Here is a 72,089-nt window from a genome sequence, read left to right as displayed (position 1 = left end):
GGCACTCGCGCATCCTCCGCAGGTCAGCCGGGTCACTAAACATAAGGAGCACGTCATCGGCTTAAGCCGAAAGGACCACCCCGATGCCAGGCCCGCGCAGCACCAAGCCCGACAACCTCCTCCGCAAGAGGCGCAGGAAAGGCTCCACGCAAATAGAATACAACTGGCCAGACAGGGGGCAGCCCTGACGTACCCCTTTCCCAAAGCGAAGGGGCGCCGTCAGGGACCCGTTAACCTTCACTAGACACTCCGCGGCAGTATACAGAAGTCGGATCCGGGCGACAAAATGCGTCCCGAACCCGAAAGCTCGCAGAGTTCCGAGTAAGTATTCGTGATCCACCCTGTCGAACGCCTTCTCCTGATCAAGAGACAGGAAGGCGCTCGACATACCAGCCCTCTGGGAATGGTGGATGATGTCCCGGACCAGATGGATGTTGTCATAAATTGTACCGTCCGGGACAGTGTCGGACTGGTCAGGGTGGATCATGTGGTCCAGCATGGTGCCGAGCCGAGAAGACATGGCTCAGGCAAAGATTTTGTAGTCCGTGCTGAGGAGGGAGACCGGGTGCCAGTTTTTCAGAAGGCGGAGATCCCCCCTCTTCGGCAGCAGAGCAATCACGGCTCTGCGCCACAAAAGGGGCATCTCCCCGGTAGCAATGCTTTCCCCCAGGACCCCCGCGAAGTTGCTCCCCAAGACATCCCAGAACGTCCTGAAGAACTCCACAGTCCACCCGTCTAGTCCTGGGGATTTGCCCCTGGAGAGACCGTCGAGTGCGCCGGTCAGCTCCCCCAGACTTATAGGGGAGTCAAGCTTTCCCGCGCACTCCGGGCCGACCTGCGGCAGGTCCTCCCACAAAACTCTGCAAGCGTCCTCGCTGGACGGATCTGGAGAGAACAGGGCAGTGTAGTAATCTCGGGTGATGGCCCTGATGCCCTCCGGGTCTGAGACAAGGGATCCGTCGTCGGCCAGCAGCGTAAGGAGCTGCTTATGGACCCCGTGCCTTTTTTCCAGCGAGTAGAAGAAGGGGGAGCCACGGTCCATCTCCTTAAGGAACAGGATCCACGACCTCATGAATGCGCCCCGAGACCCGACCAGTTGCAGGTCCCGCAGCGCATCCTTCTTCTCATCGTACACCGACCGCAGGGCCGGGTCTGCGTCGGGCTGACGGAGACGTGCCTCCAGGTCGAGCACCTCCTTCTCCAACTCCTCGACTCTGGATTTGCGTCTCTTTGTCGACCCCTTCGCGTACTCTTGACAGAAAACTCGGACGTGAGTCTTGCCTACGTCCCACCATAGCCTCAAGGAGGGGAAGCCTCCCCGCTTTCTTCTCCAGCCGGCCCAGAAGCTACGGAACGAGTCCAGGAACCGCTCGTCCTCCAACAACAGGTTATTAAAATGCCAGTACGCGGACCCCGTCCGAGTGCAGAACGAAGTGAGCTCCGTCCACACCAGACGGTGATCCGTGCACAGAACCTGTTGTATAGAAGCCACCGGAACGCAGGACACGTACGCCTTCGAAACGTAAAGGCGGTCGAGTCTGGACGCTCCGACTCCAGGTGACACGAAGGTGAACACGCTGGAGTCAGGATGGAGATTTCGCCAGACGTCCACTAATTCGAAGGACCTGACCAGGTCCCGGAACTTTCTCACACCTAGCGTGCGTTGCTGGGTACCGTGACGGTCCCGGTCCTCGAGGGTGCAGTTAAAATCCCCCCCCCGAGGACGATGCACTCGCCAGCGTCGACGGAGCCGAGATGAGTGGACGCTTCTTCAAAGAAGCTCGCTTGCTGCTGCGTGCCCAGGGGAGCGTACACATTCACAAAGTGAAGCACCGCCCCCCCCCCCAGACGCACAGTCAGGTGCAGCAACCGGCCTGGCACCGGCTCCTTGACCCCCAAGATCTGCGGCTGAAAATGCGGGGCCAACAAGATAGCCACCCCGCCCGAATTGGAGACTAGGTGACTAATGTAGACCCCCCCTCGCCACTGCAGGAGCCACGTGGCTTCGTCTCCCGGAATGGTATGGGTTTCTTGCAGGAAGCACAACGCATACTTCCCATCCCTGAGGACTGAGAAGTTCTGGAACCTGCGCTGTGCGCCCCTGTGCCGTTGATGTTGAGGCTGGCTATAGTCGTCTTCATTGTCAAAGGTACATCAAACCTTACCGTAAGTAATTTAAAAAAGAAGAGGACTTTTTAGTCCTTCCTCTCCTTCAGGAGCCCAGCAAGAAACGTTTGGATCCTCCGCTGCGCATTCCTATCCAACTCGGGAGACTTGAGAGCCTCGCGGGTGGACCAGAACACCAGCGGAAACGAATGCCACCGGTCCAAGGCCAACTGAACCCTGTCTCGGCGACCGCGGTGCCCCGACAAAAAGTCCCGGAGTTCCCTTGGGGGGATGAGGGGGGAGTCAGTGGAGGGCACCAGGGGATCCACCGCCTCGCTTGAGAGCGACTCCGCGTAATCCCCAACGCTCACCACCGACACCCCGTTCTCCTCCGGGTCGTCGCCTCCAGCTTCCGACCCCTCCCCCGCATTGAGTACGGGGGCTGATTCGGAGCTGCCAGCTGGCTCTATCTGTGCCTCGATCCCACCCCAAGGATCAAGGCCAGAGGAGTCCTCTCTGGTCTCCTCTAAACTTTTGGGCCAGAGGGCAGCGGCAGTTCTGATGCCCGCTCTCCTCCCGGCACCGGGTCGTCCGGGGAGCTCAGGACAAGCTCCTGACCTAAACATAGGATGCCTGGTGTCAAGGTTTGGGAGGGAGCGTGAAGGCCCTCCTTTTCGCCGCCACCCAATGACCCATTAACATTTTTAAAAATTTCAAATCTGCAGTCCCCCGACGAGCCAGAAGGTACCTCGGGGGTATTAAGTGCCCTGGAGTCGGACACCACCTCAAGGGAGGTGCCCTCAGTGACCCCCGAGGGGCCCTGTTCAGGGACTGCAGCAGACTGGTAGGGGGAACAGTGGTAGGGGTAGGGGTTTCGGGTTCCCCCAGAGGGCAGGGCGAGGTTTTACTGGGTGGAGACGCCACCACCTCTTCATCAGGGGAAGGGACACGCCCAACTTCAGTTTGGGCGTCACCCACTTCCTCCTCCAAAGCGTGACGTCTCTTCCGGGTCAGGCTGGGGGCTAGGGAGACCTCCATTTCCGAGGCCCCCTCCTCCTTGCCAGCCCTCCCGGACACTCCACCCTCTGGGTTTTGGATGTTTGTTTCCCCGGCTCGGGGTCCCGCGTCTTTTCCCCGCCGGCCCCGGGAACACGCGCAGGGACGACGCCGGGCCCAGCACTTGGCGCCTTAGCGCCCATGGACCCGGGAGCACACGCGGACACGACGCCGGGGCCGGATGATGTTTTTTCCCCCGAGTCGGTTTTTCCACGTGTTTGGGGGGTTTGGGGCATTTCAGGGGCCGCCTCCAAATTTCGGGTCTTCCTCCGCGCCTTCTTACGGCGCAGGCGCTCTCCCCCCGCCTCACCGGCAGCCGAGATGGCAGCTGCTGCCGGGGTCGCTTCCCCTTGTGGGGAGGGAGATGGAGTGGTGGCAGGGGGAGGAGGGGCAGTGCCAGCCGCGGCCGCTTGGGCGGGGCTCGTGGCCTTGGAGGCGGGGCAGTTCTTTCTTAAGTGCCCCATCTCCTTACAGGCATGGCACCGCACGCCCTCCGCAGTCCAGAAGATCCGATAGGCGGTCCCCTCAAAATTAACCGAGAAGGCCCCCTCCAGGCATTCCTCCTGGGCCAAGCGGATAAAAACTTGGCGCCGGAAGGAGTACACGTGGTGGAGGGCCGAGACTTTGAGGCCGAGCGGGACTGGCGCAACCCCTGACCTGACCTCCCCCAGCTTAAGGTGGGGGAGGAGGAGCTCACATGGTATAAAGGGCGGGACATTTGAAATAACAATCCTCTGGGCGGTGGCCTCAAGGGGTTCCACCGCCAGACAAGTCCAGCCCACAGTGAGCCCCTTCTGCAAGGCGAGTTGCACCGCCCGCTCGGACCTCAAGAAAAAATGGCCCTCCCATACATCTTTGAGGCCACAACAATGGCTGAGGGGCCGATGACCCCAGCCATAGCCTTCACACAGGCCTCAATAGTCATCTCAGGGTGAGGGTAACATTTTACCCCGAGGGCCCTGGTGAGGAGACGGAATGGCGACAGGGCAGCGGGAGCAGCAGGAGCTGCAGAAGCAGCCACCCCCGCATAGGTCTTTTTTGTAGGCCCTGCCACCGGTGACAAAGCCGCCTCCACATTAGCCCTCGAGGGCCCGGCCACAGAAGATGTTGGACTGGCCTTAGGGCCAGAGCCACGCCCACCACGGGAAGGATTGGCCATTTTTTTTTAATTAAATATATTTTTTAATATATATTTTGTTTTTTTAAAAATATATAATGTTCCTCCCTAGGGAGAGAGGTAGTAATAACCCCCCCCTTTTGTAAAGTAGAGGTGGGAGAGGAGTGAAGGACAGGGAGGCACAGGAGGGAAAAGGGAAAAGTCCAGGTGGGTGTCTCCAGTGAAAGGTGGAAAGTTGGGAGGGGGCCTGATGATCTTCTTGCAGGGGGAGGCGATGTCTTCACCAGCCACCGCTGGCCTTACTGGGAAAGGGCTGGGTGGGGGGGGGGTAGCAGAAAGGTGGTTTTAACCACACACCCCCCACTCTTCCTTCCCCAAACCTTCCTGCAGTCTTCTTTCCTCCTCCTACAAAACACAGTCCTTTATTGCCCCCACCTTACACAAACAATAATGTTGGACACCCACCTAGGATGTTGTTTTTAGACACAGTCCTGGCCTCCCGGTCCTGCAGCAGCAACAGAAGCTGTTCTTCTTCTCTCCCTCTCTCTCCTTTTGCTCCACAGGGGCAGGGGCAGCAGAAGCAACCTCAAAAGCAGCAGCAGAAACAGTTGAAACACTGAGGAACAGCAACACCAACACCACACACCTTCTCTCCACAGTATCAGGGAACAAACTGAATCCACAATTGCCTCCACGAGATCGTTAAGAAGATGAACTCTTGATAATCTTTTAAATGAAAACCAAATCAACAAAATTGGGATAAATCAGGCACAGCCCCTAATTCAAGTCAGCTGTAAAACCAAGGACAAAAAATTTAAAGGAACCTTACAAACTTTAAATCAAAATGTGATTAAAGGGGTCAACAAAACACCCCAGTCCCCACGGTGCCCACTGAGCACAGAAGGCCTCGAGACTGCCAGCAGACACCGCGTGCTCCCTCTCCAGGGACATCTGGCAGTGAACGTAGCCACGGAAGAGGGACAAACAATTGGGCGGGACTCCCCCATCGATCGCCCACTGCCTGGACCTGTTAATGGCCAACTTGGCCAGGCCCAGGAGCAGGTTCACGAGGAGGTCCTCCTCCTTCCCGACCCCCTTCCGCACCGGGTGCCCATAGATCAAGAGCGTGGGGCTGAAGTGAAAACAAAACATTAATAAAAGGTTTTTCAAATAACTAAAAAGGGAGTGCAGCCTACAACACCCTATGTATACATGGTCCACAGACTCCACAAGACCGCAAAAAGGGCAGGTGTCCTGAGAGTCTGTGAACCTATGCATCCTCTTATTATAGGGGACTGCTGCATGCAACACCCTCCAACCCAGGTCCCTGATAGAAAGGGGGAGGACACCTCCGTAGAGGGCCTCCCATCGGGGGCCTCCGCCGCCGGACGGCAACAAGGCTCGCCAGGGCGTGTCCGGTCGAAGACAAGAGCGAGAAAATGGAAGGTGTGCAGCAGCAGTCCATACAAAAAGCCCCTCTTTGCCGTGCCAAAAAGCACGGAGGACATGTCCCCGAGGCGGCTCATATTGCGGGGCACCAGTACCCGAGGGAGGGTTCGGGGCTTGGGGCCAATGTGGAATTCTGTCCGAATAGGGGAACGTTCAGACGGAAGACCACCACGCACCTGGGCCACCTCAAGACCCAAAATAACGTCAGGTCCGAGCACGACCGTTCTCAGGTCTTGGATGGCATCGGCTGCGACCTGGACACTCACAGACGCGCGTCGCGCCAACTCCTGTGGGAGCATCCAGCCCAGTCCTCCGCCTCCCAGCACGTCCCCGATCCTGGTCACCCCTGCGGCCACAGCCCTCCTCTCCGCCAACCACTGAAAAGGACGGAGGTGCGGATTCCTGAGCAGCGGCTCTCTGACGATAGCCACTACTCCTGACGGGGGAGAGCTGCGTCGCGAGGCGACCACATTCCAGACTTTGATCAGGTCCTGGTAAAAGACGGGCAACGCCTGCAAGGAGCCACCGAGGCCCATCTGTTCTATAAACAGGAGCTGCACGTCATAATTCAGGCCGTGCACCTGATGGAAGAAATACGTCATCAGGGCACACCATCTAGGAGGAGGCTCGACGTAGAGGTATCGCTGCAGGGTCTGAAGGCGGAAAGTCGCCACCTGTGTGCGTAGGCACACTAGCGCCTGACCACCCTCCCTAAGCGGGAGACTCAGAACCTTGGCAGCGACCCAGTGCAATCTTTTGGCCCAGAAGAAGTCGACTAACAATCTCTGGATTCTTGTGACAAAGTCCGGGGGAGGGTTCAAAGTGACCAGCCAATACCACAACATGGCGGCGATCAGCTGGTTTATGACCAGAACTCGACCTCGGTAAGATAGCACTCGGAGCAGTCCTGTCCAGCGCCGCAGGCAAGCGGTGACTTTCGTCTCCAGTTCCTGCCAGTTTGCTGGCCAGGATTCCTCAGCAGGGCAGAGGTGGACACCCAGGTAGAGGAGGCTGGTCCTGCTTCAGGTGAAAGGCCTGTTATAGCAATTCACCTAGTGCCACTCCTCTGCCTTTTCCCTGTAACTCTTTTGAGTACAAACACATTTCCATCTGTTTCAGATGAAGTTACATTGTTTCATAGTTTGCCATTGTGAGATTTGAACTCTTGCTCTTGGGGTTACAAACCCAGTACCATAACCACTTGGCTATTTAGGCCAAGCCTTCTAGCAAGGGTAAATGAGCCTCGTTACAAGTTTGACTGATTATCTTAAATTGGTTGTTAGTGTAGCTATTCTTGTTCTGCAAGCCCGATTGCAAAGCTTTGTCTCCGGGTGTGATGTCTGGTAGAGGCAAAGGCGGGAAAGGTCTCGGTAAAGGGTGTGCGAAATGGCACCGGAAAGTTCTTCGAGATAATATCCAGGGAATCACTAAACCTGCTATTCGCCGCCTCGCTCGTCGCGGGGGCGTTAAGCGCATCTCCGGCCTCATTTACGAGGAAACCCGCGGGGTTCTCAAGGTTTTTTTGGAAAATATAATCCGAGACTCGGTCACCTACACGGAACACGCTAAACGCAAGACTGTTACCGCCATGGATGTGGTCTATGCCCTGAAACGCTAAGGCCAAACTCTCTATGGGTTCGGTGGATGAGAACTGTTAACAAAGACATTTCACTATCCAGTTGTGGAGTCACATCTAATGGTCGGTGTTTTGTTTTGGGTTTTGCAAGCACAGGCTGACTGATTACGGCCTGTCCTCTGCCTATTATGCACAAATGAAGAAACATGTTAATAAAAACAAAAAACTGTGGATGCTGGAAATCCAAAACAAACACAGAATTAGCTGGAAAAACTCAGCAGGTCTGGCAGCATCAGCAGAGAAGAAAAGAGTTGACATTTCGAGTCCTCATGACCCTTCAGCAGAACTGTTCTGTTGAAGGGTCATGAGGATTTGAAACGTCAACTCTTTTCTTCTCTGCCGATGCTGCCAGACCTACTGAGTTTTTCCAGCTAATTCTGTTTTTGTGAAGAAACATGTTGTTTGATTCAATCAGCCAATTGTTGGGCCTACATGAGCTGTAACCGGAATATCTGGGCTAATAACTGTTTCTCTGTCCACAGACGCTGGCTGACCTGCTGAGTGTTTCCAGCATTCCCTGTTCCTATGTAAATTCCAGCATTTACAGTATTTCACTTTTGTTCAAGCATCCAAATGCTTGATTTATATTTGAAGAAACTCGCTGTACTTTTCCTAAGAAGCTAAATAACTTTCCTAGATCACTTGGTTTACAAGCCTGACAACAAGTGTGCAACTGAGCCGTGCAGATTAATGGGGGGTGGGCAGGTGCTGATGTTGAAGGGTAATCCTCAACTGGAGTTGATTTAGCAGATCAAGCAGGGCTACCAGTGGGAACATTATGGTCAGTCTTGGGTCTGATAGGGTAGATATGCACAAGAGTTTCCCTTCCTGATTGCGCTCAGCGATATCCATCACAGTTGAATTGAAATATTTGCATGACAAAATATGAAGAATAATGAGAAATGAATGAAATAAAAAGCATATATGGGATTCAAAGAGCCTGTGAACAACATACAGATATTGGTATAAAAGCAAAATACTGCAGATGCTGGAAATCTAAAATAAAAACAGAAAATGCTGGAAGAAATAGCAGGTCTGGCAGTATCTGTGGAGAGAGTAACAGAGTTAACATTTCGAGCCTATATGACTTTCTGAAGAAGAGTCATATGGACTTGAAATGGTAACTCTGTTTCTCTCTTCACAGGTGCTGCCAGAGCTGCTGAGTTCTTCCAGCACTTTCTGTTTTTAGTATATTGGTGTTAAGTAGGTAGAAAGGAAATTATGAATAAAATGATGAAGCAAAGCTGGCTCCAGCAGGATACAGGAGCCTAGTAGAAGAAAGAAGGTTGACACTGAATATAGACAACCTCCTCAGCATTGAATTCCAGTAAAAGGACCTCTACCTCATCTAACAATCTGCTCCTCAACGCTCCCATTCCCAGAATACAAACACATCCATCTCACATTGCCAGCACTTACTACAGAGAAAATTGGGAGCTATAGTTAAGACTCTCAGGAGTTAAAATATTGGCTGACAGGAGTGTGGGGAGGAATGTACCAGAAATTGAAGTTAAAATAGAATCTGTGAAAAATAATCTGAGATAATAATAATGAATAATGAAATGGAATGATAGACATGATACTGATCTAAACAGAGAAAGCATGATCTGCCTGGAGTTCAAGTCTGAAATATCGATTTACTGGAGAAAGTGACAATCTAATTGCCTTTTCTTATTCTTAATTTCATGTTCAACATCCTCAGGTAAATAGATGACGTACAAAGTCACAGGTTAAAACTAATAGAAATAGTCCTAAAGACAAATAATCAAATCTGAAGCTATAGCAGAAAAAAGAAATTGCAAGCATGCTTAACAACAATGTGTTTGCATAGCACTTCTAACGTAGAGATCTTCCCAAGGTACTTACACATAAATATAAGGAAACAAAGGCTGAGCCAAAGGGAACAATAGGAAGGTGAGCAAATGATGTGTACAGAGAGTCTTAAGCCACAATTTTCTCTTAATCAGAGTGGACATCATGCTTACAGGTGCCGAATCGGATGGCAAATCATCCAGTTCCCCTCAGAAAGTGAGAGCTGGGAAATTGTAACTCCATCACCTCTCTATCATAGGCTGACACTGACTGTTGCTTGAAACTGGTGGGAATCACCACTCATGGGGTGAGGAAGAAAATAATGCTTCAAGACCATAAAGTAACCACTGATAACTATCCCCCCCAACATCCACAAAAATTATTGATAGGTCAGGATGTGGGATGGGGTGGTGGGTGTTGAATATGGTGGGATTAAATTTAGGGATACTCAAGAGTCCAGAATTAGATGAGCTCAGATATCTTGGAGGGTTGCAGGGTGAAGTCATGGAGGGATTTGAAAACAAGGGTGAGAATTTTAAAGTGAGGGCTGTGCTTGACCAGGAGCTAGAGTAAGTCAGTGAGCACAGGGGTGATAGATGAATGGGACTTGCATTCGGTTAAGACATGGGTAGTGGAGTTTTGGATTATCTGAAAGTTACAGAGGGTAGAATGTGGGAGACCAGCTGGAACAGCCAAGTCTAGGGATAACAAAGGCATGAATGCACTGTCTGTAAGGGTTGAAAGCAGATTCAGTTGTAACTTTTAAAAAGGTATTGATATATACTTGAACAATTTGAAGTGCTATGGGGTAGACCAATGGAATGGGACAAATAGGATAGCTCTTCTAAAGAGCTGACATTCCTAAGCTGTATGATTCTGTATGCTACACAGTACCATGATCTTACCGCTCTGTGGATTGAGCAGATGACTGGCTTGCCCTTATTTGAAATCCATGTTACTCACCTGAAAGTCTATTTTATTCATAAGCACTGTGTAGTGCCATTATTGGGAATCATTGATTAGTTACTTAGCAGGGAATGACTTCAGGAACATTCTTGATCTTCTGATAGCAAACCAAATTTATTAATTCTGGGACACCAATTTGCCAAATCAAATAAATTAATTGTGGATGCTTCAAAGCCAATTAGCAACAGTTCATAATACGTAACTAAAACAATCTCCACCAAGTGTAGAGCGCTCTAAAAGGAAGGTCTCAGGTGTGATGGGAGTGTAGTCAACTGGTTCATAAATATTGGTAAAATTTTGCAGAATACCATTTTTTGCTCAATAATTCACAAACAGGTTCTGTATTGAAAAGGACTGCATTGTAACACAAGTAATAAATAACGCTTCAGAAGCTTAACTTGTGCAAAAGCAAACTCATCAATTCAGTTAATATGAACATAAAACATCAGTGGTTGTCAGTATTATCACAGTCTTAGTAGAATAATAGCTTCATAACCTGTACTAAACTGATATCTTCCTGATAATATTGGGGCTATGATTTGTATTTATATATAAACTAGTCTTGGGCTGAAGTGAATTGCTCTTTCTGAGATGTGGCATAGGCACAAGTTGAATGGCCTCTTGCTGTGCTGTAAAATTCTGATTCTTGTGCCTGGCATGTCCAACGCAACTTAAAGAATCACATTTTGCCACACTGCAAAGTATGATTCACACTTATACCTAATTGTCTCATGTATTGTAAAACAGCAACAATTCATAACCAAACAATATTTGCAAGCATGAAAATAATTGAAAGGAAGCAAGTCATTTCCTGCATGCTTTGTCTGAACGCATCCATCCTGAATCCCAGTATGGCTTCAGAACTGGAAGACCATAATTGACATGATCTTCTCAGTCTGGCAGCTGTGAGAGAAATGCTATGAACAAATGAGGTCACTATATATTGTCTTCATCGACCTCACCCAACATGTGAGCAGAGGTGGTTGATTTATGCTGCTGGAAAAAAATTGGCTGCCAAATCTACCCAGTGTGATCTCTTTCCATGACAACATGATGGGTAAGCTTAGCTAGGACAGGGCAACCTTTGGAGACCTGCAGTGGGTTCAAACAGAGTTGAGCTCTGGTGCTCACACTCTGGAGTATTCTTCCCTTTGCTGTTGTCATATGCCTTTGGGTCATCTACGCATCTACTTACAGAGTGTTTAGCCTTACCTGCCTGAGATTTAAGACAAAGGTGCACCAAGCCCTGGTGTGACAATGCCACACTTGCATTCCGTACTGAAGAACACCTTCAGCAAATGGCCTTTAAAGCATTTAATCTGTCTCATGAATGTCATAGTCCAGGACATTGATGTCATGATGTCAGGACATTGCCATACAGCCATCAATCATTTTTTTATTCATGAGATCTTGCAAATTTCCCATGTTCAGAGGGCATTTGAGAGTCAACCACATTGCTGTGGGTCTGGAGTCACATGTAGGCCAGACCAGGTAAGGACTGCAGATTTCCTTCCCCAAACCAACAATCAGCAATGGTTCATGGTCATCAGGCTTTTAATTTGAGATTTTTATTGAAATATAATTCCACCATCGGCCATGGTGAGATTTGAACCCAGAACATTACCCTCGGTCTCTGGATTTACTAGTCCAGTGACAATACCACTATGCCACCACTCTCCCTTATATTGATAACGTGATTCTGGAGGTTGTTGATAGCTTCATATACCCCTAAGCTCCACAATCACCAGAAATCTGTCACTTGATGCTGAAATTAACAGAAACATTGCAAAAGCCACAGATGTTGTGTTCAAGCTGAGTAAAAGAATGTGGAACAACAGCAAATTGGTGAGCCTGACATAATTTGAGACTGAATAGGGACAGCTGGTATATGTAATAAAGAATCTCACCATATCTGGTGTATCAACAGTAGCACTGGGAAGGGGAAGCCAGAGGTTGTGGGATCATAGTGAACCCACCGGTGACTTAGGCATGACTGTTAAAAATGGCAGTTAAAACGGTTTCCTCTCTCTGTCAGGGACATCATCCAATCATCAGCGAACATCCCCACTTCTGACCTTATGATGGAAGGAAGGTTATTGATGAAGCAGCTGAAGATGGTTGGGCCTAAGGAACTCCAGGTAATGTCCTGGAGTTGAGATCACTGATCTCCAACAATCACAACCATCTTCCTTTGTGCTAGGTATGACTCCAATTAGTAGAGAGTTTTCGCCCTGATTCCCATTGACTCCAGGTTTGCTAGGGCTCCTTGGTGCCACATTTGGTCAAATGCTGTTTTGATGTCAAGGCCAGCCTCACCTTGGGAGTTCAGCTCTTTTGTCCATGTTTGAACCAAGTCTATAACGAGGTCAGGAGCTGAGTGGCCCTGGCAGAACCCAAACTGGGCATCAGTGTGCAGGTTATTGCCAAGCAAATGCAGCTTGATAACACTGTTGATGATCTCTTCCATCACTTTACTGATGATGGAGAGTAGACTGATGGGGCGGTAATTGGCCTGGTTGGGTTTGTCCTGCTTTTTGTGTACAGGACATACATGGGCAATTTTCCACATAGCCAGGTAGATGCCAACTTGGCTAGGGGTGGGGCAAGTTCTGGAGCACTAGTCTTCAGTGCTATTGCCAGAAAGTCGTCAGGGCCCTTAGCCTTTGCATTATCCAGTGCCTTCAGCCGTTCCTTGATATCATGTGGAGTGAATCGAATTGGCTGAAGACTAGCATCTGTGATTCTGGGGAGCTCCAGAAGAGGCCAAGATGGATTATCCACTCGGCACTTCTGGCTGAAGATTGTTGCGAATGTTTCAGCCTTATCTTTTGCACTGCTGTTCTGGGCACCTCTATCATTGAGGATGGGATATTTGTGGAGCCTCCTCCTCCAGTGAGTTATTTAATTGTCCACCACCATTCACGACAATCCTGTGGCAGGATTGCAGAGCTTAGATCTGATTTTTAATTAGCACATTCATTTAGATAATATCACCAACTTCAACATCTCTGTGTTCTTTTATTCTTCTGTCTGTGACATCTTTTGTTTATCTGCTCCTATCACTGCTTGCTTGTCCCTACAACCACACCATCCCCATCCACTTCTCCCCCCACCGCACCACCCCCACAATCTTAAACCAGCTTATGTTTCACCCCTCTCCTTGGATTCACCCAGTTCTGTTGAAGGGTCATGAGGACTCGAAACGTCAACTCTTTTCTTCTCCGCCGATGCTGCCAGACCTGCTGAGTTTTTCCAGGTAATTCTGTTTTTGTTTTGGATTTCCAGCATCCACAGTTTTTTGTTTTTATATTTTTATATCTGATCCGTTGGTTGTGGGATCGCTTAGCTCTGTCTATCAATTGCTGCTTATGCTGTTTGGTACACCAGTCTTGTTTTATAGCTTCACCACGTTGACACCTAATGGTGATGGTGGTGCCTGGGACATTATTTGTAAGGTATGATTCTGTGAGGATGACTATATCAGGCTGTTGCTTGACTAATCTGTGAGGCAGCTTTCCCAGTTTTTTTTTATATTACTTGCTAGTTTACCCTCAAAGTTTATTTTCTCCCTCTTTATTCTTTATGGTCATCTTTTGTTGGTTTTTAAAACATTCCCAATCCTCTGGTTTACGATTAATCTTTGCCACTTAATATCAAGTTGAAAGAAAAATCATACAATCCTTAACTTCCTTGGTTTATCCCCTTCCAAGAATCCTTCTTCCTCATTGGAACATGAGTACTAGTCTATTTTCTTAAACATCTGCCATTGTTCATCAACTGTCTTTTCTGTTAAATTCCTTTCCCAGTCCACTCCAGGCAACTCTGCCCTCATTCCTTTGTAATTACCCTTATTTAAGCTTAGCACAGTTGTTTCTGACCCAAGTTTCTCACTCTCAAATTCATGCTAAATTCTACCAGGTCATGGTCATTGTTTCCTAGGGGATCTTTTACTCTGAGGTCATTTATTAAAATTGCCTCATTGATCATTACCAGATCCAAAATAGCCTGATTGCTGGATCCACAACATATTGTTCTAAGAAACTGTTCCAAATACACTATGAATTCTTGCTCATGGCTGCCTCTGCCAATTTGATTTTCCCAATCTACACGAAGATTAAATTCAACCATGATTAATGTACTGTCTTTTTTACATGTCCTCATTATCTCCTGATTTATTCTCTGTAATACAGTATAGTTAGTTAGGGGGCCTATATATTACTCCCACCTGTGTCTTCTTCCTCTGGTTATTTCTTACCTCCACTCATATGGGTTCTACATCTTCTGATCCAAGATCATTTCCTGCTATCGTACTTATTCCATCTCATATTAACAAAGCTACCCCACCACCCTTTCCTTCCAGTCTGTCCTTTTGAAAGTCACATACCCCGGAATATTTAGTTCCCAGTATTGATCTCATTGTAACCATGTCTCCGCAGCTCCATAGAGGCTATTTGACCACACCCATTAACTCCTATTTGTGCCGTTAATTCATTTATTGTATTCTGAATACTGCATGCATTTAAATAAAGAGCCATTAATTTTGCCTTTTTATCATTTTTCCCTCTTTGACCCTATTTGCTGCTGTTTTTTTATGTTTGTACACTGTCCCTTCCTGTCACACTCTGGGTATCGTTACCTAAATAGCTGTCCTGCAATACTGCCATATCCTTTTGCTTTGAAAGCCTACGTATCCCCTTTCCAGAACCCTCCCCCCTCTATTTAGTTTAAAACCCTCTCTACAGCCCTAACTATTCGATTCGCCAGGACACTGGTCCCAGCACGGTTCAAGTGAAGCCCGTCCCACCAGAACAGCTTCCTTCTATCCCAGTACTGGTGACAGTGCCCCATGAACTGAAACCCATTCCTCCCACACCAATCTTTGAGCCACACATTTAGCTCTTTGATTTTAGTTACCCTTTGCCTGTGGTTCAGGTAGCAATCCTGAGATTATGACCATGGAGGTTCTGCTTTTTAATTTAGTTCCTAACTGCTCAAATTCTTTCAGCAGAACCTCTTTTCTAGTCATACCAATGCCAATGGTACTGACATGGACAATGACAACTGGATCCCTCCCCTCCCACTTCAGTTCCTCTCCAGCCCTGAGGAGATGTCCTTAACTCTGGCACCGGGCAGGCAACACAGCCTTCAGGACACATGCTCAAGGCTGCAGAAAACAGTATCTATCCCCCTATACCATCCCGTATCACTACCATGTTCCTATTTCCTCCCCCCACTTGAATGGATCCCTGTACCACGGTGCTGTTGTCAGTTTGCTCAGCACCCCTGCAGCCCCTGTTCTCGCCCTCACACTTGCAAGAACCTCATAACGGTTGGATGATTGCAGGGGCTGAGTCTCCTTGAACACTACCCCCTGGGTTCCTATGCCTGTCTCACCTGCAGTCACTCCCTCCTATCCCTGATCACAGACCAAATCAAAATGACCTAATCTGAGGGCTGTGACCGCCTCCTGGAGCAAAGTGTCCAGGTAACTTTTCCCCTCCCTGATATGGCGCAATGTCTGCAGCTCGGACTCCAGCTCCTCATCCCTGATCCTGGAGCTGGAAACAGTATGGAAGTGTTGGCTCTGGTTCACCTTGGTTTCCAGCAGAAACTCCGATATGCTGCAGCAGCAACACATCACCAATCCTGCTATCACTATTAAACTCAATTTAATTTATTGATTAATTACTCTAGTATCCCTGCCCCTTACATTTTATTGTAACTAATTTTTTTTTACACCAATATCAAGATTTTATACTTAAAAAGATATTTTTAAGAAAAAGAGGGAAAAATAGATTAGAGACCTAAACACAAACTAAAGCCCTTACTTTTACTTTAAAGACTAGAAATACTCACCAACCATCTGCTCTCCCTGCACTGGTTGTGGTTCGTGACATCACACCACCACTGGTCTCGACCTGTGCCTTTTATCCTCTCATGCTCACAATATATTATTTTGAGCCTTAGAAATAGAATAAACCTTAATCTCTCACCAGATACTCACCAATTAACCAGAATCACCTCCTGTAGCAGAGCAAGAATCAATCCCTGGAGGCTGATAAAGTTTAGGCAAAGCAACCAAACACCTCTTTCCCTTCACCCACTTAACTCCCTGAAGCACTCAACTCTGGCACTCTATTGTAAGTCACACTCAAGTGCTAAGTCACTCTAGGTTGGCTACTCCAAGCTAAATTAGATGTTGGACAAAATAAAAATTTCTTAACCAGCAACTGCATGCACTCAATCCTAGTTGACTGAGTTTGCTGGCTGAATCTATATGCTCCTAACACAAAAGGCCTATATCTGAGTCACTTAATGAGGATCCAGTTTCAGCTGGTTCTTAATTAAGCTCCGCTTTCACTGGAACACTTGAAAAAACCCATTTTAAGGCTGGCAACTACAGAATCTAAGCTGCAGGTTTCAGTTTAATGCCAAATACAAACTAAACTAGGTTTGTACCAAATAAAAATTTTTACTTTCTTGCCTAACAACTGCATGCATTCAGTCCTAACAGGGTCCCTATGAAGGGATTTGGCCCCGTCCGACTGGAAGGAAGTGAGTTTCCATCACAATGGTGGTGGAAGGCGAGTAATTCCTAAACAAAAACAGAATTACCTGGAAAAACTCAGCAGGTCTGGCAGCATCGGTGGAGAAGAAAAGAGTTGACGTTTCGAGTCCTCATGACCCTTCGACAGAACTTGAGTGAATCCAAGAAAGTGAAATATAAGCTGGTTTAAGGTGTGTGGAAGGGTGGGGGGAGGTGGGGGTGGGGGGTCGGGGTGGTGGTGGTTGGGTGGGGGGAGAGAAGTGGAGGGAGTTGGTGTGGTTGTAGGGCTCCAGGAGAGAAATGGAAAGCAATGAAGGTGAGCAAGGCAAAAGAGTAATTCCTGTTGTTTTAGTGCCAACAGCAGATTATGTCAATAGATACTGGATCCACTGTCACCGTCATCCATACCTCACACCCTGAACACTATGTGAAGTGGGAAAGGGTTTCTTATTGCTTGAAGGATTTAACAGAAATTCTGTTACAGGTGTCACAAGGAAGGCTTCTAAACTCCTGTTTGGGGGTCTCGTCTGTAAGGTGCCAACACCTGTGTACATGGCTATACGTGAACAAATGGGAATATTGGGGACGGATACACTGGATCAGTATGTAGTTATTATTGATGAGAATTGGGATTGCATGTGGCTAGGGTTAGGGACTGGGAAAGCGGTAGAAGTTTCCAATGCTCATTCTGTTTTTGCTATAAAAAAGGCCTGTGCCTGTGAACCTCCTAAGCATGAAGATGTGTGGGTAGAATCATTATTCAGAAAAACCTTGCCGTATTTGTGACTAGTAAGCTTGATTGTGGGTGAATGAAAAAGGGGAGGAGTTTATAAACAGACTCCTCACTCTTTTATTAAACAGTACCCGATCTCAAGAGAGAGCCATCCCTAAATTAAAGATGTAATCCAGTCCCTATTTGAACAGGGCACTGTAAAGCAAGGCACTTTCACGACTAATTCACCAACCTGGCCAGTAAAGAAACCTGATGCTACTTGGAGACTAAACATTGACTATCAAGACAGGGGATTATTTATTCATTGTTTTATCCTATTTTCAATCTTTTTTCCCACTATTGTCCCCTCTCCCCACTCCACCCCCACTAGGACCATCTGTCGCTTGTTCATGTTGTTCTTTCCAGAGTGCTTACCCTTGTCCTGCCATTATCATAGTTTGCTCTCTGACCTTAATTTCACCACTAGCACTTCCTTTAGCCAGTATCACCATCATTACCACCCCTTTGTCCTTTTTGTCCATGACATCTTTGGCAATCTCTCCTTTTCCTCCACCTATCGCTGAACTTCTATCCAGCTTCATCAGCTTCACCCTCCTTAAACAGTATAAATTTCATTACATTTTTACTTCTCTTTAGCTCTGAAGAAGAGTCACAAGGGCTCGAAACGTTAACTCTGTTTTTTTTCTCCACAGATGCTGTTAGACCTGCTGAGTTTTTCCAGCATTTTCTGTTTTTGTTTCATTATTACCTCAATGGTTGACTTATGAAGGTGATCCCCCCTTAAGTTTCCACTGCCTATCATTAACTTTGATCCATATCCTCTATTGAAGGATACCTTAGATATGTATGTGGATGGTTCTTCTTATCACCTGCAGGGAGTGCCACATACTGGCTACACTCTGATAATACCAGGCAGAATTATTAAAAGACGTTGCAGTGGACATTCTTTCCAGTGTGCTGAAATACTTGCACTCTTAGCTGCTGTTAGAGAGACATCTAATCAATCAGTAAATATCTGGTCTGACAGTGCCTATGCTATCAATGCAGTTTTAGCCCTCCCCCTTTATCATAAAAATTCATACTGCACCACTGAAGGTAAACCCTTAATCCATGGCCCATGTTATGGATAACATTGATCAGACCAAACTCTGTCATACTGGAAAAGTAGCTGCCCACAAGAGAGGACAACCCCATAGTGAGGGCAATACAGGGGCTGACAGGGTGGCCAAAGAGGCCGTTGTGTCAGGAGAATGGGAACCAGACAGGACAGACCATTGCCTTCCTCTATCAGCAGTGAATGTCTGTGGTCCCATAGATCTAGGATCCATAAGACCATAAGATATAGGAGTAGAAATTAGGTCATTTGGCCCATCAAGTCTGCTCCGCCATTTAATCATGGCTGATAAGTTTCTCAACCCCATTCTCCCGCCTTCTCTCCGTAACCTTTGATCCCCTTACTAATCAAGAACCTATCTATCTCAGTCTTAAATACACTCAATGACCTGGCCTCCACAGCCTTCTGTGGCAATGAATTCCCTCCAGCAGCAGGACACACCATACACCATCACTATCAAATGGCATAAGCAAGCTAATCTGACAATAATAGACGGATGTCCCATTGTGTGTGTGTGCCCATCCTGTAGATGGTCATTGTTCTGCTGAGGTTACTTGCTGGAAAATTGCAAGTATGTCCTGTTAGCTTGGTATGCAGGATGCAGTAAACCAGTATGTAGCATGGTGTCTGCCATGCCTCCAGTAGAACCCCTCACCATCCAATAATAAGGCTCTGTTATGGAGTGCTCCACCCCCCAGATGGGCCATGGACACACCTGTGGATAGACTTTATTGGGCCCTGCTGGCCACCCTAGGTAATTACACCCACGCATTCGTCATGATTGACCAGTTCACGAAATGGACTGAGGCCATTTCACATTGATCAGGAGGGTGCTTGGACTAATATAATTGCTGGTAGTCATCAATGCTGCCCCAACAGAAAGCCTTTTTGCTTGGGGATCAGGTTGTGTACAGATAGTCACTGCAAATGAGACCACGGAAGATAGCTGTTTGACTCCAATGGACTATTGTGATATGACTGTTTACTGTGAACATTGCAAATGGGATCCATCCCATTTTGATGATGGAGATGGGACCATGGCAAATTATTATATGAGGCATCAAATGCACATGCATTTTCAGCCTCAAGGTGAGGAGTATGTAAGGAAAGTGACAGTTAATGATTAGTTTAGTCCAGTTCAGTTATAATCACACAATCGAAGTATATTACTCAATTAAACTTTAGTACTTTAGTATCATTGACTGTTAATTTAAAAGCAGTGTTACTTCGCAGACACTGTTAATTGCAGGATGCTACTATATCAGTGCGAGACTTGCAATCCTTCAAGTTTGAATGAGCAATATCTTGTCACTACGCTGATTATTGCTACTGATGACTGTATTAACTGAATGTATAAGGGTATTTCACCAACTTACCTTTTAAACACTGTTTATTGCTATGTACATATTTTATACATACTGTATAGATTTTTAAGTATTACCTATTGCATAGTTCCCTGTATTCAATATTGTATTGCTTAAAGTTATTAGTAACTTTGCGATTTGTTTTAAAAATAAAGTATCTCATTCCAAACAACAGCCCCTAAAAGTAGACAGTGATTGAAAGTGACTGATTTAATCAGGGGGTACAGTAAGATAAGTATCTGATTTAATTGGGAAGTCACATCAATTAAGCAAAATCCAAGACAATGAGCTCAGAGAATCCAGCAGGTAACCATGCACTGTTCATGCATCACCTAATCAATCAGAATCTAATCAGACACCCCCTGGACCAATCAATGTTCAAGGATACCATTGGTCAGGCTGTGGGTTGTGGTTTGGAAAGGGTTAACAAACAGTCACTTCTGGTGATCAGGGCGCACACCTCAAGTTTGAAGTCAAAGTTTACAGACTCTGCTTCTTTAAATTTCATTCATGGGATGTTGGCTTCGCTGGCTGGGCTAGCATTTATTTCCCATCCCTAGTTGTCCTTGAGAACGTAGTGGTGAGCTGCCTTCTTGAAGCACTGCAGTCCCCATGGTGTAGGTACACCCACAGTGGGAAGGGACTTCCAGCATTTTGACCCAGTGACAGTGAAGGAACAGCGATATATTTCCAAATCAGCATGAATGACTTGGAGGGGAACTTCTAGGTCGTGGGGTTCCCATCTATCTGCTGTTCTTGTCCTTCTTGATGGTAATGGTCGTGGGTTTGGAAGGTGCTGTGTAAGGAGCCTTGGTGAATTCCTGCAATGCATCTTGCAGGTGGTACACACTAGTGCTACTGTGTGTCGGTGGTGGAAGGAGTGAATATTTGTGGATGTGGTGCCAGTCTAGTGGATTGCTTTGTCATGAATGGTGTCAAGCATCTTGAGTGTTGTGCAGGCTGCACTCATCCAGGCATGTGGGGAGTATTTCATCATACTCCTGACTTGTGCCTTGTAGATGGTAGGCAGGCTTTGGGGATTCAGGAGGTCTCCAGCAGAAGACCACAGAAGTGACAGAGAGGAAGTCTGAATGTCGACGTGCATCCTAAGTCAAACTGGGAAACAAGAACCATAGTACACCCATAAAGTGGCTGCCCTGCTTTGTTAAGTATTACTTTATAACTTAAGTAATGTTTCCTGAGTTACTTCACCAGACTGCCTCTTGTTGCCTGATCGGTAAAGTCTCATATGAACAAGCAAAGTAACCTGTGAGTATAGACTTGCAGAATTAGAGTTTAAATTGTACCTTAAAAAAATGTACAGCTTGATTGAGAATACCAAACTGTGAGTCTGCCAAATTTGCATCCACAGCATACTCCTCTACACTTCTCTGAAACCTGGACAATATTCACCAGGTAGGAGAAAAGGCTGAATGGTTTCAACTTACGCTGTCTCAGATGTATCCTCAGCATCTCTTGACAGGACAAGGTCACCAATTCAGAGGTCCTGGCACATGCTAATTCCATCAGCATACACTGATTGTTAAGCCAACAATGCTTGTGATAGCTCAGCCACATGTATTGGATGGATGATGGCCACTGACCCAAAGACCTTCTGTGCAGTGAACTGACCACTGGAACTCCAATCCTCCACTGCAGAGACATTTGCAAGTGAGATAAGAAGATGGTGGATATCAATACAGGAGACTGGGAGACATCACCAATGGCTGTTGACCTCTGGAGGCTGACTGGAGGGACATCGGAAGGGGCGAGGAGAAAAGGAAAGCCCAACTTGCCAAGAAGAGGGCCCAGAGAAATCAAAGGCCAGTGCCTCCTGCACCTTCTCACCCAATTGCTTTTATTGGCAGCAACTACAGCAGAGACTCCCATAACACAGTGGGGCTTCTGAACCAAAGCAGGCGATACTTAACCCAATTGACCACCAAGGCACAAAGCTAGTCTCACAAGATGGAAAGCTGCAGCCTTCGTGTACTGGCCTTGCTCACCTGGCCTTTCCCAAAGGCAGGAGTCTAAGATTTTCACACAGTTAAAAGCTGGCCAAACTTATCTGAGCAACAACAATTACTCTTTGACATCAAAGTATGCCAATAACTTCTCCACAGGATGTTGACAAGCAGTAGCCTTAAAGAACAATCCATGTATCACAGCTCCACATTGGTAGCTCTAAATACAAGTGTCCAGACCCCAGACTACAGCTGTCAGTGCCACAGGAGATTGTTCAGTAATAATAATGGCATGAAGAAGGAAAAAAGACCCAAAAGCTTGTAACTTTTTGATTCATCATATCAGCTATTCTACCTCTCAAATTATCTCACTCTAGAAACACACCTAGATGCCTCTAAACATTTTTATACCACCTAATGCAATGGCTTTTCTGTGTTAATTTATTCCACAAGTTTATTATGACTTGTACGACCTAAGATGGGGCTGGAGCATACATACCAGAGAGATGACTGTTTCAATCACCAGCCTTTGTTGAGTCTCATCTAAGGAGGCAGTTGGATTCTTGCTATTGATCTCTACCCCTTTGCAGGTTAAAAACAAACCACTGTTTACTATTATCCAATGACTCAGGTGAAAAGTACTTGCACAGAAAAAATGGTGGTAGTATTTTACAGAAAACCACCCCAGCCTATCTAGCAGGGGGCATGCAAAATGTCGGTTGGGCACTCCACTGCCTTCCAGCCCGTCCCCAACCCGGTCACCTTAATATGGGGAGGTGGGTAAGGCAGCTACTAGGCCACCTGCCTTAGGCCATTGAGGCCCTTAACTGCCCAATTAAATGGTAATTAATGGCCTCAATCTACCTTCACTGCCATAATACGATAGGCAGTGGGAAGTTGGACGAAAGTGGGAAGGGAATTTTTTCACCAAAGTTGTTGAAAGGGCAGGAAGGGGAGTACCTCCTTTGGAGGGTGCCCTGTACCCATCGTGCCCTTCTAAGATGCCTCCCCATCTGGCCTCCAAAACCCCCTTATGCCCAACTACCTCACCATCAAGTTGCCGCAGACTAACCTGGTCCGGCGTCCATGATACTTCTTCATGGGCCTCCTTGCAGTCCCAGCAGCACTCACTACTCTCTTCTGGTGTTGCTAGGACTGTAAGAGAGTGGCTGGCAGCTCTCAAGGGCGGGACTTCCTTCTACTGAGTGGGAGAAGTCCAGCACAGCTTGTTAAGGTCAGAGTATTATCATTGTGGGGCAACTGGAGGGCAGAAAAAAAAGGTAAGTTTTTAAAACAAACAATAACACAAAGCCTGGCAACATCAGAGGTATGTCAATGCAGGTAAGTGATAGAGCAGCTGAGTTCACACTCCGATGGTTGTACATCAGTTAAACGGTTGACTTAAAGAACATTGTGACACTAATGTGCATTAAGAAGGATGTTGCGGAGAACTGATTCAATTGGATCCATAAAGTTCCCTGAGCTGCACTGTGCATGGACTGTTTGTATATTCCAGTGAAATGAGCTGTGCAGAACATATTCACATCTAATGCCTGAATTAAATATATGGATAAGTACGTAAATATATTTCTGGTTTTAAAATACAGCCTATATAAAGAGGCAACACAGGTCACTGCAGTAACACATATGAACAATCTATACATTTAGTTCATTAAAGTGCGCCATCAAATATCTACCATTTGGCCGACAAATGATTCATGTCATATTGAATTACAGTCCTGTTCTCCTGAAATGGCTTTTCATATTTCCTTGACACCTCAATTCATTAAGGGAGCTGAGATGAAACATGCAACTGAAATCTTTTGTTCAATAACCCACAAGCTCGTATCCTCTGGAACCTGCTTAATTTGCCTCCCTTAACAGAAGGTTGTTCTACTTGAACACCTAGCCTAATTACTGCTGACTCCCTCCTGGTGCAAACCTATTGCAAACAGCACATGCATATTTGATTAAAGGTCATGCAAGCCTCCCCATTCACCCGGCAATGAGAGCAAGCAAACCTGAAAGCAATAAAAGGTAGATTAGATAACATTACCCAATTAATGTTTGAGGCACAATAACCTGTGACCCAGAACAAATACCATAGCCTATTGCATGAGAATAGGAATAATATGCTAATTATCCAGCCTGTTTTATTCGAAAAAAAACAAGATGTAGCTAGATGTTAAAAGAGGAAATAGAGCAGAACCGTTGCATGGTAAGACGTGTCATTTAGAAAGAGGTTATAATCATTACATTCATTCTCTCTCTTCCTAAGGATTTTCAATCCATTAGGACTCATTTGTTAGAGACAACATTGGTGTCTGGAAGTACACATATAAAGGATATATAATGAGGAGCTGTGGGAGTGATTTCTATTCCAAGAATGGGCTGATTTTATAATACAAGAATTGTGGAAGTTCTAGTAAGCTATCAGGTTGGTGTCAATAACTGAATATAGCCCATATCCCCAAGTCTCTCAATGAGCATTCTGCTTTTCTCATACAATTTTCTGAGACATATCAGTAATTCTGCAGCAAAACATTTGCCTTGATAAAACTAGTTGATGCGTAAGCAGCCACACAGAATTGGTTTTTTCCTTAGTTGCGAATTAGAATTAAACCTTAGGTTCAAGCAAACTCCTGCCTCCCATAGTCTTGTTCATTTTTTGAATTATTCATTTTTGGCTCACGTTTAATGATTTTGTAATCAACTCTGATATTACTCCAATAAAGTTACCCAAGTAAATTGAATATTAAACTTAACTAAAATAAATATCTAACATTGTACAAAAATATTTAAAGATTTTACCTATACTCACCCTACTATTCTTTTTCATCTCATTCCCTTTTTTATTATTATTTAATGAAAACTTTCTACCATTTTAAGTTTAAAAGGATTAACTTATTCTGTTCTTCCCCAACTCCAATCATCCATTCTTGAGGTATAAACACGAGAAAAAATAATTGAAGGCAGTACCCAGACAATTGAAACCCCAGATTGGCATACAGCTTTTCTTCAATCTTATGCTGCTCATCTTTGGCCATTCAGTGCAAAGTGTGAAAAGGCAAGTTGGGCTACTTCCTTCTAGCTCTGCTCCTGAGTCTGGCCAAAGTGGTCATCCACATGTTGAAGCTAGGCATGGCCCTTGGTGTGGTCGCTCTGGCTGCTTGCCTCTCTTTCATCACATTGAGTGGAAAAGGGCATGTGGCATCCGCGGAGTACACTTGACGCCTTCCATGGCTGGTGTGTGCTAAACACGGGTGATACTAGTATTATTAATTTTATAAGTTTCCATTTTTTATGACTTTGCTTTCTATTAGTTGAGCCCCTTTAAAGGGGACACTTTTTTGTTTAATAACACTATGCAACTCAATGTCTTCTTATCATTTAAAATAAGAAAAAGCAAGCCACTTGTGATGTGTCCCCTTTGGAACAATTACAATTGATCCCCACATCTAAATCATTTATATAGATTGTGAACAGCTATGGACCTAGAACTATTTCTTGCGGTACCCCACTAGTAACAGCTTGCCATCCTGAGAATGATCCATCTATTCCCACTGTCTGCTTTTTGTTTGATAACCAATTCTCAATCCATGCTGGCATGTTCCCCCAAATCCCATTCGCTCTAATGTTATTTATTAACCCCCTCTGTGAGGCCTTATCAAAAGCCTTCTGAAAATCCAAAAACACCACATGCACTGGTTCTCCTTTATCTATACTACAAAAAAAACTCCAACAAGTTTGTCAAACATGACTTCCCTTTCATAAATCCATGTTGATTCTGCCCAATTTTACCATTCCTTTCTAAATGTTCAGTTATCACATCCTCAGTAATAGATTCTAACATTTTCATAACTACTGACATCAAACTACAGGTCTGTAGTTCTCCATCATCCCTCTTCCTCCTATCTTAAATAGTGGGGTTCCATTTACTACTTTCCAGTCTGCAGGAACCTTTCCAGAATCTAAAGAATTTTGAAATATAACCACCAATGCATCCATTATCTCTTTAGTCACCTCCTTCAACACTCTGGGTTGAAGTTCATCCAGTCCAAGGGATTTATCAGCCTTCAATCCAGTTAATATTTCAATTACTCCCTCTTTACTAACACTAATTTCTTTTTAGTTAATTATTTTCATTTCTAGAAGATTTTCTATATCATTGTCATTCTGAAGACAGACACAAATTAATTGTTTAGTTTCTCCCCCATTTCCCTGTTCTCCACTATAAATTCCCCTATCTCCACCTGTAATGGGCCCATATTTGTCCTAGCTAATATTTTCCTTTTCAAATACCTAAAGGAGCTTTTACAGTCTGCCTTTACGTCCCTCGCAATTTTCCTTCATATTCTCTTTTCCCTTTTTAAATCAGTTTCTTAGTCCTCCTTTGCTAGGTTCTAAATTTCTCCCAATCCTCAGGCTTACCACTGTTTTTCTGGCATTCTTATAAGCCAGTTCCTTTAATGTAAAGCAATCTTTAACTTCTTTCATTAACCATGGTTGATTTACCTTTGACTTTGGGTATTTGTGCCTTAGAGGAATGTATGTCTGTTATAGACTGTGTAGTATTTCTTTAAATACCAACCATTGCCTGTGTACTGTCAGGTCCTTTAGTGTAGTTTCCCAATCCACCATAGCAAACTTGCCCCTTCACACCTTCATAATTTCATTTCTTCAGATTTAGGACCCTAGTTTCTGAATGAACTATATTGCATTCAAACTTAATGCAAAATTCTATCACATAATGGTCACTATTTCCCAAAGGCTCCTTTGTAGCATGGCTATTAATTAGCCCTTTCCCAATTTACAACACTAAATCCAAAATAGCCCAATCCCATGTTGCCTCCTCAACGTACTGTTGCAAAAACTCACTTCGTACACAGTCCAGGAATTCCTCCTCCAGAGCACTAGTGCTGATTTGGTTAACCGCATCTATGTGTAAATTGAAGTTGCTCATTATCACTGTATTACCCATGTTACATGCATCTCTAATTTCCTGATTTATACCATGTCCAACATTACCACTAGTTTGGTGGACTATAAACAACTCCCACTAATGTTTGCTGCACCTTGTTGTTTCTTAGCTCAACCCAAAACTGATTCTACACCTTGACCCTTTGATCTAAGATCTTCTCTTACCAATATACAGATCTCGTCCCTTATTAAGAGTGCCCCACCTCCTTTTCACCTATCCCTCTTAAATGTGAAATCCTTGGATATTTAGTTCCCCATCTTGGTCACCTTGTAGCCACATCTGGCAATTAAATCATACCCATTTACCTCAGAGATAAAAATAAAAAACTGCGGATGCTGGAAATGCAAAACAAAAACAGAATTACCTGGAAAATCTCAGCAGGTCTGGCAGCATCATGAGGACATGAAATGTCAACTTTTTTCTTCTCCGCCGATGCTGCCAGACCTGCTGAGTTTTTCCAGGTAATTTTGTTCCCATTTACCTCAGTTTTTGCATTCAAATCATCAAATTTTACCAACGCTATATGCATTCAGATAGAATGCCTTTAATTCTGGACCTATAATGGAATTCAAATCCAACTGGTGGAATGAAGGCATCCTCTATATCCTGGCTGAAAAGGATTCTTCCTGAAAAGGTATGAATTAGACACCTCAGAGCATCCATAAGGAAATGAAAGGTGTCAGACTTGTGTAGTTGGGATTAAGGCCTGCTATTAGTGAGAAGTAGAGGGAATTGTATTCAGCAATTGGCAGATATTGTCGGCCCAAAATTGCTGGTTGTAGCTGATACTGATGCCCTGAAAAGAGCTGTGTTTCTTTCCTTAGCACTAACATCCCTCATCTTTGGTAAGTGTAAAAATCACCAGCAAACCTTTTAGAATAGAACAGCAACCCTGTATGTAGGCATGTTGAATGTGAGGGCAATTTTCTGAGCAACTATTCATTAGTGCAACCATTCAGGCAACCGGCATTCTGCTCTGCGACTGATAAAGTTTACATTCAAGATCATCAGAAGAAGTGTCGTCACATACAATCCCCAGGGACGAGACAAAGCAGCAACTGGCATCAAAATAATAAGACCAAGCAGTAATTGCTCAATTTATTCACATCACCAAACTGTTTCAAAAGTGCCCACTACTGTGCTCTGGGATATATTTAGAGTGTGGTTTATTTGTTAGTGTATAGGGTACACCCATGAAGTCACAGACTGACCAGGGGAGTGGGACTAATTGTATAGGTCTTTCAGAAAATTGGCCTAGGTACAATAGGCCAAATGGTTGAGAGATTCTGTGCTGTAAGATTCTGTAATTCAATAATTTACATATTCTGATACTTAGGCCCTGAAATAATGCTGCATATTAGCCTATGAATGTTTAAATATATTGGTCATTGACTCAATTAAAATGGTGGGCAAATGAACTTGATGTAAGTGCATTAAGTGGTCATGTGATAACAGCATAATTTCAAGTCCACCCTTGCTGCAGTAGGCATATGAGGTGCATAGCCTTTGCTAGACCACCATGGATTGCACACATGCAATCTTGTATGACCAGAAGGGATTAATTCTGTGCAGTGTCATAGATCAGATGCAACCCATTGGTAGACTGTATCATATTTTCCATCCCCTTTGATGTCACTTACTTCCATGTTGACATGAAATAAAGACAGGGATGAGTGGTGTCTGAAAATTTTTGATGGTCTAATGATACCCAGAAACAATAACAGTATCAAATAAATTGTCACTGCTGACCAAGAATGTCAGTGTCTGACTTAAGTTGTAAATTTTATCAAGGGCTCATCATTCTGTTCATCAATTAAGCTCATTAAATATCTGTGCATGGATATGCATATGTGAATGAGGAGGGCTGGGACAATCCAATTAACTCAGGACACATTGCAGTGGCTTAAATAAAATCACTTCCAATCACATGTAAGTCTGGCTAAAGCAATGAAAACTCTGCCAGCCACAACAAGAGGCATCCCTTCAGGCAAGAAGCAGAATGAATAGGAGATGCGGGCACACCGGAGATTTAGGTAACACAACAATTTTAATTTATTTTACCAACAATGGATCTTCTGTTTTTATAATACATCAGGCAAAAGGGAAATCTCTCCTCTATCAAGAAATGATGTAATATACTTAGTATCACTCAAGTAAAAAGGAGTAACAGATGATTCCATATCCACCTTCCACTCTGATGTATGATTATAGGTGTAGCGTGTAATTATCCTGATAATGGCAAAGTGGAATGTTGATTTGAATATAATGTATAACGACTTCAGGATATTCCTGTAGTATGCTGGAAACCAGATCTTGGTGATATAAGAGCACAGTAATGATGCCACAGAGGAGTGTAATACTCTTTAATGAACATCATCACTTCTGGACAGCACCAAGGGACTCCAAAAAGCAGGAAGGGGATTTTTATTATTTCCACTTAAGATAATGTAGTACTCATCATGTTAAATGACAGGCTTCGATTGAAATTAAGGTTGTGATCCATGGTTCATTCTGGCTTTGCTCTTGTGGCTCATAATCTCATCTAATTTAAATTATGCCTTTATATCTTGTGTGTAGGTATCCATTATTTTATAAAGTAGTTTAAAAAAATTATATGAATACAGCTAAATTTGAGCTCAAGGACAAAAATGTGAAGAGGGCACTCATTAGAAAAGGTACCTCCGCCACGCTGTGTCAACTTAATGTTATTACAATCATGCAGCTCTTCCTTGAGGCTTTTCCTGCCCGGTTGATGCTGAGTAACTTCAAAGTTAACAAAATTGAATCTTTTTATTAAGAGCATCCATCTCACTGAGCACGCTTCAGGCCATTCCATGTCCAACAAACTGCTTTGAAGACTCTGCTCACATTTTGACCGCTGTAACAAATTGCACCATGGGAGTAGGGGCAATCCACAACATTCCAAAACAATCAACAATATTCTAAATAAAACAACCCACAACATTCTAAAAAATAATCAATTTGTTCTATTCACCAATGTTCATGGACCGCTTCAAAAATTCCTGGATCTGGATCCGGATCTGTATCTTCACCAAAAAACTAATAAATTCTTCCTTGCATCTGTAACATGTTTTGTTGAAATCCATCTATTAGTTTTTGAGATATATTATTTACAGACAAACAAACTTCAGTGGCAGGTAAAAATTTCAAGTATAATTGACAACTTAAAGAAACTTAGAGAGAGTCTGACTACCCTGTCATGGCATTCAATAACATTACCATCACTGAATCTCTTATACTATCATGCTGGCAGTCCCCATTGACCAAATACTCAATTGAATTAGCTGCATAAATGCTGTGCCCACTACAACAGGTCAGAAGGTGGGAGGATTTTGCAAAGTCTTTAGAAGGTTGTTGAAAGAAAACAGTAGACAATATGCATTGAAAGTGAATATATCTGCAGATGTTCAATTAGTGACAATTATTGTCTTCACCCATGCAACAATCTGTGATCAAAATTTTTTGATTTGCCTAGGCCTTCCACTCTTTCTAGGTGCTCTCCTGATGTCTGCAACAGCAGTGGAGGCAGCCTGTGGAGTTGTTTTCCCTCTTGCCTTTGATGGTTTCACTGGTCATCCTCTTTGAGGGCTTCAAATACCACTGTGTGATGTTCCCCTGCCTATTGCTGACTATCCACCATGAGTTGGAAGATCGTTTCTAAGGGTTCATCAACTGACTCAACCTGAGTGAGTGGCTATTCTCCTGCAGCCCTCTAATGCTGGACACCTGACCTGCAGGGACATGTCAGTGAAGTGTTCTCCAGAAAGAGATGTGACCCACTGTGGTGAGTGTCTATGCACTGCTGTAAGGCACAGGTGCGCACCGTGATGGTTCTTCATCATTTTCCTCCTCGGATGTACTCTAAGGTTTGGGAATTCTGGTGGTGCCCCTCGTGGGCCTCAGTCTGCAGGTGCCTATAAAATAGAGAATGGAGTTTTAGTAGATGAGCATAAGGAATATAAGGCTGCATGTCACTCACTGTGATTGTCAGGATGTGATGAACTTATGGAGGAGTGATCAATGCTGGGTTGCTGAGACAATCTAATCTCCCCTTCCCCACAGGAGTGATTCCTGTCCACCCCAGGGATTTGGGCTGCAGCCTCCTCAAACCCTGTGAGGTCAATGATGTCAGCCGTGCCCCTGCTGTTGTGGGCAAGCTTGGCCTTGGTGAGGACATAAGAAAGATATATGTTGAGAAAGGCTGGAGCAATGGTTAGCAAAGATTCATGCCCTCTGTGTGTCGTGAGCCCTCACCAGCTGGTCTGAAGATGGAGAGTGCACAGCATGATAGATGGGGTGGTGGTGATGTAAAAGGTTCCTTTAGTCTATCAGTGTAGATACATGTCCCGTGGTCATGGTTTTGTGAGATCCCTGAAGAGAGTAGCCATTTGAACACATGATGCCATGATGAGAGTTTGATATTAGAGGGAGTTGAAAGATGACTTGTCCTGGTGGAGCAGATGAGATCATTCATCCTCTTCCTGCCCTGGATCTCATTCTGGGTGTGGCTGGCAGCTATTCTGACCTCCTTGGCGATGGCCTTCCAGGAGCAAGAGGTGAGGCTGGTGTGCTTCCTGGAACTGTCCCTGGGATAGCGCACATCCCTATGTGCCCACATTCCTCTGATCAAGGCCTGGAGGCGTTGTATCTGAAGCAGAGCACAGCCTTCTTGTTATGCATGGAAGACACCTGTAATGGTCTCCTGGAGACAGGTGGGTTGCAGAGAGTGAAATGTATGTGTTTGATTGGCATTTAAATATGGTGCCCAGACCTTAAACCCTGCCAGCTTGCAAAGTGTAAAGATATCCTATGGGTGTTCCTACAACACATGGACTGCAAGAAGGTAGCTCACCACCACCTTCTCAAGGTCAAATAGGGATGGACAATAAAGGCTGGCCTAGCCAGCAATACCCACGTCCCATGAACAAACAAAAAAAAGTATCCTGTCAGTGAATTGTACTATAGTAGACAGAAAGTTAACTGGTAATTAATTTGGAGTTCTGCTTCTGGGTTGCCTGTAAACAAGTTTATTTTTCAACAACATCTATGCAGGTTCTCCCGATTTCCTGCCATGACCTTGATGGAAGATTGGTGGAAACTCCAGAGGAACAGTGTGAAATACCATTTATGTTGTTTTTCGGGACTTCCATCAATTATGCACTGGCATTGTATTGAGAGATGGGAAAATCTCAAGGGTCATTCTATTCCCCCTGTTCTGTAAATTGGGTACCACGTGGTTATTAGCCAATGGATATTCAGCAATATTAACTAATATTAGAACCGGCAAGTGTGCCACCATGAGTTTCAATATTGACAGGTTATAATGCACCTGATTTCTTCGCAGGGATTCAGTGAGAAGAGAATTACATTCAATAAGTAAGATTGGCAATGATGCAGTGTCAACAGCTGAATGTGACTAAAAGAGAAAATGACTATAAATCATCAGGATTTGAAACAAAATACCAGTGAGCTTTAAAAATGACAAGGTACAGATATCCAGAGAAACCAAAGAGGAGAAATAGGTCTTTAAATACAGTCCCAGGTGCTGTTACTGTACATCTAAAGACTGCATGAGTGGGTTTTGAAAACTGAATGCTAAAGAAGATAAGACATTACACAAGGGAATTAAACTGAGTCAAGGACTGCCTGAGAAACAAGAATAGCTAGCAACGTAAACAAGAAAATAAAACAAAGCTGAATAAAATAAATAGTCGTTCAGATATGTCCAAAAAGCAAAGTTTTCTCCACAGTAAAAGTGTTGTCAGATGACTCTCAAAGGGCACAACAGAAATAGGTCATTGAATGGAAATTTATGAGCTTAGTATAACCTCAAGATGCACTATTGCATCGTTGCAATATTTAGTCCTCCTTTTATTTGCTGTGATGTCACCCTCTGATGACCTTTATCAATAGTCTAACTATTGTTTTAAACTAAGTCTATAGCCTGACCACACTTCTATTCATTACAACTGTCAGGCTAATTAATAGAAAGATAGAAATAACTGTTTATGTACAAATGACTAAAGTTCTCAAAACAGGTTCCTTTCTGACATATTTGAGTTAATATATTCAACATTCAACAATTTACCTTTATACAGTGCCTTTAATATGGAAAAAATACCCCACAGCACTTCACTGATAGGAGTAAGGAAAGCAAACATTGATGCTGAAGGAGAAACTAAAAAGGGTGACCAAAAGGAGAGAGGGGATTCCAAAGAACAGGACCCCAGTCATTGAGGACCTGATACCATAAAGGGAGAGGGAGAAGCACAGGAGGGCTAGAGAGAATGGACTATCTGGACCAGTAAATATAGAATTGAAGGAGAGTGCAAATAGGGGCAAGATGGGCCTATGGGAGGATTTGAAGATGACTCCTAGGATTTTAAATATAATTTGTTGAGGGAATCTTGTGTAAGTTTGCGCTGTATAAGTAATGTAGGTCAGGACATAGCAGAAGAGTTTTTGGATTAATTGGGGTTTGGAAGAAGGGAGAAAGATATCCAGCAATGAATGCACTGGAATACAGGTGCCTAGAGGCAGATGTGACAGATAGTAAGGATTTTTCCGGTTGGAGAGTATCTGGTGTCTGAAACTAAGCTCACAGTCAAACAGAACAGCCTGGAAAGGGGATTGATAGAGTCAGTGAGAAGTGCCTTTGTGATAGAGGCTGATCACAATAGTTCCAGTCTTCCCATTGTTATCTGGAGGGACTTATAGCGTCATCCAATACTGAATTTCGGGCCCGGGATGGAACCTTGTGCTCTCCACCATGGCAAGTTTATGGCAGGGGGGCATTTAATCAGACAGGAGTGTGGTGGCTGGGGACATCATGGCTTGCCCACCCTGCCACCAAATGAGGCTCTTAAGTGCCCAGAAGGAAAAAAAACAGTTCAGACCAGTATTCCTCATTTCCCAGTTTTTACTGGTGTTACATTTTAAGGTATACAAGACCAGTTCAAAGCAGTATTCTTATTTCCCAGTTTTGACTTTTTTTTCCCCTCTGGGTGGCCAATTAATGCCCATTGACAAGCCTCATGCCACTGCCACTGCTTTTCATCTACTAAAGGTCAGGGGCTCACTAAGTGGGGAGCATGAGAAGCAAACCCTGGGGCTGAATTTTTAGCTCGTCAGGTGGGTACGTGCACAATCCGACCAAGCGTAAAATGATGCGAGCGCCCTAGCGTCATCGTACACTCGCTGATATTTAAGTCAGCGGGCGCGTGCCAGAGTCGGCAGCATGCCCGCCGACAATTAAAAGACCCATTAAGGCCATTAAAAAGGCAGTTAAACAAAGTTTTTCGCTGCCCGTCCAATTTTACGATTGTCGTGAAATCGCGGTCTGGCCTTGATCACAGGCAGGGGCTTCCTGACTACCCCTCCCGCCCCGCCGAGCCCGCCTAACAACGGCAAAATTCTGCCCTTGTTATGTTTGCTTTCGGGCTCCAAGGGAGGATTCCTCATTCAAAAAGCACTCAGTGTCCGATTGCTTCACCCAAGGCTTAAAGTGCATGTAATATCAGGAACAGCCACCACTTTCCTGATGGCACTGCTGAGTACTGAAGAACATTTATTTATTCATGAGATGTGGGTAGAGCTAGCTGGGCCAGCATCTATTGCCCATCTCTAATTGACCTTGAGCAGTTGATGGTGAGCTACTTTCTTGAACCACTGCAGTAGTCCAGGCAGTGTAGGTACATGCACAGTGCTGTTAGAGAGGGAGTTCCAGGATTTTGACCCAGCGACAGTGAAGGAACTGCGATATATTTCCAAGTTAGGATGGTAAGTGGCTTGGAGGGTACTTCCAGGTGGTGGTGTTCCCATGTATCTGCTGCCCTTGTCCTTCTAGATGGAAGCTGTCATGTGTTTGGAAGGTGCTAAGTGTCTGATTGGCAAGCAGGTCTTGGCAGGTAGGACTTCCACCCCAGGGTCTTTGATCCCAGGGGAAAGAACTACCACTAGCCTGTTAAATGCTTGATTGGCACTACATGTTGCAGGGCTTCCCAAGTATCTTGATTGAGAGAGCCAGTATCAGAAAGGGGCTGTGCCCCCTGAAATAAAACCCCTTACCCTTTCTGCCAAACCTCCTCATCTCCTCACAGCCCCACCAAACCCCTCGTGAATCCCACTCTGTGATGCCCCTTGCTGCCATTACATACCTGGACCTGAGTCACTCCTCAATCCAAGGTCTCAGTTAGGTGTAGTACTGGCAACGGTTATTGCCTCCCCGGTGGTGTTGCTGAGTGCAAGTTGCTGACTTCTGATTGGCTGGCAGCTCTCAGCAGGTGGAACTACTGCCCCCAGGATCCATAATCCTGAGGGAAGGCCCGCTGATGGCCTGTAATATGTCTGACCGGTACAAGATTTGGCAGGCTTTCCCGAAAAGCGGCATCATGGGGTCTCACCGGCTCTTCAGCTAGCGGCAGAGACCCCATCTCCTTCGCAAGATTCTGCCCAGGTCTGACAGCTCCCAATAGAGGTTGTGGACAGGGACAGCTATGTGGCTTTAAAACACATGTGGAAACTGACCCCCCCCCCACCCCCACCAACCACACATCTTTGTGGACAACATAGGCAAGGGGCAGCTTATAAACCAGCAATAGAAGGAAGCTCAGAAAAGATGATTTGTGGACTATTGGAATGACAGTGTAAGAGTGAAAAGAGAAGTCATTGCTAGAGATGTATTTGGAAATATGCAAGTGCATTCCCATGGAGCTGGATAATGGAGGAGAGATGGTGCAGAAGGATTGAAAGAAGAAGGCATGATCTAACAAATTGAAGACTGCAGACAGGTTGAGAAGTATGATTTTGAATGATGCATCATGATTACAATCAATAAAAATATTAATTGTTATCTTTGCTTTGGTGCGGTGAGAAGGGTGGATGCTAGACTGTGGAGCGATTCCAAGTTTCCTCTAGAGACCTAGGAGTGAGCTGGGCAGCTTAGTAAGTCAATTGTGGAAGAGTTTTCACGATGAATAGGTCAACAAAGATGAGGTATTTGTACAAGAATTGTTAATCTCGGCAGGGAGTATTTACTTATTCTCTCAAGGAGTCTTGAAAGAACGTGTTATGTTGCCTTTGTTTTTGTATACATTTTAAAAGTAATTTTGAATAAATGTTAGAAATTAATTTATTGCCTTGTCTTTGCCTGACCTTCATATTTTCTCTCCTTTGCTGGCTTTACAGATACCAGTTCCTTTCATTTGGAATGTAGCCTCAGAAACATCACGGTAATTTGTGATCTGAAACCTTTTACAATGTACCTATAGTCCCAAGTGACAGTACATTCTACATTAATAGAACAAAAAGAAAATCACAATTGCATCCGTCTTTGTGCCCCAGATCCCATGGCAGCCTGGAGACAGTGGAAAATTACCTGAATAGAGAGTTTTAAACAGACAATGCTTTTTATTTTTACGTATCTCCAAGGGAGATAAGGTGAATCAAATGGATTCAAACAAAACCTTAGAACACTCAAATATTAACTTTCTTTTTCTCCTCATAGATTTTGAGCAATTTGCATATGGCAAACTTTTGGGGGGTAATTATGACTTTGAACAAGAATGTAACATGCAAGATATCAGCGAGGCTGCTCATTGAAGTCAAGGGGAAAAAAAAGTTCAGGAACAACATTTCATGGGTAGTCAAACCTAAATCACAACATTTGCAAGATTGCCCAAAGCCCAGATAATCCTATTTTAGTATCAGCCATGACTCAGTTGTTAACATTCTTTCCTCTGAATCAGAATATTAGGGGTTGAATTATAAGGCAGCGGGATTTTACTGTTGCCCCGAAGTGAATAGAGTTTAGAATGGCTCGCCATACTTGACAGCCCCATCCCTGCCATGACGGGGCAGTAAAATCTCAGCCTAAGTTTTAAATCCCACTTCAAGACCTGAGCACAAAAATCAAGGCTGACACTCCTGTGTGACACTGAGGAACTGCTGTATGGTCAGAGCTGCTGTCTTTCAGATGAGACGTTAAATTAAGGCCCCTTCTGCCCTCTCAGGTGGATGTAGAAATTGTATTTTGAAGAAGAGCAGGGGTGTTTTATGTAGTTCCCTGTCCAATATTTATCCCTCAGTCAACATCACAAAAACAGGTTATCTGGTGATTATCACATAATTTTTTGTAGGAGCTTCCAATTTGTGAACAAATTGGCTGCTGGATTTCCTACATTACAACAGTGACTACACTTCAAAAATATTTCCTTGGCTGTAAAGTGCTTTGAGATGCCCAGCGGTCATGGAACATGCTACATAAATGCAAGTCTTTCTTCCTATTTAAAAATATTTAATCTCAAGTTTAGAAATTATGACTGGCCATTATAACTGATGTTTAACATGCCCATATCACATTCCTCGGTCCTATGTCAGAGAAATTAAACAATTTAAAATAAGTGGCCAATTTAATTTATTCTGCCTTTAAAACATTGTGATTTGTTGACATTTGCCAATCTCAGTGAAAAAAAAATCTTTTTTTTGTTTATAAAACATTGGCAAGCTGCCATATGGTCTGGAATACTGACTGTAATCTTAATGAACTGATGGTCAGCATGTATGGCATAATATGAGCTAAAGTTACTGCTAGGGTGGTAGATACTTTTCTTTAAAAGTCATCAGTGAAACAACAACGTCAACTTGCAGTCAAATAATACCTTTAATATAAAAAAAAGTTTCAAAGGTCTCTAGGAACATTGTCAGTCAATTTTTAAAAATTCTTTCAAGGGATGTGGGTGTTGCTGACTAGGCCAGCATTTATTGCCCATCCCTAAATTTGACACCAAACCACTTAAGGACAGATTTGTAAACCAAAGCTTGGTAAGGAGGTAGGTCCTGGACTTAATTTTAAGGGAATGAAGCCAGGCAAGTGGTAGAGGTATCAGTGGGGGAGCATTTTGCAGATAGTAATCATAACTCCATTAGATTCAAGGTTCTTTTGGAAAAAGACAAGGATGGGCCAGAAATCAGAGTTCTAAATTAGGGGTACGCCAATTTTAATAAGATGAGATATGATTTGGCCAGAGTGGACTGCGAGTAGCTACTTTTAGGTAAATCCGCATCAGAGCCATGGGACTCATTCAAGAAGGAAATAGGGAGAGTACAGGGCCAACATATTCCAGTAAAGATAAAGAGCGGGACCCAGAAAACCCCGGATGTCAAGGGATATACAGGATTGGGTAAAGAGAAAAAGAAGGGCGTATGGCTGAATCCGAGGGCTCAAAACTGGGGAAGCTCTAAAGGAGTATAGAATGTGTAGGAGGGAACTTAAAAAGAAAATTAGGAGAGCAAAAAGGGGGCATGAAAAAGCTTTGGCAGGTAAAATAAAGGAAAATCCAAAGTTGTTTTACACATATTTTGAGAGTAAGAGGATAACTAGGGAAAGAGTAGAGCCCATTAAGGACCATTGTGGTAATTTGTGTGTGGAGTCAGGAGACCTGAGTAGGGTTCTAAATGAATACTTTGTGTTGGTGTTCACAAGTGAGAGGGATGACATGGGCAGGGAAATCAGGCAGAAGGACCATGATATAATTAAAGAAATTAGCATAGAATAGGAGGACATTCTAAGCAGTCTGGCAGGCTTAAAAATAGATGAATCTCCAGGCCCAGATGAAATGTATCCCATGCTATTGAGTGAGGCAAAGGAGGAGATAGCAGGGGCACTGGCAATAACTTTCAATACCTCTCTGGCCACAGGAGAGGTGCCAGAGGACTGGAGGATAGCCAATATAGTATCGTTATTCAAGAAGGGAGGAAGAGATAAACCAGGGAACTACAGGCCAGTCAGTCTAAACTCAATGGTGGGAAAACTACTGGAAGCAATCCTGAGGGACAGAATTAATCTACACTTGGAGAGGCAGGGATTAATCAAGGACAGTCAGCATGGCTTTGTTAAGGGGTGGTCATGTTTGACCAATTTGATTGAATTTTTCGAAGAGATGACCAGGTAAGTATATAAGGGCAATGCATTTGACATAGTCTACTTGGACTTCAGCAATGCTTTTGATAAGGTCCCACATGGGAGACTGATGACGAAGGTGAGAGCCGATGGGATCCAAGGTAATTTGGCAAATTGGATCCAGAACTGGCTGACTGGCAGGAAGCAGAGGATGATGGTCAAGGGGTGTTTTTGTGACAGGATGCCTATGTCCAGTGGGGTTCCACAGGGATCAGTGTTAGGTCTCTTGCTGTTTGTGGCATATATAAATGATTTAGATTAGAATGTAGGAGGGTTGATCAGTAAGTTCGCAATGACATGAAAATTGGTGGGGTGGTAAGTAGTGAGGGGGATAGCCTTAGATTACAGGAGAATATAGATGGGCTGGTCAGATGGGCTGATCAGTGGCAAATGGAATTTAATTCAGATAAATGTGAGGTGATGCACTTGGGCAGGACAAACAAGGCACGGGAATACACAATGAATGGTAGGACCCTGGGAAGTACCAAGGATCAGAGGGACCTTGGTGTGCATGTCCACCGGTCCCTTAAGGTAGCAGTACAGGTAGATAAAGTGGTTAAGAAGGCATATGGAATACTTGCCTTTATTAGCCAAGGCATAGAATATAAGGGTAGGGAGGATATGCTGGAACTGTATAAAATGCTGGTTAGGCCACAGCTAGAGTATTGCGTGCAGTTCTGGAATTGCATTATAGGAAGGATGTGATTGCACTAAAGAGAGCGCAGAGGAGATTTACCAGGATGTTGCTTGGTCTTGAGAGTTTTAGTTATGAGGAGAGATTGGATAGACTGAGGTTATTTTCCCTGAAGCAGAGGAGATTGAGGGGGGACATAATTGAGGTGTATAAAATTATGAGGGGTATAGATAGGGTAGACAGGAAGGAACTTCTCCCCTTGGTGGAGGGATCAATAACCAGGGGACACAAATTTAAAGTAAGGTGCAGGAGGTTTAGTGGGGATGTGAGGAAGAATATTTTCACCCAGAGGGTGATGGGAATTTTGAACTCACTGCCTGAAAGGGTGGTAGAGGCAGAAACCCTCAGAACATTTAAGAAGTATTTGGATGTGCCCTTGCGATGCCATGGCATATAATCTATGGGCCTAGTGCTAGAAAATGCGAATAGAATAGTTAGGTACTTGTTTGAACAGTACAGACTCGATGGACCGAAGGGCCTATTTTGGTGCTGTAGACCTCTATGACTCTAACTGTCTTAAAGGAGTTGAGAATAATAGAAAGGCAGGAGAGTAGGTAAATTCATTGCTTTTGGCACCACAGCATTCCCTTAATCCATTACCCATCCTACAATGTAACAGCACATCAGTAAAATAAGATCCTAGAGTTTTATGAGATTTATTCCTCGGTTCATCACTAAAACATATTAACCGATCATTTACCTCTTTACTATTTGTGAGATTTTGTTGTATGAAACTTGACTACTATATTTCCATATTGTATATTAGTGACTGCAGTTCAAAAGTACTTGGTTGGTTTGAAGCTCCTTGGAACATGAGGCTGAGAGAGTTGCTGTATAAATGTAGTTCCTTTGTTAATAACATGCCTTTCAAATCTCAATATCCAGAAGCACCAACAATCACATGTGCTAGCCCCAACCACTGATGTTGCATAACAGCGACATAGATCTGTACGGGCGTGGATTATCATAGATGTTCATGATCCTCTATTTAGAGATATTAAACAGAGTGCGAGAATGGTAGCTGTCAATCCATGTTCCATCATTTCATAGACCTCGCAAATAAAAATAATTCTCCTGCAACTGAACCGTCACCTCTATCAGCTGACTGGCCATCTAAGTAATCCGCCCTCAACCAATTTTTAGGTACAGATACTCCCAGTAGGGGTCACCAAATAATAATTGGGCCTGGAGGCCCAGGCTGATTCATTTTCACCTGCCTCTACCCAGTGCCAATGAGTCAAATAGGAACATTTCTACTCTCATCATGGCTATGATGAATGAACAGGCCAACTGAGCAGGCCCAAACCTACCTGTTTTGCATGGCTGGGTTCCATATTAAGCAGCGCATTTACCAATCTAACTATTGAGGAGCTAAAAACAAAAAACTGCGGATGCTGGAAATCCAAAACAAAAACAGAATTACCTGGAAAAACTCAGCAGGCCTGGCAGCATCGGCGGAGAAGAAAAGAGTTGACGTTTCGAGTCCTCATGACCCTTTAACAGAACTAGGTGAACCAAGGAGAGGGGTGAAATATAAGCTAGTTTAAGGTGTGGGGGGGATGGCGTTGGGTGGGGGGGAGAGAAGTGGAGGGGGGTGGTGTGGTTGTAGGGACAAGCAAGCAGTGATAGGAGCAGATCATCAAAAGATGTCACAGATAAAAGAACAAAAGAACACAGAGGTGTTGTATCACCAACAGGTAATTCTGTTATTGCTAACTATTGAGGAGATATACAAATAAAAATCCTTTGGACCTTTCGCTGTGTTGGGTACTTTGATCCATTTAGTGAATTATGTCATTTCTAAAAGGTTACTCAAGATTTTACAGAACATAATTAAGAGGAAAATGTAAAAATAGAAAAAACAATGTTATCAGATTAATTCTTTAATTCAAGACATATTTCATCTAATTACCCATCTGACACATCGACAATTCAACTACAATAACTTTATATATGTATTTCTATTTTAACAATAATCACTCTGCTGTGAGCTTGAATTGCCTATCTCTGCCTTTCATGCCAAGTTGTAATTAACCTCAGGTAACCTTTTGTGTTAAGTTGATAATGGCTGCTTTTAAGTTCTGCAACATTACTCATCGTGGTACATTGTAATCAGATTTGAAGAAATTATAAATCTTATGTGAGGGATGGACAGCAACCGAGTCTCTGTCACAGCCTTGTTTCAAAGATTTTTTTTATCTATTGTGGCAAAACCTATCTTCCTGTTCTATGGTCATTCATTGTCATTTTTATGCATTTTATTGATGTGAATGCTTGTTTCTTTTAATGAAGTTTCTGCTCTTCAAGGCGTTGGATTGTAATGCTGAGCCAATTGGGTCATCAAGCACTCCGAGATCAGCATAACAGAGTTGAGCTGAAGAAGAGTCATCCGAACTTGAAGCGTTAACTTTGTTTCTCTCTCCACAGATGCTGCGTTTTTCCAACATTTTCTGTTTTCATTTCAGAGTTAAGTTTTTGTTACTCTGGCCCATCACAGTACCTCAACCCCAGCAATCCCTGACAAACTAGCAATCATATGGAATCTCTGGGTGAGGTTCTCAATTTAGTACTGAATGAGGGGCATAGTAATGTAATGTAACGTAATGGTTTTGCTCGGTTTAGTAATTCAGAGGCCTAGACTGATAGTCCATGGCAGTTTGAAAATTTGAGTTTTTTTTAAAATCTGGAAATAAATAAAAGCCAAGGAGCAATTGGATTGTTGCAAAAACCCAAATTATTTGGTAACGTTGTTTAGGGAAAGAAACCTGCTGTCCTTACCTGGTTTGGTCTATATGTGCTCCAGTCTCACACCAACTTTGTCAGCTTCTAACTGTTTTCTAAAGTCACCTTGAATCAAACCACCCACTAAGAAAAACAACAGTTCAAGAAGTTGACACTTTTCTCAAAGCAAAAAGGAGTGAGAAATAATTGCCAGGGTTTTTGGCGATGCCCACATCCTGAGAATAAATTAGGGGAAAAAAAATCAGAGGCAATACTGTGTTGAGCCCATTGATACTGGATTCAGACTGTTCAAAGTCTGGGCTGGATTTAAGACCCTCTTTTCCCCTCATACATCTCATAATGCGCAAGGTTGTAATTCTGTTTAAAGCTGATCAATTTTTTTAATCAAATAACAGGAAGTGTTCTTCCATTTTATTAAGATGATGACCAGATTTTTCAGTGAGAAGCACCTTCGGCAGTGTTCTAGTGATAACGACCATAACGCATTGCCTAAGGGGAAAGGAGAAAAATTCCATCACACGACAACTTAACCTTATTTCTGCTGACGTAATTGAAAACACCCAATCAGAAATTAGTTTGAATTATGAAAATCAAGGGGCAGAATTTAATAGCCCCGAGTGGGGCTGTAAAATGCTGCGAGCTGTTGAAAAGTCCATTGCCTTTGGTGGGGCCATAAAATCCCACTTGGGAATTGGGACTTGACCTGCATTACGGAATCTTCATCATGGGCTTTTCTTTATTCTTTCACGGATTGGGCTTCGCTGGCTAGGCCAGCATTTGTTGCCCATCCCTAATTGCCATTGAGAAGGTGGTGGTGAGCCTCCCAATTGAAATGCAGCAGTCCATGTGGTGTAGGTACACCCACAGTGCTGTTAGGGAGGGAATTCCAGGATTTTGACCTAATGACAATGAAGGAACGGTGATGTATTTCCAAATCAGAATGGTGAATGACTTGGGGGGGGTGGGGGAGCTTCCAGGTGATGGTGTTCCCATGTACTTGCTGCTCTTGTCCTTCTAGATGGTAGAGTTCACGGGTTTGGAAGGTGCTGCCTAAGGTGCCCTGGTGAGTTGCTGAATTGCATCTTGTAGATGGTACACACTGCTCCCACTGTGCATCAGTGCTGGAGAGAGTGAGTGTTTAAAGTGGTAGCAGGAAAGGATACAAATAAACATGATGAAACAAAACAGCAAGACAGGAGGGTAACTATTTATTTTGGGTAAACTAAATCCAAATCAATGGTGCTTTCTCAGAAAACAAAACACGGCAGAAATGGGCATGCACATTTTATAAGGTTAGCTAGATTTTATAAGGTTAGCAAAGCAATGCAAGATTTCATAATATCCCGGCATTATGCTAAATGGACCTTAAATGAATGTCAAAGCAATGTAAAAGGAAGAATGTGAATTTATGTATAGGACCTTTCGCAGTTCAGAACACCTTAAAACACTTTACAATGAATTAGTTTTTGTGATATGTAGCCATATTTTCACTCAGTGAGGTCAGATTCACAGCAGTGGACTGTGATGGTGGACTGTTTAATTTGTGTTTGTGATGTTGATTGATACAAAACTATTGGCCAGGATACCAGGAGTGTTTCCTTCCCTTGTTTAAATAGGATCACGGGAAGAGACTTAAAGGATCTTTGTTGAATGACATGTAGACATTGTTAGCAGTGCAGCACTCTGTCAGAATTACACTGAAGTGTTAACTCAGATTATGAGCTTTATTTCTGAAGATTTTTGGCTCTGAGGTGAGAATGCCACCATTGAGCCAAGCTGACACCTGAAAGCAATTAAATGTCCAACACTCATAATGTATCAAAAATAGCAATAATTTTCATGCATCTGGCATAAAAAAATCTTTGCAGATGCGCCACCAGACAAAAATGCTCAATGGCTTGAATTTTCAGCTTGGCGGACGGACGGACGGGATCGACGGAGCGGTCGGAAAATGGACCACAGACCGCGATCGGCCCCTGACTGTGATTTGACGCTGCCTGGCCAATTAAGGGCCAGCCAGCACGAAACATGCGCTGAAGAGCTCAGCCCTGCCCAGGGCGGGGGTGGGAGGAGGGCAGGCGATGACGTTTCCGTGGGCACGGGCGGGCGCTGACAGCAAGCTTCCCGAAGGCAGCAAGCCGCCTCAGGGAACTGCAGACCCGCAAACCATGAATTAAAGTTTTGAAAATCAGGAAAACAATGTCCAAGCATCACAATCAGGCACTTGAAGATATAGATGATGAAAATGCTATCCGCAGATTTTTATTTTTTATTTTTATTTAATAACGGAAAACTTATTCCAACCGTGGGTGAGGTTTGATGAAAAATGCAAAGGTTGTCTGGCCTATTTGCCCGTCCGGCAACTGTAAAGTTGGGCAGGCCACGAAAAATCAGAGACAATTGCGCCCTTAATGGGCTTAATTGCCCTATTAATTCTCAGCAGGCACACCGAGCGAAATATCACGCGAGCGCGGGGTGACATCGGGACGCTCGCCCAACGTCTTCTCACACGATTTAATGCCCAGGATATAAACTTCTGACCCATGTATAAGAAGATATTAGGAGGGATGGCCAAAACATTAGTCAAAGAAATGAACTTTATGGAGGAGCTTAAAGCAAAATACAAACCTGGAGAATATAAAGCTGGATTTAAGGAGGGAATTCCAGAACATGAGGCTTAGACAGTTGAAAGTAAGACTGCCAGTTGTGGTGAAGAAATGGCATGCACAAGAGGCCAGGGTAATAGGAACAAAGTGCTCAGGTCGGTTGGATGGGGGTAATGGGGCATGGACAGGTGAAGTTGGAAAAGTGGATGAAATTTTAGAAAAAGGAACATGATATGGCATTGGAAGATTGGGAATTAATGTAAATCTACTAGGTTAGGGACAATAAGTGAATGAAACCTAATATGGGACCAGAAATGGCAACAGAATTTGGATGAACAGATGTTTATGAGGTGTAGAGAATTGCAGGCCAGTCAGGAGATGTTTGGAATAGTTGATAGCTTAAAGTCAACAAAGGTATGGAGAAGGGTTTCAGAGGCAGGTGAGGTTTGAGAGAGCAGAGATAGATGATGTCACAGATGTGGAACTAGACAGTATTTGTGATTAAAAAGTATATGGGGCCAGAACCTCAGCTCAGAATCAAATGAAGGACAAAAAGATTGTGAACAGTCCGGCCAAACTGATACAATAACCAGCGTGTGGGTTGGAATCCATGGTGACGGTAAAGAGCTTGTAGTGGGGCTGAAGGTGATGGCTTTGGTCTTCCGAATGCTTAACTGGAGGACATTGTGGCTCATTGATGGATGACAGGATGGATAGAGGTGATAGTTGAATGGGGCCTGATAAAGGACTGAATATGTCAGCAGAATTTGGATGAGCAGAAATTTAGGGAATGTTGAGAATGGGAGACCAGTCAAGAGATGATTGGATAATAGACCATAGTCTGACAATATAGAAGTAGTGAACAGAAAGAACATTGAACAGCATGCATGTGCAAGCCAACCCCATGTGCTTGAATGAAGTTACTGCAAAGAAACCTGTAAAGGAGAAGAGGGAGAGGACCAGGCATAGTTCCTTAAGAGACTTTAATAGGAACGTCATTGCTAGAAATGCTTTAATAGAGAAATCATTGCTAAAGATTCACTTCAAGCCCACTTCACCATTCAGTGAGATCATGGCTGATCTTCTTCTTCAAAACCACTTTCCTGCACTATCCCTAAATCCCTTGATGTTTTTAATATGTAGAAATCTATCAATCTCTGTCGTGAATATACCGAATGACTGAGCCTCTGCACCCCTCTGGGGCAGAGAACTCCAAAGATTCACCACCTCCTGAATGAAGAAGTTCCTGCTCATCTCAGTTATAAATGGCCTGCCCCTTATTCTGAGATTGTGTCCCCTGGTTCTAGAAACCCCAGCAGGGGAACTATCCTTCCTGCATCTACCCTGTCAAGGATTGTAAGAATTTTGTATGTCTGATTGAGATCACCTCTCATTCTTCTAAACTACAGGGAATAAAGGCCCAATCTATTTCATCTTTCCACATAAGACAATCCCTCTATCCGAGGAATTAGTTTGGTGAACTTGGGATACATTCCCTCTATGGCAAGCATATCTTCTCCTCAGTCAGGAGACCAAAGCTGCACACACTACAAGTGCGGTCTCACCAAGACGCTGTATAATTGCAATAATTCTTCACTCCTGTACTCAAATCCTCTTGTAATAAAGACCAACATACCATTTGCCTTCTTAATTGCTTGTTGTATTTGCATGTTAGCTTTTAGTGATTCATGAACAAGGGCACCCAAGTCCCTTTGAAGTTCAACACTTCCCAGCCTCTAACCATTAAAAAAAATCTGTATTTCTGTTTTTCCTACCAAAGGAGATAGCCTCACATTTCTCTACATTGTATTCCATCTATCAAATTTTTGCTCACTCGCTTAATCTCTCCAAATGCCCTTGAAGCATCTTTGCATCCTCCTCACAATTCTCATTTCCACCAAGTTTCAAGCCATCCGCAAACATGTAAATATTATATCTAATCCCCACATCCAAATCGTTAATATAGATTGTGAATAGCTGGGGCCCAAACACTGATCCTTGCGGTATCACACCTACCAACCTGAAAATGACCCATTTATTCCTACTCTCTGTTTTCACTCTGTTAACCAGTTTTCAATCCATGCCAGTATATTCCCCCCAATCCCATGTGCTCTAATTTTGTTTACTCACCTCTTGAGTGGAATTTTCCCATCCCGACCATGGCAGGTTTCATGGCAGGCGGGAGTGGTGGCCAGCACTCTCTAGGATGGTTAAGAAGCCTTCAGATTTTACCAAGACAGGTTCTTCGTACACCCATGCTAACCTTTGTGTCTCTCTTTTTCATCCTGCAGGAGGAGTACATCAGGATCATGGAGTCTGGTGACCTAGCTCTTTGCCTCGTGGCTTAGAGAGAGCGAAGACAATGGAGAAGAGAACAACTGAGGTGCCCGGCTATGCAGAGGAAGGAGCAGCACCCTATGGGAGAAGGGGCACACATGCAGCTAAAGAACCAGCCATCGCTGGTTGGTGCCTTGCAACACCCAGGGTCTATAGACAGCACCTTTCATTCCTGATGACCGAGAACCAGTGTCGTCAAAGACTACGCAAAACTAGGGAACTGGTCAGCCACATCTGCCAGCTGCTGCAGGATTTGGCACCATGGGGACATTTAGACCATCCACTGCCAGTGGCCATGAAAGTGACAGCTGTGCTCAATTTCTACGTGAGTGGCTCCTTTCAGGGCTCCACAGCTGATCCCTGTGGAATATCTCCACCCTTCAACCACAAATGATTCCATGAGGTCACGGATGTCATCTTCGAGCACACAACTTTGTGCATTTCGCCCGGGACCAGGACAGCCAAGAGCAAGAGCCATTGGCTTTGCCCAGATCTCAGGTTACCCACAGGTGCATGGTGCCATCAACTGCACTCAGATCTCCAGTGCAGCACTTGGTCGACTATGTACAGGCGCACATAGCTTTTCCATCTGCTGAATGTGCAGCTGGCATGCAACAACCACAACCTGCGGGTTTGCACATGGCTTCCAGGGAGTGCCCACGACTCCTACATTCTCAGTCGATCACAAATCGCTGAGGTTTTCCAGATCCACAGAAGCTGCAGGCATGTCTCCTCGGGGACAAGGGCTACCCGCAAAGGATGTGGCTGATGACAGCCGTGTGACAGCCTCAGACTGCAGCAGGGCAAAGGTATAATGAGGCTCATGCTGCAACTCGCAACTTGGTGGTGCAAACTATCGAGATGCTGAAAATGAGGTTCTGGTGCCTGGACCAGTCTGGTGGAGCCCTGCAATACAGTCCACAGAGGGTGCCACGCAACAACGTCACCTGCTGTGGCCTTTACAACTGGTGCTGCAGCAGAGAGAGGTGCTGGATGAGGTATGGATGGAGGAGCTGGAGGTCTCCTCCGATGATGACACCAATGAAGATGTGGGTGAGGAGGTCCTCAAAGGCAATGATCGCAGAGATGAGGCCCTCACGCTGGCCAGACGAGACAGGGGCACTCAGGAGGCTCTCATAGTTGCTAGATTTGCGGAGGATGATGACAACATACAATGAGGAGGCACCAAAGATCCTGACATTGCATCTATGATTGTTTGACTCCAGTCTGGCTTATGGCAATGCACATACCCTCTGTGATAATGCTTCTGTCATGGAGACGCAGTGGAGGCCCTGATAGTCGCTCAATTGCAGGAGGATGATAATGACATGCAGTGAGGTTACTCCATAGATCTTCTCATAGCCTCTGAGAATGTCTGACCCCTGTGTGGCCGAGGGCAACTTGCTTGCGCTCCCTGATTAGGGTCATATCATAGAGACACAGTCATGAAACTTTAAAAGCATTGGATCCTTTGTTTGCCTTCAGCATTTGACCCCTGCAGGAGCACAGCATCACTGGTCACAGATGCTGAAGAGATGGGGGCGAGCCCCACCTTAATGATTCTGAGAGCACACAGAGACAATGACAGAAATGAAAACGGAAAATGCTGGAAAATCTCAGCAGGTCTGACAGCATTTATGGAGGAAGAAACAGAGCTAACGTTTTGAAAATGTATGGCCCTTCTTCGAGAGGATGGTGGAACTCTATGATGCCTTCCCATGACATTCTGACAGCAATGACAAGCATAGTCGAGGTGCAGGCATCACTAATGTGCCCAGGGAGTGTGAAGCCATACCATCACTGTGATATGAAGGTTGCACAAAGCACAGGGATGATGCCCTGGACTGAGACACCTGCCTTTATCTTGTGCAGAAAGGTTTCACATCTGAGTGACATGAACACTGCTCATCAGAACAAAGAGCCATAGGCAGGGAGACATTGTTAGGAGTTTATTCACAATAGTGAACATTATATACAAGTGATTAACACCTATGCCCAAGTTGTGCAACTATGCCTTCTTAACCTTCCTAACCTTGCCACTACGTCTTGGAGCTCCCAGGGCATCCATAGTGGAGGTGGAGGCAGCCTGCTGACTGCTACACCCTGTCTCAGATGACTTTGACAGGTGTCCTCTGGAGGGCTGAGACCTGAAGGGGCCCGGCCTGCTTTTGTGGTCCTGCTGTGTGGCAGTGGCACCCTCCTCAGCCTGTAGAGCTGGAGCTGCTGTGGTCACAGGAAGAGGGTATTCGGATGAGCTGGACATTCCTGGAGTCACCTGGGTGAGTGACCCCAGAGTGCGTACCTGCTGATCCGCCACCTCCCTATGGGTGCGCAAGAGGCCCTGGCTGACTCCTGTAGGAGAAGGGGAAGCTGGAGTGAGAACAAGCTGCCCCACACCCCTATCGTGTACACACAGTTGTAGGACAACAGTGGCATCAGCAATGGAGTTCAGCCCATGCAGCAGTGCAGGAGTGACGTCCTGGACCAAGGTCAACATGGCGGCTGCTTTCCTACCAGCATTGACCTCGGGTCATTGGCATGCCTGCGCTTTCACCTCAGACTGAAGGTGGACGGACTCCTCCATAATGCCTTGCAATCTGAGGAGTGTAGCGGACATCCCTTCCTGATGTTCCCGAATTTGTCTTTGCAGCTCCAGCAACAGTCACATGACTGGAGTCCAGAGGCTCATCATCTGACTTGGACTCAGCAAATTTCTGGCCTCTAACAGTCCTCTGAGTGCTGGACATCTGGGAAGTCCCTGCCGCTGCCTGCTGTGGGTTAGACAGTGCGATGTCCTCACCAGATTGTGATCCCGAGGCTACTCTAAAGCTCGCTCCCACTGAGGTGTGTGTCTCTGCACTGGTGGAGGGTGTGGGTGAGTGCTGTGACAGGACTTCAAGGAGGTCGTCTTCAGATTCCTTTTTAGAGGTTTCTTCAGGGCTTGGTTGGTGGCCCTGGGTCATGGACTCTCTTGGCAGTTCCCCAGGTGTGCCTGCGAAAGCAAGGGGAGATAGTTAGCGCATGGCTGTGGCCTGTGAAACAGGACACATCATTCACAGCATGGTTGTCTGATGGATGTTGTACTGCTGGATCCTCACTTGGTAGAGTGCCGCTGACCTCACCGTCAGCACAGGAATAGTCCAGATCCTCATCAACCAGCTGGGTAGCTCTGTTTTCAAAGTCCATGAGGACCTTGATTTCAGACATTCCTCCACCAGTCTGCAACCCCTCCCTCTTGTTGTGTGCCAGCTTGTCCTGCATGAATAAAGATAGAGAGAGTGGAAGTAGATAGCTTGCCAGGCCAGATGATAAGTATGCCTGGCCAGTGTGGTTGGTGAGTGATCCCATGGATGGGATGAGAACCAATGAAGACGTGTGTGAGAGAGTGAGTGGTGATGTCCCTTCAACCGGTGAGTGAGGGCCCTGTGGCTGTGTGATGTATTTGTGAGTGTGTGAGTTGAGAGTGATGAGAAGAGTGACATCTCTTGGCAAAACAGATGAGATTATTTAACCTCTTGTGGCACTGGGTGGCTGTCCTCTTTTGCAGAGCATTGGCACTGATAACCGCTGCCACCACCTCTGAAGCCAGATTAACGAGGTTGCCCATCTTGCGACCAGAGTGGGGTAGAGGACATCATGGTGAGCCTCCACTGCATTCAAAAGGCGCTCGAGGGATGCATCATTGAACCTGGGGGCTGCAGTCTTTTTGCCTTTCAGGGCCATGTCTTCTTTGCCGCAGTCTTGGACTGGAAGCACTGAGAGGTGTGCATGCAGCTGCATTTTAAATATGGTGCCCAGCGTGGTGATGCGGTGAGATGATGTAGTGTTGGGCGAATGAGAACCTGCCCACCATGGAAGTGGCATATTTCCCAGGAATAAGGTGGGTTTGGGATGATACAGTGTGTAAACCCGCCATTGCGGCTGATGGGTAAAACATTGTTTTACCTGCCCGCTGCCATACTTAGTACAATTCTGGGATGATTCCTCCCAATAAACGGGAAGTTATTGACAGAGGTTGAGGAAGTGAGAGACCTTGGAGTGCGTGTCCACAGGTCCCTGAAGTTGGCAAAGTGGTCTAGAAAGCATATGGAATGCTTTCTTTTATTGGGTAAGGAATTGAATTAAGAAACAGGGATGTAATGATGGAACTGTATAAAATGCTGGCTAGGCCACGGCTCAAATTTTGCATAAGGTCTGATAACCACATTTCAAGAAGGACGTAATTGCTCTAGAGAGAGTGCAGAGGAGATTTACAAGAATGTTGCCAGGGCTTGAAAATTGCAGCTATGAGAAGAGATTGCGTAGGCTAGGGTTGTGTTCCTTAGAACAGAGGAGGTTAATGGGTGACCTAAATGAGGTGTGCAAAATTATGAGGGGCCTGGATAGGATAGACAGGAGAGAATTGTTTCCCCTAGCTGAGGGGTCAGTTACCAGGGGGCATCAATTTAAGGTGATTGGTAGGATTAGAGGGGACATGAGGAAAAACTTTTTAACCCAGAGGGTTAGGGAAGGAAATCTGCTGTCCTTACCTGGTCTGGCTTACATGACTCCAAGCCCATGACAATGTAATTGACTCTTAAATGCCCTCTGAATAAGGGTAGTTAGAGATGGCAATAAATGCTGGCCTAGACAGCGATGCGCAGATCTGGTGAACAAAAAAAAACAGGTGCTGGAAAGTGGGATTAAAATGAGCAGCTAGTTCCTTTTTCCTCTTTTTGGCCAGCATGGACACTATGGGCTGAATGGCCTCTTTCTGCACCGTAACTTTTCTATGGTTCTAAATGCCGCTAGAATTTCAATGCTGATGAGCTGCCTTCACTCAATGCTGTTCTTTGAAGAAGAAGGGTTAGAAACGCTTACTTCACACAGTTCAAATAAAGATTTAAACACATCTCCCTGATATCACACAAGGATGTGGAGATTGGTTCAAATTAAGTTGACACCATAGGAATGTTAATCACACAGTGGGACATTATCACTGAGTGGGAAGATGACTAAACCTCGAAATAAGATTCCAAGAAACAAAATGACTACACCTTCAGTTGCCCAAAACAATCATATAACCAACAAATGCACTCAAAAAAGTGCAATTTCTTTACATGTACAGCAGACCCATGACCCAGTGACATAAATTTTTCTTAACTTTCCTAAAGCTGCTACTACGGCTGGGTGCATCCCTAACATCTGCAGCAGAGGTGGAGGCAGTCTGCTGACTGCTACATCCTGATGTTTATGATGACCTTGACGCATGTCCTCTGGTGGCCCGAGGCCTGGATGGCCCTGGCCTGTTATGGGTCACCCGGTTAGGGGCAGAAGTGCCCTTGGTGGCCTGAGAAGCTGGAACGGATGGGATCACAGGCAGAGGGGGCAGTGAGTGGCTGCACATTCTTGGAGTGTCCTGAGCAGAGGCCCTCAGGGTGCACTTTAGTGCTGTTTTTGGCTTTAGTAGAGAGCTTCAGTTGGAGTTTGGTGACTGAGGGAGTTTAAGGGTTAAATTAAGGGTTAAATTCTATCCAAAGTCTAGTTTTTCTTTAATTTAGCAATTAACTAAATGTCGCTGTTAGGGTTAGAAGGAGGTGAGTTTTAGTCCAGCATTAAAACAGGGGTCATACAGGCCCTGCTTTCAGCTGCAACTAATTAATTAGATAACTGGCTTAATCAGGTTTTCAGAGGCTAGGTTCAGAGAGTATAAAGGTAGTCTATCTTATAGTACTGACTTTGTCTGCACTGGAGTGCTGTTTTTGGCTGCAGTAGAGTGCTTCAGTTGGAGTTTGGTGACTGAGGGAGTTAAGTGAGAAAAGAGGAGGTGCCCTTTTTTTTCTACCTGTGCTTGGAAAGAAAAGTAGTGACCTTGGTAAGTAGAAACTGGTGAGTAATATTTTTAAAATTCCTAGACTTGGATTTAACTGCGAGGTGCCAGGAATAAGTGAAATTTAGGGCCAATATAATAAAGTAATATAAATAATCCAAAGTAGAATGAAGTTACCAGAAGGGAAGTACAGTTAAGACATGGCAGCTCAGTCAAATGGGATGTGTGTCCTGTAATATGTGTCAAGTCATGGACACTACTGGTGTCCTAGCTGACCACATGTGCAGGAAGTGATGTCAGCTGCAGAAACTTGAGCTCCAGGTTTCAGAGCTCAAGCAGCAGCTAGAGTCACTGAGGCTGAGAGCTATGTGAATAACATGTTCAGGGAGGTGGTCAAACTGCAGATTAAGGGCCTGGAGACAGACAGGGAATGGGTGACCACCAGGCAGCCCAAGAGAAGTAGGCAGGTAATGCAGGAGTCCTCTGGGGTCCTGCTCACAAATCAGCTTTTCATTTTGGAAGCTATTGAGGGCACTGGCTCCTCAGGGGTGTAGTCAGAGCCAAGTTGGTTGCACCACGAGCGGCCCGGCTATGCAGGAGGGGAGGAAGAAGAAAGGAAGAGCTATAGTGATATGGGGATACATTGGTTAGGAAATAGGTGTTTCTGTAGCCGTAGACATGGTTCCAGGACTATATGTTCCTTCCCTGGTGCCAGGGTCAAGGATGACAGAGTGGCTGCAGGACATCCTTCTGGGAGAGGGTAATCAGCCAAAGGTTGTGGTCTATGTTGGTACCAATGACTTGGGTAGGAAGGGGGATGTGGTCCTGAAATCAGAATTTAGGGAGCTAGGTAGAAAAGTAGCAAGCAGGATCTCTAATGTAGTAATCTCTGGATTGCTCCGAGTGCCATGTGCCAGTGAGTACAGAAATAGGAGGATAAGACAGGTGAGTACACAGCTGGAAAGGTGGTGCAAGAGGGAGGGCTTTAGATTCATGGGACACTGGGACTGGTTCTGGGGGAGATGGCACCTGAACAGAGCTGGGACTGAGTTCCTTGCAGGGTGTTTTGCTAGTGCTGTTGGGAGGGCTTTAAACTAACTCAGCAGGGAACCAGGAGGGAACATCAGAAAGGAATACCAGGGTGCACAGAATGTTGGGAGAGGCAGATAATTCTAAAATAGAGAACAGTAAGTTAATAGATGGAGTTGGAGTAAGGGAGCAAGTAATGAAGTCTAAATCAGGGTTACACTGCATGTATGTGAATGCGCAGAGTATAGTGAATAAAATTGGGGAGTTACAGACACATTGCCTTGTAGGATTATGATGTTGTGGTAGTAATGGAGACCTGGCTTAAGGAAGGGCAGATCTGGGTGTTAAATATTCCTGGTTACAAGGTGTTCAGAAAAGATAGGAAAGGGGAAAAAAAGGAAGGGTGACGTTTTTGGTTAAGGAGCGTATTGCAGTACTGGAGGAAGAGGATGTGTCAGAGGATTCAAGGACAGAATTGAGTTGTCTAGATCTAAGGAATAAGAAGGGTGCAATTACATTGCTTGGTGTAATATACAAACCACCAGCTACTAGGAAGGATATAGAGGAACAAATCTGCAAGGAAGAGGTGGAAACGTAATAGAGTAATTATGATGGGGGACTTTAATGACTCGTGTATAGACGGGGATAGTGGTAGTGTAAAGGGCAGTGAGTGACAAACGTTCCTAGATTGTGTTTAGGAGAATTTCCTACAGCAGTATGTATCTAATCCAACAAGAAAGGAGGCACTGCTAGACCTGGTTCTTGGGCATAGGGTGGGCAAAGTAGATCAAGTGACAGTGGGGGAACATTTAGGGGACAGTGATCATTGTATCATAAGGTTTAGGTCGATGGTGGGAAATGACATTGGTCAACCAGAATAAGAATAATCAACAGGCAGAGAGATGACTTCAATGGGCAAGAATGGAGCTGGGCTGGATAGACTGGAACCAAAGGTTGGTGGGAAAAACAGTAGCTGAACAATGGGCTACGTTCAAAGAGGAGATGGTTTGGGCACAGTCAAGGTATCTTCCCTCAAAAGGGAAGGGTAGGACAAACAAATCCAGAGTCTCCTGGATGACAAAGGAGGTAAAAATTAAATTAAAGAAGAAAAAGTGTGCTTACTACAGCTGTCAGGTAGCAAATACAATTGAGAACCAAGCTGAATACAGAAGGTTCTGAAGGGATATGAAAAAGCAAATACGAGAAGCAAAGAGGGATCACAAGAAAAGACTGGCAGCTAACATAAAAGGAAATCCCAAAGTATTCTATAAGCACTTCAATAGTTAGAAGGCTGGTGAGAGGAGCATTAGGGCCGAATAGGAACCAAAAGGTGATTTACATATAGGCAAGAGGCATGGCTGAGGTGTTAAATGAATGTTTTGTATCTTTGAAGACCTTACTCTGTCTTTACCTATGAGGCAGTTGCTGCCCAGGCCATGGTGACAGAGGTGGAAACCCAGCAATTAGAAGGGTTTAACATTGATAAGGAGGAGATATTTGGATAAGCTGTCAGTCCTTAAAGTTGATAAGGCACCAGGACCAGATGAGATGCACCCAAGAATATTGAAGTGAGTGGAAATTGCAGAGGCACTGGCAATAATCTTTCAATGTTCCCTGGATTTGGGGAGTTACAGGAGGATCAGAGAATTGCAAACATTATGCCCTTATTCAAAAAAGGTTGTAAAGATCTGCCCTGCAATTACAGACCAGTCAGTCTAACTGCAGTGGTGGGGAAACTTCTAGAAACAATTATTCGGGATAGAATTAATAGTCACATAGAAAAATGTGGATTGATTCAAAAGAGTCAGCATGGATTTGGTGAAGGAAAATCATGTCTAACTAACTTGCTGGGTTTTTTTTTGAAGAAGTAACAAAGATAGTTAATGAGGTTAAGGCTGTTGATATGGTGTATATGGACTTCCAAAAGAGGTAACATGTAAAATTGCCAGAAAAAACAGCAAGCCTGAGGATTGGGAAAAGTTTAGAATTCAGCAAAAGTGGACAAAAAGCTTGATCAAGAAGGGGAAATTTAAGTCTGAGAGTAAACTTGCAAGGAACATAAAAACTGACTGTGTAAAATCTTCTATTAATATGTGAAGAGAAAAAGATTAGCAAAGACAAATGTAGGTCCCTTACAGTCAGAAACAGGGGAAATTATAATGGGGAACAAAGATGGCAGAAGAATTGAACACATTTTGATTCTGTCTTCAAAAAAGAGGGCACAAATAATTTCCCAGAAATGTTAGGGAAGCAAGGGTCTAGTGAGAGGGAGGAATTGAAGAAAATCAGTATTAGTTAAAAAAAACAAATGCTGCTAGAGAAATTAATGGGGTTAAAGGCTGAAAAAATCCTCAGGGCCTGATAATCTACATCCCAGAGTACTAATATAAATGGCCCTGGAAATATTGGATACATTGGTCATCCTACAAAATTATATAGACTCTGAAGCAGTTCCTACAGATTGGAGGGTGGCATATGTAACCCCACTATTTTAAAAAAGGAGAGAGAAAAAACAGAATTACAGACCAGTTGGCCTAACATCAGTTGTGGGGAAAATGTTAGAGTCTATTATAAAAGATGTGGTAACAGGACACTTGGAAAGCATTAACGGGATGAAACAAAGTCAGCATGGGTTTATGAAAGAGAAATCATGCTCAACTAATCTACTGGAGTTTTTTGAGGATGCAAATAGTAGAATAGTTAAGGGAGAACCAGTGGATGCGGTGTATTTAGATTTCAAGAAGCCTTTTGATAAGGTCCCACACAAGAGGCTGGTGGGCAAAATTAAAACACATGGGATCGGGGGTAATATGCTGGCATGGATGGAGTCGGCTGACAGGCCAGAAACCACACCTGGACTATTGCGTGCAGTTTTGGTCTCCCTACCTTAGAAAGGATATACTTGCCATAGAGGGAATGCAGCAAAGGTTCACTAGACTGCTGCTGGGGATGGCAGGACTGTCGTATGAGGAGAGATTGGGTCGACTGGGCCTGTATTCACTAGATTTTAGAAGAATGAGGGGATCTGTTTGAAACGTAAAAAATTCTAACAGGGCTAGACAGACTAGATGCAGGGAGGATGTTTCCCCTGGCTGGGGGGTCTAGAACCAGGGGCTACAGTCTCAGGATACAGGGCAGGCCATTTAGGAGGAAAGATTTCTTCACTCAGAGGGTGGTCAACCTGTGGAATTCTCTACCAAAGAAAGATGTGGAGGCCAGGTCACGGGGTATATTCAGGAAAGAAATTGATCAATTTTTGGATATTAGGGGCATCAAGGGGTATGAAGAGAAAGTGGGAATATGGCATTGAGATAGAGGATCAGCCATGATCATATTAAAGGGTGGAGCAGGTTTGAAGGGCCAAATGGCCTACTCCTGCTTCTAGTTTCTATGTCTTTATGTATCTATGGATGTGAACGCATTGGGAGAGTGCAGAAGAGGGTTGAGAATGGGATGAGGCACTTCAGTTATGAGGAAAGATTGGAGAAGCTGGGACTGTTTTCCTTGGAGAGGAGATGGCCAATAGGAGACTTGATAGGAGTTTTCAAAATCATGAAGGGTTGGATAGAGTAGATAGGGAGAACCTGTTCCTGCTTGTAAGTGGATCGAGAACCAGAGGGCACAGATTTAATTGTTTTGCCAAGGAAACATGAGGTGAGAAAAAGTTTTTTCACATAGCAAGTAGCTAGGGTTTGGAATGTACTGCGTGGAAGTGTGGAGGAGGCAGGTTTAATTAAGGCATTCAAGAGGGCATTGGATGATTATCTGAATAAAAACAAGGTGCAGGGTTACAGGGATAAGGCAGGAGATTGGCACTAAGTTAAAATGCTCAGAGTCGGTGCAGACATGGACTGAATGACCTCCTTCTACACTGTAACAACTCTAATTCTGTGACTTTTTCCAGGGATGGTCAAATGGGTTTGACAGTGGGTAAAGGGAGTAACACCAGGAAATTGTTGAAGATAGCCTGGTGTGTAACAAAACCATAAGACTAGAGAGGACATAGGAGGTTGCAAGGTCAGGGGGGTGTCCATGAATATAGGTAGAAGAATTTATATTGAAGGAGAATTTCAGGCGATCAGTGAATTCAGAGGAGAAAGGGCAAGAAGATCTGAGATGAAAACTGATCACATTGAGGATAATACCATCATGAGCAGTCTGGCTGTTGTGAATACTGTAATGTTTTAGATGCTCTTCCTCTACAGAACAAGTTTTTAAAAATTCATTCATAGGATGTGGGCGTCATGGCTAGGCCAGTGTTTATTGCCCATCCCTAACTGCCCTTGTTCAGGGGGCATTTTAAGTGTCCCATTGCTGTGGGTCTGGAGTCACACCTAGGCCAGACCAGGTAAGGACAGCAGATTTCCTTCCCTAAAGGATATTAGTGAACCAGATGCGTTTTTACAACAATCAACAAAGGTTTCGTGGTCATCATCAGACTTTTAATTCCAGATTTTTTTTAATTGGATTCAAATTTCACCATCTGCCATGATGAACCTGGATTCCCAGAGCATTAACCTGCGTCTCTGGAATACTAGTCTAGTGACAATACCACTATGCCTTCGCCTCCCCTGTTTAAGGGAACTTTATAATTTAGATCTTAATCAGCCTGCTAATGCCAGTTTTTTTAGTCATTAATTTGCTCAAATGAAGCCTACTCCATATTGTTCAGAAAAGCTGTGAAGATATGAAAAGTTAACTGGCACACTTATGTGGATGGAACTGTTATTCTATTGTTCTGAGCAACATCCATTAGAGTGTTTTATATTACAGGCTGGTTCTTTGAGAGTAGCTGAAGAAAACAAGTCTTCTGAATTTACTTTTAAATCAGGCCACTAAGATATAATGGTAAAACATTAGTGTGATTACAGTTGGAGTTTGGAGTGACTATTTTGGGGCCCCACATTATAATGGTGATATTAACCTTGCATGCCAGGTGGAAAATTAGAAGGCGCAGTTAAAACCGTCTGTATTTTACCAGCCTAGGGGCTGCTGGGGGTTGGCTGGTCAGGATTTTGACCTCTTCGATTGAGCAAGGGACAAGGAATGTCACAAAAAACTGGCACAGTCCTTTTGAACATATATATGTCATGTCTCAGTGACATCATCTGAACCATACCACAATTTTAACTCGGCAGCCTAAGAAGGAAGCTGCAGTCAGTTTCCTGCCAGGCAAAGTTTGCAAAGAAGAGGACTGGAGCAGACGAAGCCTCCAAAAAGGGAATTAGTTCAGTAACCAGGTGTCAGTAACACAGGTCTAAAATCATCAGCAAAAGATCTAGAGGGAACGTGAGGAGAATTTTTTTTTTTAACTAAGAGTTGAAATGGCCTGGATCACTCTATCTGAAAATGTGGTGGAACCTGATTCCATAAATGATTTCAAAAGGGAGTTGGACAAGTGCTTGAGGATGTGGAACATACAGGGTTATGGGGGGTCGGGGGGTGTGGGTGGTGGTTGGATAAAAGCAGGGGTTAGATTTAACATGACTGTTCTTCTAAACGGCCAGCATAGGTATGAAAAGCTGAATAGCCTATAATGTGCTATAAGTTTCTCTGATTTTAAGGCCTCCTTCACAAAAACTGAGTGGTGAACACTGAAATCCTAGTAGGTGGCATAGGCTGATAGAACTATTTCTTTAAGAAAAAAGAATTGCATTTATAAAACATTTTCCTCAACCCAAAAGCACTTTACCCAGTTAAATACTTTTGAACTGTGGTCATTATTGTAATGTAGGAAACGTGATGGCAATTTTCATGTACATGGTCCTGCAAATAGCAAGGTGATGGTCAGACTTGTATTAACTAACAATGACAATGTTGTTTTAGTTTGAAAGTTTAGCTTTATCATGGGTTGACTGCTTCAGGGACCCTAAGAGTAAGTTTGTAAAAGAATCAGAGGAAGTTTCTCACACTGATAGAGAATTTTTGGAGGAGAGATGATAGAAACTTGTTTTTCATGGAATTTAGCTTGAGGGATTTGGTTTCTGAGATTAGTGAGAGAATCAATGGCTGTGCAATTGGGTTCCATAGCATTGCTGTCACAATGGAATAGGTGGGCCACATTTCTTATGTGGCCCATGAGATGCCCCATGCTGGGAAGTGCACTAGGGTGGGACTAAAAGCTTCAGAAGTCCTATCAGGACGTAAATCAACCAGAACAATTGCCATTCAACTTGCAATTAATGTATTTTTGACTGATTTTTGATTTGGCAATGTTAGTGGGAATACTGTGGCAGGTCTGTTGGTAAGGTACCACTTACATTTAGGGACACCGGAGTGAATTTGGTGACTCAACTCTGCAAGATGTCTATGGGCTAAGGTTGTAGTGCCATAGGGACTGTAACATAACCAACCCATGAAGCTGAGGCTGCAGAGAAGGAATCTTGGAGAGGAGCAGGAAGGACTCAGCACACAAGTTCCTACCCAAAGTGAGTTTTTTCCCAAGAGCACGTCTTCTCTCACTTATTCCTAACCCAGGAACTGTGCCTGACGCAACAAGGAGGTGGTCATAGAATTCTACCACCTCCTTCAACACAACTTGGAGACTCATACCAAGCTAAGGATGACATTTCCAGTGGCAATGAAGGTCACAATGGCATTGAACTTCTGTGTCTGGATCTTTCCAGATGGGAACAGGTGACATATTCACCATCTCCTAGTACAGATCCATTGATGTATCCAGGAGGTGTTGGAGACCATCTATGCCAGCAGAGGTAAATACATTGTTTCTTCCTTCAACAAAGAGAAGTAGGAAAGTAGGATGAGAGGACACAGCTTCACCAGGGTGTCATGATTCTGATGATGCAGGGAATCAACAACTGCATGTACATGGCTCTGGGCTCCCCTTGTAAATGGGGAGAGGTTTAGGAGCTGCAGTTGGTGTGTGATCATGCACAGTATAATGTCACTGCCCACTATCCTGGCAGCATACCCAATGTCTTAATTCTGAGGTAGACTGCTATTCCCATTTCAAGCATCTACAGAGAACCAGACAGTGCCATCTTGGAGACAAAGGCTGCCCCTGTACAGATGACTCATGATTCCTCTCTGCCACCTGTTGTTTTTATAAAAATATAAAAGGTACCAATCACTCATAAGAGATTGTGCAAATGTGTGGTGAGTTCATTTATTAATTCTAAGCAGATCTGAACATAACAAATCTATACCTGGACATACAGCTCCACTGCTAATGTCTTCAAGCTTTGTGCTATGCTCTGCTTGAAAGCAGAAGTGAAATAAAAAACTGGATTGCATGACACACTTCCTTTCAAGTGATGTCATGTTGCAATCCCTTAAAGGCATATTAAAACACCACTCATTCACATTGTAGTATATTGAAACTTGTATGTGCAGTTTGTCCACTAAAGGTTACCATACACACAGGTACCAGCAGTGGGGGTCTGGAGAAGAAATCAAAAGAATCCATGGCCTGAATTTTACCCTCTTGGTATGCCCGAAGTTGACATGACCAGAAGAGGATGTAAAGCCTGCTCCTGGTCGAGATCATGCTATGAATGCGATATTATGCTGGGTGGCCAATTAAGCCCTGCCCAGCATAAAATATGACAGCCGGTTGGTATTTCCATGCGTGGGGGTGGGAATGCTTTGGGTGCTGGGTCCAATGGGGACCTGGTGAGATCTAAAAAAAATGGAAGAGGCAATCTCTGAAGACTGCCAAGAGTTGTGGGGGAGGCTGAGGGAGCTGTTTTGAAGTTATCCAAGGAGTGTCCCGATGTGCGATCATGACCTCAGCACCTGGTGGTTATGGAAGGTGGGAGGGCAAGTCGGGTGGGCACACTGCCACCCATTACTCAGGTGAGTGCTGGTCAGAGGCCAGTGCCAGGTGGCCTATCATAATGCCCAGGGATGGCAAGAGAAGGCCGCCTGACCTGACCAAGGCCAGGCCAGGTTAATGGGCATGACATGGTCACAGCATGTGGCTTCAGTGCCACAAAAAGTTCAATGATCTTCTGCGGTCAGTAAAGTTTAAGTGCAGAGATGGCATGGACCTGTGCGGAAATCTTTAGTTAGGTGCCCATTGCTCAGAACGTTTAGGGGTCTAAGTGTGTATGTCAACTGGCACTCAAGGCTGGGCTGTCAGCACGATTGACCTCAGTGTGTTGTAGGATGAGATGTGACATGGCTCGTCTAATGCCAAGGTGGGCAAGGGCCACCAGGAAAGAACCTTCAGAGGTGGAGCAATAATGAGGCTTTCTATTTTTCCCTGTCAGGAAGAGCAGTCATAACGCTGTGGAGCAGGTGGAGGAGTGCCAGATCTGTGCATCCTCATGAAGCACAAAAGCGATGCACTGGAGCTGGAGTGCACTCGGCCAGCTTGGTCCTTCATTCGCTGTTAGGTTTGAGGCCTCAGATGAGGGTCTCAGATGAAAGTAAGATTGCAGGTGACAGATCCGTGTGTGGTGGATACTGGAAACATCATGGGCTCCTCTCATCAGAAACTGAACTGTAATAGCCAGAGAGCCCATTGCAGCTCCAATGCAGATGCCACCATGCCGCAGGTCTGTACTGCCTCCTCAGCTCACCCAGCATGCATAGTGACTATGATTACTGAACGTGCTAATCTTTTGCTTCTCTCCTGCAGATGCACCATCTGCAGGAGCTGCTGACGAACCTGAGGACCCTCCATTGAGCTCTGAGGAAGACATCACACTTGCGCCAGTGTCACACTGTCTCTCTGAACCAGGCTCCAGCACAGATACTCACACATTGATGGGCATTAGTTCTTCGGCTCCATGGGTAATGCACAGTGGTGAGGGCACATTACACTCATGAGGAGCTGGCAGGGGCAGAGAGATCCCAGGGAGCCAACAACGGGAGCACAGTTGGAGACCAGGACCATGCTGCAAACGAGGCAGATGACAAGACTCTCACATGCATGCTCACCGACTGTGAAATTGAGCACTTGCGCAATGACATCAGGAAGTCCCTCACTCAGAGTGGTGAGAGTGTGGAACCATCTGACATGGTAAATGCGGGCTCACTCTTAAGTTTTAAGAATAAATTAGATAGTTACATGGATGGGAGAGGTCTGGAGGGTTATGGACTACATGCAGTTCAATGGGACTAGCGGAATAATATTTCGGCACAGATTAGAAGGGCCGAATGGCCTGTTTTCTGTGCTGTAGTGTTCTATGGTTCTAAGTCTGCCCAACGTCATTTGATATTTTATGTTCAGCCGGGTCGAGCACTTGCCCAACCCCTAAATACATCTTATTGAATATCTGACTGTTTCTCCCCAAGAACATCACAATCCCAATGAGGGTGGGAAGAAATAGGAAACTGCTTTCAAGTATGAAACCGTTGGAAGGTATTGCGCATGTACACACGCACCTTGCCAAAACAACCATCCAGTCAAAAAATAATAATGTTGAATCATTACAGCGAAGTTTTTCTTTTGAAAGAAACATGATCCCAGATCCTTGATCATGCACTACCACTTGCATTGTTTATCAACATGGCATTGCCTATGTCCAATCTATTAGCTTTTGATGTGCATTCAGAGACATCATATGTATTAGCAGAAGAGGTTACGACATTTCAAAGGTGCAATGGCAGGTTTTGCATTGCAAAAGGATAATATTACTTACTTCCTCCACTATGGAGGTGAAGTATTGGAAGTTAGTTTTCTGACATCTGAGAAAAATGACTGATTCAGAAAAAAGTGTACCAACAACTTATTTCATGCCCAAGAGAAATTCATTATATGAAGCAATTGTCTTCCAATTGCTTCATATCCAAGAAGCAAATGAAACACTTGACCAATATTGCATGTGATTGAGGCAACTAGCAAATAAATGTGACTTTGATTTCCTGCTCGACATGTTCAATGTTACCAAAGCACAAATAATTGCTGATTGGCCCGCTGGTCAACTAGCCAGAAAAAGACTTGAGAAAGTTAAAAGCTGTTGGAGTTTGCAACATGAAAGAGATAGTGATCTTGCTGAGTTACACAATGATATTAAGGCTGCCAGTTGCTGTGTCATAGTTGGGTCAGTAAAGGCTATCGTGGAGTTGGCCACCATTTCCATGGTGGATAGGATGGACTTTAATTTCTGTACAATGACCTGTACCAAAATGGAGCAAAACCCCATGCTCCTTGGCACATCTGCCAGACAGCATCTTGTACTGTCAACGCATCAGTTATCTCAGTGTGCATGTTCGTCAGCAATATCCTGCACGGCACCTCATCAAAATCTTCATCTTAGTCCCCTGCAATTGTACTTCTCTGCGACCCCCAAGCTCTGGTGAACTGCCACGTGAGCTAAGTTTTCCCATTGACCTAGCTGAAGCCTGCTTAATCTTCAATGACTCACCAGGTCCTGACTCTATACTAACCTCTAAACTTCACAATGTCCGTATCTGAGTTGACACAAATTCTTCATCAAGGTCAGGTGCAGCTCTGTCTCTTCCTCTTGGGGCTGCTATTGCTAGACAGGTAGCAGTCTTGGGTATCTGAAAGTATAAAATCATAAGAGATGATTAGAATGAGAGAAGGTGAAGGAAGGTTTAAATTAAGAGGTCCATAGTTGCTGCAGGTTGCCAATCATGCCACGTAACAGGATAAGAACATAAGAATGAGAAATAGGAACAGGATAAAGTCATACAGCCCATTGAGCCTGCTCCATCATTCAATATGATCATGGCTGATCTTGGGCTTCAACGCCACTTTCCTGCCTTCTCCCCATGTCCCTTGATTCCCTGAGAGACCAAAAATCTGCCTTTCTCAACCTTAAATACATTCAATGCTGGTGCATTCACAACCCTCTGGGGTAGGGATTTTTTAGCTGGTTCTTCAAGAATACATTTAACTTAAAATAATATGCAGTCAAAATAAGCCAACCATTTAAAACAGCAAAAGAAGATACTGCAAAAAAATGGATGGGCTATTTGTAATGGACAATTTTCAGAAATTGGCCAAACTCTGCTTCCAAGCGTTCCACGGACCTTGAAATCTTGACATAAACACAGTGAGTGACTTTTTCAATATACCAGTCAAGAGAATGCCAACAAAGCCATCAGACCACACAATGGGTATGCATCTACAAACTGTGGGACTGTACGTAATACCTAAAGGTTGAAGCCACTGCATCTGAATATATCCCCGCATTCCTTGGAAATACTGATCCCAGAGAACTTTTTATTAAACCGAAACCTATTTGATATGATAACCAGGATCTTCCCCATGGAAACAACCTTCATATGAAAATGGATTAATCATGAAGCAGGATATGAGTTTGTTACAATATGTAAGGAGACAAAGTTTTGGGGAGGGATTTGTGGCAATCTTTGCCACCGGTTTGCTTTTTGGTAGTTTTAAAGAAATGTGTATTTAGCAGTAAGTGTATTGTTAGTAGCAGATAGCAATAACAGTAGAACAGCAGGCAATAGTAAAGGCAGCAGCAGATAGCAGTGCACAGTATAGAGCTTTTCAGAAAATAAGTTTAATAAGGGATTGGATGAACTAAAATGGGACAATGGAGCTAAAAGAACAGTTGGAACAGAAGCAGTGACTTTTCAAAAGCAACAATTCAAGGGTTAACAGTGTGAGTGTAGCTCTAAGTTACAGCAGCAGTGTTTGAGAATGTGATCCTGAGCTAACTTAAAAGGGGAGCAGGGTACTGATATTTGTATGTTTCTCTATGTTACAATAAAATATTTTAAAAGAAGAGTTGTGAGCAATAACCATATTCTCTACCCACAAGGGCTCAGGCCAAACCTTAAGAGTTAGGAGTATAAGAGTGGAAAGTGTAGGTTCACCTACCTACAAACTCCAAAGATTCACAACACTTTAAGTGAAGAACTTTCTCCTCACCTCAGTCCTAGATAATCAGCATCTTCTTCTGACACTGTGCTCCTTTGTTCTAATTTCCCCAACCGGGGGAAACATTTTCTTAGTTCCTGTCAAGCTCCTTAAGAATCTTGTACACTTCCATGAGATCACTTCATTCTTCTAAACTCCAAGGAATATATACCCAATTTACTCAGAGTTTCATCATAGGACAACCCTTTCATTCCCACAACCAGTGAACCATTGCTTTACTGTCTCCACTGCAAGTATATCCTTCCATTGATGAGGGTGAGCTGGGAGATGGGCAATAAGGCAGGAACATACCATTATCCTGAATGTTCTCAGCGAGGTCTTATGCTATAGGCTCTGTCACAGCCAGTCCCACGACGCACAGCAACATAATCGCTTGAGCCTAACAGAGAAGAAGTCATGCCTGTCCCTTCTGTTACCACTTTTTGCTCCCTTTGATTATGGGCATCCTTGTTCTGCAAGTGTGAGGGCAGAAGTATTGCACTGTTTGCATGAAGTGTCTGCTTTACCTGAATTGCTGAGACAGGTGGAGACAGCAAGAGATAGGTGTGAGGCTCATATCATCAGAACGTGCATAAGGGGAAGTATCTGAATGTTCGGTGTATGTCTTAAGTGTTAGGGACTGCTGATGCATGAGCAATGGATGTTGGTGTATTGAGCATTGGTGGTGAAGTGTCTGTGAAGGTCATTAAATTTCTTCTGGTACTGCTGCCAGACTCTGGGAGTTGACATCCCTGGCTATCTGCTCCCATTCTCTTTGGAGGGAGCTCTCCTGGCTCCCTACAGAAACATATCATTTCTTCTCTTGTTTATTTCCAAGACTAAAGCCTCCAGCATTACACCTGTGAACCGTGTTACCTCTCTCTGACCTGGCGATCCATTTCCTTCCTCTCCAACTGCAGCACTGACAATCAGCAGCACCCTCTTTCATTCAGTGCAGCTTCCCTTTAAGGGGGAAGACTGTCTTTAGGTTTTGGAGGCTAGCTGGAGCACATGCTAGCCTTGCATGCTGTTAGGCCCCCTGTTCAATGTAGAGCCAGTGAACAGTTCAGGTCAAACTGGGCTACACAATAAAATCATGCAAATGTGGAGGCAGCATAAAGCTTGCATGCTGCTTGTATCAACAGAAACAGACAGTCAGATTGTGGATCACCTTTGAGTAACTTGCTTGAGTTTGAGTGTAGATGAGGATAATGCTGGTGATGTGGTGTACATGGACTTCTAGAAAACTCTTTTATAAAATGCTGCACAACAGACTTGTGAGCAGCATTTAGCTCATGAAATAAGAGGGACAGTAGCAACACAAATACAAAATTGGCTGAATAACAGGAAACTGAGTGTAGTGGTGAACAGGTGTTTTTTGAACTGGGGGCAGGATTGTAATTGTGTTTTCTAGGGTCCAGTGTTAGAATCTCTGAACTTCTTGATATATATTTTATATATCCTCTTGACATAGCGTTTAGTGTACAAGGCACAATTGTTCAGATGACAGGATTTGGAAGCATTGTAAACTGTGAGGAGGATATTGTTAAACTTCAAGAGGGAATAGACAGGTTGGTGGAATGGGCGGGCAAGTGGACGATGAAATTAATGCAGAGAAGTGTCAAGTGATTCATTTTAGTAGGAGGAGGAGGCGCAATATAAATTAAATGGTACAATCTTAAAGGGAATGAAGGAGCAGAGGAATCTGGAGATACATGTGCACAAATCATTGAATGTGGCAGGGCAAGTTGTGGAAACGGTTAATAAAACATATGGGATCCTGGGCTTCATCAATCAGGGCAGAGAGTACAAAAGCAAGGAAATTATGATAAACCTGTATAAAGCAGCAGTTTGGCCTCAACTGGAGTATTGTGTCCAGTTCTTGTCACCATTCTTTAGGAAAGGTGTGAAGGTATTAGAGAGGAAGTGGAAAAGACTCACGAGAATGGTGCCAGGAATGAGGAGCTTCAGCTAGATGGATAGATTGGAAAAATTGGGACTGTTCTCCTTGGAGAAGGTTGGGAGGAGATTTGAGTATCCAAATCATGATGAGTCTAGACACGGTAGATAGGGAAAAACTGTTCCTATTGGTGGAAGGATCAAGAACCAAGGGGCACAGATTTAAGGTAAAGCCCACTCAGGGACAGAGGTGGGAATCTGTGTGTGGAGCCAGAAGAAATGGGAGAGATAGTAAATGAATACTTCTCATCAGTATCCACCAAAGAGAAGGACTCAGCGGTCGATTTGTCTAGGGAAGAGTGCGTAGATAGCCTGCATAATGCTGAGATCAAAAAAGAGGAGGTGTTAGGAGTCTTGAAGAATATTAAGTTGGATAAGTCCCCAGAGCCAAATGGGATCTTCCCCAGAGTACTGAGGGAGGCATGGGAGGAGATTGCTGGGACCTTGACAGAAATCTTTGTATCCTCACTGGCTACGGATGAGGTCCCAGAGGACTGGAGAATGGCCAATGTTGTTCCATTGTTTAAGAAGGGTAACAGGGGTAATCCAGGAAATTATAGGCCGGTGAGCCTTATGTCAGTGGTAGGGAAATTATTGGAGAAGATTCTTCGTGACAGGATTTACTACCATTTGGAAGCAAATGGGCGTATTGGTGAGAGGCAGCATGGTTTTGTGACAGGGAGGTCGTGTCTCACTAACCTGATCGAGTTTTTCGAGGAAGTGACAAAGATGATCGACAATGGAAGGGCAGTGGATGTTATATGCATGGATTTCAGTAAGGCCTTTGACAAGGTCCCTCATGGCAGACTGGTACAGAAGGTAAAGTCGCAGGTAAAGAGGTGAGCTGGCAAGATGGATACAGAATTGGCTTGGTCATAGAAGACAGAGGGCACCAGTGGAAGGGTGCTTTTCTGAATGGAGAGCTGTGACTAGTGGAGTTCCGCTAGCCTGACTGACCTGTATGTGACTCCAGCCCCATGTCAAAGTGGTTGACCGTTAACTGCCCTCTGAACTAGCCTAGCAAGGCAGTCAGTTGTATCAAACACCTACAAACAATAATGAGAATTGGATTTGAGTGATTGAAGGAGAAGACCCATCAAAGTGCAATTAAGGATCAGCCTGGCCAGCAATGCTCACATCCCGAGAACAGAAGGAAAATCCTGTTCCCACATCAAATAAAACTTTATTTAAAAATGGCGAAGTTTATGCCGAAAGGCAGTCTCATTTCCTGGAGTGATCTGTTTTCATATTTATTGTCTTATGCCTAGAATTTCCTTGTTGGATTTCTGAGATTGATAGACTACCCACCTTCATATTTTGTAGTATCTCCTGGAATCATTTGCCAAATCTCCAGCAAGAATTTGGGATAATTATGCGAAAACTCTGCTCCATCATACGAGGAAGGCCATGGTAAATTCACAGCTGGATTGGATGAGGCAACTCAAACAAACTCCACAGAGCCAATGAGTGGCAAAAGCTTGAAAAATTGTGCAGTTGAGATAGCAAAACTAAATGGCTGATATGCTCCTAGCGGTGGTTAAAATGAATGTTATATAAAAAAGATTAACCAAAAATGATGACAACAGGAACTTCAGGTTGTAGAAAAGAAGCACACATCCTACACAGGATGTTTAATAATAACACAGGTATCTAAGGGGGCAATTTTCTTTGTGCCAAGAAATTCAAATAATATTAGGTAAAATACAATCCCTACTAAAATATTGCCATTGATCTCAATAGTGCAGTCCTTTTCTTTGATAATGTATTGCAGTCATTGCTGGTGTATATTTTTCCCCTGTTGTTAAATCACATACTATAAGGGTGCTGTAAGGCAGCATCGTGTAAATGTTAATCACTTCCAGTGGTTTTATGAATTACAACAGGTACATTTTAAGTTTAAGCTTTTTTTTTGATTATTGTCGGTTTCACTGCATTGAAGGTAATTAAACCCCACTTCAAATGTAACTCATAGCAAAATGTTTACCATAGGAAACTAATGTAAAAAATGGCCTACTTCACTCAAGTTGTTCCCAAATAACTATCGTAGCTTAGTTGATGTGTTTAGTTATTTGAAAACCAATACACTATGGCTCAGTTTAATTCAATGTGAAAAATGGGACTGTTTATTAAACTGTTTGTTTACTCACAAAATAGTCATCTAATTGGAAGCAGCAGCATGTTATGGTTCCATAAGTAAGTTTGACTGGATCTAGAAATTGCCCAGTAGCTTTATTTCTGTATTCCCATTCCAACATTTTCCCTGCCAACTGTTCCCCTCCACACACACCCTGGCCCCAAAAGCATTGCCAGTTTTTGATGTACCATTTCACAGATGACAGTCATCTTCTAATGCCTCATGTAAGTGAACATTCTTGCTGTGGATGCCTTGAAATTAATCCTGGAAGGGTGTTCAAATCCAAAGCCTGATCCTATGCTCCCAATGTTCACATGCATAGCCTTCCCATAGGGATCACTGGCCAGCAATCATAGGTTGGAACCCTGAGAAATTTTCCCTTTACAAACCAAAGGGGTTTGTGGCCTGAAGAAATCTGGTGGATCAGTATAGACCAACAAGAGTTTCTGTAATGTTGATCTAAGGATGATGCCATGGATGGGGCATAGAGAGTAACCAGATGGCAATTACCTCATCAAAATCACCTCTAATTCGACAGTCATTAAACAGAGGTCTGGTGCTTAGTTGCATGTTGCTTGATGGATGGAATTGCATTCCACATGTTAGGCTTTCTTCCCCTTCCTCATTATTTTTAATCTCTTTCCTTATAACACTGGTAAAGCCTGACATGTTTTTTTGTCACCTCTATGTGACCCTCCCTTTAATGTTTTCCAGCTCTTTGCCTGGATACAATTTTTTACTCAGGCCACTAAAGCTTTCTCAGCACATGTGCTGAAGCTATTGATAATGAAATGATTTTGGAAATTTAGGTGCAAGCGTCACAATTTCATTCATGCCAGTGCAAAGCTTATTTCTAATGATCATGCGCCTAAGCTGCCCCCAGAAAACCCTGATTAAAATAACCCAAAGTACAATTTTCAAATGAAATGATTTTGAATAATACTAATTCAAATAGTCACTTGATTGTACAGAACTTGTCCATTGGTGAAAAAAGAAAGATTCTGTCTAAGAATTTCATCTTGCACTCATCAGGACAGAATCAAGAATGCCAAGTTTCAAAGGGAGCAACAATTTATACTACATGAGAAAAGGGTGGTGCTTGGTTGACAAGTCAACTCCAATTGGTTGAGACATAGCCATGGAAAATGTACCAGGAAACTATTGACCCCAAACTTTTATTTAACCCATAAAGGTATAGTGACTGGGCATGTTTCTTTAGCATGCTGAGGACAGGTTCCTGTGTATGAATATATGCAGCTTCTAAGGGGGCAAGTTCGCTGGTGCTTTCTCCATGGCAATGCTTCAACTAATCAATACCCTTTTCTTATGTAGTATAAATTGTTGCTCCCTTTGAAATTTAGTATTGTTAATTCATTTTCTGCGGGTGACAGGGGAGCAGGGAACTTGGAGAAGAGAGGTCAAGGTGAGTTGAGCTGAAGGTTGAATTCACTGAGAATGAAAGGTCATTCAAAGCCAAAATTGAGGAAGGAAGGAAGTCAAGATTAATCCAGTACAGCTTGAGTGGGCATTCGTGAATGAGGCTTTTAAAAAAGAAGCAAGAGGGATGAAACAGGATGAAGTGCTCAATGGAAGAGATGTCAATGGAAAAGGGAATGAGAAGGTCCAAGGGGAAAAAAAAGAGTGCGATAGAAGTTCTGACGAAACATCATTGGTCTGAAACTTTGGGCTGGATTATGCCACGGCTTTGGAAATTTGACACCAGGAACAAATGGGGGTCCCAAGCCCATTCTTGCCGGCAGTCAAGCCAGCTCAGCATTCTCCTGGGAGGCAACACTTTACTTGCCTTTGTGTTTGCCATCCAAGGATGGTGGATGGATTCTTGATTCTGCAGAGGCCTCCTTGCTGGGCTGTAAAACAGTGAAGAAATAAACAAAATCTAGGTTGATATATCCATTGGGATCAGCCACAATTGTGGCCTTTCATGCATGCGGCCCCATCAATGGGGCATGGGGCATGTCGTGGTGTGTGGGGGGATGTCCTGGTGACAGCAGAATGCCGGCAAATATGCAAAATCACTGCTAATTGGGGCCTAAACAAACATGATTGGCTGGCCACCTCCGTGGAGCAGGCAGCTGATCCGATTCCCAGCCCACTCCTGGGAAAGTTAGCTGA

The sequence above is a fragment of the Carcharodon carcharias genome, chromosome 6 (genome assembly GCF_017639515.1).
Source record: "Carcharodon carcharias isolate sCarCar2 chromosome 6, sCarCar2.pri, whole genome shotgun sequence".
NCBI classification, from domain to species: Eukaryota; Metazoa; Chordata; class Chondrichthyes; order Lamniformes; family Lamnidae; genus Carcharodon; species Carcharodon carcharias.
Note: the sequence above shows the minus strand (reverse complement) of the source record.